Here is a 72,089-nt window from a genome sequence, read left to right as displayed (position 1 = left end):
ATTAACCGAATTGTGTAAATTGGTTTGGTGGTGGAAATTGGTTTGGTGGTGGAAATTGTGGAAATCCGGGCATATTGTAGGGTTGAAAACCGGAAGTACCATCATGCCTAAATTGTTCAAAGCCTTGAGGGATGTTACCGGGGTCATTGGTTGGAATGGTCGGATTCGGAATTTGGGGGCTCGTTGGATTGGGTGATTCCCTAGAAGTACTAGCACGAGTAAGTCGGCCCTTCCCCCTAGATGATTGGTTGTTCGATGCCATAATTAACAATAATAATAATAATTAATAACAACAATTTTAACAATAATAATAATTAATAACAACAATTATAACAATAACAATAACAAGTTAACAACAATAACAACAATTTTAACAATAATAATAACAATAAATCAATAATAATAATTAATAACAACAAATATAACAATAACAATAACAACAATAATAATTACTAACAATAATTGTAATAATAACAATAACAACAATAATAAATTGAAGATTAGTTTAGATCTTACAACCGTGCTTCAACGCTTTCCACTAATTACGATTACGAACTTTTAATTTTTTCCGATATTAAGAAATAATATTTAGAGAATTTAAGAGAATTATTAGAGAATATAAGAGATTAAGGATTATTAGAGAATATAAGAGATTAAGAGAGGAAGATTGTGAATTTGTGACTTGGAAAGTGAATGGAGTTGGGTATTTATAGGGAATTTGGGAAAACTAGTCGTTAATTGCCGTTTGAGACAAAAAACTAGTCGTTAATTGCTTGATTGGCTACGACAAAAGAGCCGTTTTGTTACCGTTGTAGGCGGGCCATGCCTTCGTGTCGTGCCATGGGTCGGCACAACAGGCTTGAAGCGGGCTCGTTCCGGGCTCGTACCAAAAAATCAAAACCGTGTCCGCGGCACGCCCACGGCCCATGGCTGGGCCACCGTGCCGGGCCGGGCCCATGCCGCCCGCGGGCCCACCCGGCCCGTGCCCACCTTTAATCAATAATATATTCACCATTCCCGTATTCCTCATCCACACGAATCTCATCGCTTCTGTCATGCACATCATTCCCATCAACATCTCCACTGTACTCTCCTTCTTCACCATGCCAAATCCACACATGGTATTTAAGCCTAAACCCACGACAAATTACATGATCTCTAATGATTTCAACACTATTGACCACCTTCACATTATTACAATCAACACAAGGACAATAGTGGCAATCGACACCCATTCTGCGCTAATAAGATGAAGCCCTCTCACAAAACTCTTAAACCCCATGAAAGAATTCCAATGTATCACGCCTACCATGCATCCAACCACAATCCTTCTCCATTAAGTAAATCGTTTCTAAACATAGCAACATATTATGAATTATGTATAATTACTACATATATTATGTCAATCAAATTCAAGTACACACCATGCATATACCATTCATATAGTGAAAAAATGCATGCTTCCAAAGGGTCCTTATCACTCCAACTTAACCCATCCTTGAACTTTTAATCTCACTAGTGAATGTATGTCAACTTTCCAATATTAAGGAAATTCCAGCAACATTTCCCTCAATTCTCCAAGTACACGATGTAGGTAATAACTTACCCACATAAGTACCCAAAGAACATGGTGAGGAAATGGTAAGCCAAGATGTTCCTTAAAATTGAAAAAAAAAGACATACATTTACCACCTAAGTGAGACTAAACGTTCAAGAATAGTCCCAACCGGGGACTACTCAAGACTTTCTTCTAATGAGAAAGCCTTGAACGGGGTATCTAGGCATATGATGATGCAAGCATTCTATAGTTGCATTTATTTGTCATTAAACAATACACAAAATGTAATAGCATGAAAAATCTTTTATTAACTAGATAAAGAGAAAGAAATATAACTTAGTAAAGTTTATAATTCATACCAATATATCAAGTAGAATGGATGTACACTTTCTAACTTCCCACTTGAGCTAAATATGTATTTTTCAAGCTAAACTTGTGCTTCACATATGAATCTAAAAAAAAAAAGTTAGTAATTAATTAATACCTAAATACATTGCTAAATTATAACATATCATTAATCAAACTAACAATTTCTAATCACTAATTTATTTAAAATTTAGAGTAATTAATGTAATTTCACTAATTTATAACATAATTGCTAATCACTAATTCATACAAATTTAGAAATTTGGGAAATAATATAAATTTTTTTAACCTAATATGTAGTCTTCAAGAGAAACTTGTGCTTCACATATGAATCTATATAAAAAATAAAAAATAAATAAAAAATAAAAAAAACAAAATTTAGTAATTAATTAATACCTAAATACATTGCTAAAGTATAACACATCATTAATCAAACTAACAATTTCTAATCACTAATTCATACAAAATTAGAAATTTGGGAAATAATATAAATTTTTTTAACCTAAATTCAACCACATTATATTTTACATACCAAAATTCAACTAACTAACAAGGTTAGTAATTTCTAATTAAATCAAAATTTCCCATTAAAACCACCTAAAATTCACAAAAAGAAACATATAATTTACACAATATAAGTAGCAATCAAAATTGGGGTTAAATAATATTAAAACCCTAGCTAACTTTAGTTTGCTCATATGCCTAATAATTGTTCAAAATGCCAAAGAAAATATAGGTAGGGAATTGAAAATAATTGTTCAAAATGCCCAACAAATTTAAAACTAACCCTAGGTGGAAGAGGTGAGAATATCCACCATAATTGGAGGTGGAAGGGGAGGGGAGATGGAGGGCAGAGGACGGCGGCTGCTCCTACGCAGGTGGTCGGTGGAGCAGGCGGCTGTGGTGGATGTCGAGGCTACTCCTTTGGAGGACGCGGACTTCGCGAGAAGAGGGAAGAGGACTTCGTGGCCATTGCAGGACGCGGCTGTGGCGGAAGGGGTTTTGGTGCATGTGGCGGCAGTGGTGGAGGGAGTTCCAGTGTGCGCAGGTGGCGGATGTGGTGGAGGAAAGTGGTGGATTCAAGAGAAGGGAGAAATGAAGAGGAGAAGAGTCGTGCGTGTGTACTGTGGGAAAATGAAAAAAGAAAAGTAGGGGGAAGAAAGAGAAAGAAGAGGAACGAAGCTTTAATTTGGGCGTTTTTTTTTTAAAAAAAAAAAATTGGCACCCGTTTGAAATGGTTCTAATAACATAATTTTGCACTGGTTTGGTTTGAGTCGGTGCGATTACTCTTTCATTCAATCCCGCCCATTTTTTTCGCAACAGTTTTTAAAAACCGGTGCGCATTTTGCGGTGCTCATTTATGTTTTTTACTAGTGATTATTGTATTATACTTATGCTGATAATTAAAAGTGCATAAATGGAATATCATAGTAGTCTCAAAAATTCAGCCCATGCCTTACTTTGACAGGCCTTTTGTCCCTTGGAGGTTAATAGTTGCATTGTATACATATTGTGATATTGAGTTTCTTCTTTGAGTATCTTTTCTTTTTTTAAAAAAAAAAAATTGAACCTTGTGGCTTGCATTTATATACTCCCTCCGTGTTTAAATAAATGAAACGTTTTTCTTTTCTGGCCATGTTTAAATTAATGAAATGTTTCCTTTTTTTAGTAACTTCTTTCTATTTTTTAATAATATTCTCTCTATCTTTTAAAAATATTTTATTAACTAATGGTTCAGTGGTCCCCACAAAACCCCTTACTCTCTTCTCTCTCATCAACTTATACCCCAGTACCTATTATTTTAATAAATTCAACTAACCTTCCTAAAACTCTGTAAAAGTCAAAACGTTTTATTTATTTAAACACGATGGGAGTAATATTTTGTACATATTAATAACATGGTTAATTATTGGCTTAGATGGTTACATAGTCATCCTTGTTATAAGAGGTTGGGTATTCGAATCTCCTTATCCTTATGTTTTTATATGGAGTTTGTGTGGCGTAATGATCAAGATTGTTGAGTGCTAATGTGGCATAATGAGATGTTGGGAAGGTGACGTGGTATAATTAAACAAGATTTACGTGGCACATCGACGTTCTTAGGAATGCATATTAGTATAAATGATAAATTCACTTGTTTATATGAGTAACCTCATTTTTTCTTACATTGGCATAATCCTCTATACATTAACGATTTGAGGTAACCTCATTGGACCATTGTTATAAGGTCGTACTTGATCTATTACTCAATTAATTATCTTATATGTAAAGGGACACAGGTTTCATTGATGATAGTTGGTCACATAAAAAAATTGTAATTACCTTGAGTCTCATATATTAAATAAATGTGGTCACACTCAATGTAGCTACCTACACATACACAAGACTTGTTGCAAAATTATGTGATATCAAACATACAGTTCAACTACTAGTATAACATTAAAATTACCTTATATGTGAAATGGATGCACCATCAACTAATGCTATGGTTGGCCACATATAACATATAAGAAATTGTGATAACTTTCACTATTAATTAATTATCTCTTAACAGAATTTTATTAAAAAAAATATTTTATTTAAGTACGTATACATTATATCTAACCTAATAACATATAATACAATAATATTTGTTTTTAAACATATCAAGTGAAAACCAATACTTGTATATGATGTATACGAATCCTTACTTTATATAAAGTACAAGATTACTCTTATGAATAATGTGTTGCCAATTATATCCTTTAAATTGTGTATTTACATACCTTCATTAATATGTACAAGTTTTGCTTTTAATTTTACAATATATATATATAATATATATATATATATATATATATATATATATATATATATATATATATATATATTGTTTGGACAATCATGTCATATAAAATGGTTATTTACCTTTTGCCCTCATTGATGTAAGTTGCTTTTTTTTAAATTCAATTAAGAATAGTGCGTGGATATTTATACCCCTAAAAATATTTGTTTACTGTGATTTAAGGTCAAACTGAAAGGCCTTCTCAAATATGGCTAGATATGACGCGCGTATCACATACGTTAATTGCCCTAATAATAACAAAAGTCAAATTATAACACTTAAAAAACAAATGGGGTATATTTTACTATTTATCCAAACTTCAAAATAATCAACAATAATGTCTTTAATAGTATAAATTTAACAATTCACATTACAACAAAATAATGACCAAAAAATTACTTTTTTATTCTTGAGTGATTGAGCCACCAAATTCTCACTGATTTAGGAGCATAATGAAAAAAAGAAAGAAAATGGATAATTAAAAAATGAAGTGTCCTAGATTGGGTTATTAGATTCTCCCTTATCCTCAAGATCTTACATAATGTACTTCACTCTTAAGTATTTCCTTGGAAGTTATGAAAAACACAATTGAAGTGATCAATCTTTATGCATAAATTTAAGCTCAACAACGGAAATTAAAGTAGATTTATCTTTATACTTAATAGATTCTAAAGATCTCCTTGCTTTGGGGTTTAGTGTATATAATACTATAAAGAATTCTTAAAATTAATCATTATTAAATCCAAAATTAATAGTTGAGTAGACTAGGTTCTACTCCTAATAGGATGTGGATGATCCACTTATATCATAGTGGAAACAGGTTGGGTGGACAATTTGATGGGATTAAATCTTAATTAAGGTTCTCCCACCTTTTGTCCGACAGAAATTAATTAATATGGTCTCTTTCATTTCAATTAAATTATGTGACCCTTTTCCCTATTAGGGACTAATTAATTGTATATTTAATTTAAGTTTTAAAATTTTCAATGCAAATTATTTCAATGCCAATTATTTTTGTGTGTGATAGGAAAAAGTGTAATAATTGCATTACATTATTAGTATTGGTTTTGAAGTTGAGTAGCCAAACTTCTGCGAGTAGTATAGAGATAATCTCGTTTTCCCTCTCTTCCTACTAGTTGACACATTTTTCTGGTATACTTAGTTTATATATATATATATATATATATATATATATATATATATATATATATATATTGCATCAAATATAAAAATTAAATTTTGAGACCTAATCTAATTTGAGAAATGAGACAACATGTAATAAATAAAATTCATTAAATTATAGATTAAAAACATTAATAAACTAAATATTTTTTTAATAAAAAATTTGCTTACCATTAGAGGTTTTTTCAAATTTTTCTTTTACAAATTTTTTACAAAGTATCTGAGTATTACATAAAAATATAAAATAAAAATAAAATAAAAAATAAAAAGCCTCTATATTAGAAAAAGACTTGAAAGATTAACTTCACTTAGAGAAGTCACAATTGTGTACAACCACTATAGAAAGTCAAAAGTTAAGGCTATGTTTTGTTCATCTTATTTTAACAATTTTACTTATTTCAGACCTAATAAAAAATAAGATTAAATCAGAAATATTAAGTTTGGAGCATACTTAATAGTTAACTTATGATGTGCAATTTTTATCGCTAAATACCGTTAACTTCGTAATAAAAAAAATTATGAAAATTATAATTACACTATTTTGCATAGCATGCGATTATTCTCAACAATTCGAAACATCAAATGTTTATAATTTCTTAAAAATATTTAACTTATGTACTTAAGATATATTTATAGGATAATTTTGCAATAACTACACAAGTTTTGTAACCATTACATTGTTTAAATCACAATTTCTTTTTTTTTATGTTAAAGTTGTTATTTAATGTAAAATGAAACTTATTCAATATTCATTCCAAAATTAAAAAATTAAAAAAAAATAAAAAAAATTGCTCAATATTCTTTCAATAGTTTGGTAAATTAAAATTGTCCAAATCATGATACTCTAAATGCTATGTGAATTTTGTGTAATAATCTTTATATAGTAATTGACATTAATATATAGTAATTGACATTAAAAAGAAATTTAAAAATACAAAGAAAAAAAAAAGAATGAATGAATTTGGAGGGAAAAAAACAACACCAAAAATGACACATGTCTGTTTCAGTATTAAGTTATGGATTAAATAATTTTATTCTGCAAAAATTGATTTAAATTGATTAAATTAATTTGCTTGTTCAGTAAGTTTAGAGAAAACCATATAATTTAGAAATATGCCATAATTATCTAAATTTTTGGAACTGTCATTGTCCTACAAAATCTTGTCCTATCTTTTTGTGACTACGTTAATATGTTATACAATATTTCTTGTGATTTTATGAATATGGTGCAAAATTTATAATTAACTATAGGCATAATGATGAAGCGAAGTAAATCTGTATGTCCAATCATATACGAAGTATTAGGTTTTTTTTTTTTTAGAGGGAAAGCATTAGTATCCTAATTACTGCCTAAATAAACTTGCTTTCCAGACTAAAACTTGAAACTCTTTTTACAGAGTATTACCTTAACATAAATTAGTAAATTATTGTCAAATTGCTTTTATTAGATCTTTTAGTTTAGGAAAAATTGCAAGGAAGGACCTTTTAAAGGGACGACCTTGTGACAAAGGTCCTTATAAAAAAAAGGTGGCATCAAAGGTCCTTATAAGTCAGTTGGGTTGTGAGGAGGGGCCTTTGACTGAATTCTGGCCAACTTCCGGCGTTGACTTCTATATTCAGGCCAAAAAAAAACACGTGCTTGGCACATGACTTCTTTTTATTTATTTTTTTTTTCCTTTTTCCCCTTTCCCTGTTCTTCCTCGATTTTCCCTGTTCTACTACTTCATACTCCCCAGAAATTAGCAGCAGTAGCACCTCTTCTTCATTCATCATCAAATGCTCAATTAAACCCAAAAAAAAAAAAGTCAAACCCCAAATTCAAGCTCCATTAATGGTGTCCACACCTTCTCCTTCCTCCACCCTTTCTCTCTCCTAAATGCAACTCCCAATTCAACCCCAAAACCACCCTCTTCGTCGAGAGTTGCTTTTTCCGACCACAATTGGTGGCCGAAGACGATGTTTGAAGCTTAAATTCTCTGCCGTTAGAGCCGCCGTCGGAAGCGTTGGTTCTTCTTGTAGTCGTAGATTTGTTTACAGGGAATCTCAGGCATAAGTGTTATTATGAAGTAGGTTCGCAAATTAGGGTTCAATAAAGGGGAAATGGCTGAGGAAAGGGGGAAATCGAGGAAGAACAGGGAAAGGGGAAAAAGGAAAAAGGAAAAAAAAAATTAAAAAGAAGTCACGTGCCAAGCACGTGTTTTTTTTTTATTTGCCTGAATATAGAAGTCAACGCCGGAAGTTGGCCGGAATTCGGTCAAAGGCCCCTCCTCACAACCCAACTGACTTATAAGGACCTTTGATGCCACCTTTTTTTTATAAGGACCTTTGTCACAAGGTCGTCCCTTTAAAAGACCCTTCCTTGCAATTTTTCCTTTAGTTTATTAGTAAAATTGATTCAAATAATGGAAATTCCATATTTAGGAAATCTTCTATATATTTTCTGGCATATGAAAATATTTATAAAACTAAAATTGAACTAACAGTTATACTTTTTATATTTTTGGTAAAATACAACACTATATTTATATATGATCATAATCAATCTAAGAATTTTTGTCAATCAATAGCTTTGGTGTTAATATTTCTAGACTTGTCTATTGAAAATTTGAAGGTAATGTAATCAACATATTTTCAATTGTAATGCAAACATTTTACTACTATTGTCAACAAAATTCTAGGGTATTGGATCCAATTTTTATTCAACTAGTTAGTTTTATTACATGTATAACTTTTTTTTACATACAAGTAGTATATTATTGAAATACATTTACACTTTATTATATACAAAGTGAATACTTAAGTTCGATTATTTTTTAGGATCTCAATAAAATTTCTGAACACATGAAGAAAATCAGTATGGTTGTAGCTCTACTCTTTGTTGCCCTTGTGGTTTGTTCATGTTTGTACCTTACTTATCAATTAATTTCGTTAAAATAATAAATTGTACGTGTTGATTATTTTGGTGTAATTAATTTATGTAGTAATCACATTGCATTTAACAACTATAGTATAAATTATTTTGTTTGATGTATATAATAATATGATATTGGCATGCAGATGATGATCTTGGAGCTTCACAAGTGTAAAGACAATCATATAGGGGTATGTATTCCAGGATCTACAAGTGAAAGCAAATGCGATAGTTTATGTCGTAGCAGTTCTTGTGGTAAAGGAGGCTTTTGCAAAGTTTTATCACACCCTCCTCTAACCATTATTGCCATTGTTATTGTTGATCTACATATTCTATAGTTTAATTATAAACATAAGTAACTTTCTTATTTTAACATTCATCTTATTATGTAACGGCTTATCCTTTTTTTTTTTTTTTTTTGACGGAATGTAACGGCTTATCCTAAATGAAAGCCTTGGCATTCAATTTACAGTAAAAAATAAAATAAAAAAAATAAAAAAAAAATTGATTATATTATATCATAATTTGACATCATTTTATTTTTATTGTCGTAGGAGTCTTGGCTTTTACAAAGTTTTATCACACCCTTATCCCCTAATCATATTTGCCATTTTTATCGTTGATCTCTTTTCTCTATTTTCGCAAATAATTATACCTACTTATATTGTAACGTTTACCTTGTTTCTTCTTTGGATACTAAATTTCTCTTATTGTAACGTTTTGCCTAAAACTAAGAAAACTTGTTTTTTCGAAACCCTAAAAATAAGAAAACTTGTTCTCTCAATAATCAATACTGTTATGATGGCTGCCATTTGCTTATATTCAAAAGGTGATGTCATGGTTGCCACTTCCTTCTATGTGGCTGAAGCAATGGGAGCACGACATACTTTGCAGATTGCTAATGAAGCTAAATTAAGCCATGTGCCGCTCGAGGTAGTTTGCCTCAAACTTATAACCATCTCAGCAAGAAGATTTGGGAACCTACAACATTTGGGCTCATCGTCAGAGACTTATTGCTTGCCTCTTCTTGTTCTTTTATTTCGTTTTCTCATGTAAAGAGTAATAGTAATGTAGTTGATTATAATTTAGCAAAGTTTAGTAAGTCTTATTGTGGTAAGAGGTAGGGCCGTCTCAAACTATTTTGATGCTCTGTTCTATATATATATATATATATATATATAGAGAGAGAGAGAGAGAGAGAGAGAGAGAGAGAGAGAGAGAGAGAGAGAGAGAGAGAGAGAGAGAGAGAGAGAGAGAGAGAGAGAGAGAGAGAGAGAGAGAGAGAGAGAGAGAGAGAGAGAGAGAGAGAGAGAGAGAGAGAGAGAGAGAGAGAGAGAGAGAGAGAGAGAGAGAGAGAGAGAGAGAGAGAGAGAGAGAGAGAGAGAGTCTGCTTTTCTTAATCAGAGTTAATGGTACTCTTTTAGGGGTTATTATTATTACTTGTTTAGTGAAATTGACATATAATTAATGATTCGATTAATTTTGTTGATGAATACTCGTCTCCTCCTGTAATTTCAGTACTTACAGTGTTATAATATAGAGAAAGAGAAGGTGAGGAGAGGGAAAGAAAGAAATGTGGGGTTGAAAGAGAGAAATAAGGGGGTTTATTTAAAATACTCTATTAGTTTTGATTTTTTAGGGAATAACAGACTCTTAGATTTAAAAAAATTCAAAGGTCTAGATTTATTCTCACATAAGTTGGGGTTCTCACATAAAGGATGTGTTCTCACATGATCCCATATACTCCCTTTATTTCTGAAAGTTCGACTCACTTTAAATTTGCACAGTGTCCAATGCACATCTTTGACCATTAATAATAACTTCGAATATGCACAAGTAAAATTTTTAAAAGTTGATATTTGAAAAATTTATCATAAGGGGATCTAATAAGATCAAATTTGTTAAATTATTTTGATTGTATAAATCATAAAATGTGGTCAAAGTTATTATTTTGACCACATGAATAGTAAGTGAGTCGAACTTTTAGGAATGGAGTTAGTGTGTATATATATATATATATATATACAAGGAGATTCCGCTAAAAACAGAGTTTATGGTGAAAACTAAAAACAAGCAATCTTAGCCATTGAATGTTCACTAGATAATCTGATGGTGTGAAACAACCCAGAGGTCACTATATAAAAAAAATAAGGTAATTATATCAAGTTATATTAATTTTGATAACATTTACACCGAGGTCACTATTTATAGAAATAAGGTAACTATATCAATTTTTACAATATTTACTTAGAGATCACTATATACAAAAATAGGGTAACTATTTCAATTTTAACCACATTTACATAAAGATCACTATATACAAAAATAAGGTAACTATATCAATTTTTACAACATTTACATAAAGGTCGCTATATACAAAAATAAGGTAACTATATCGACTAAGTTTTTTACACCATTTACATAAAGGTCACTGTATGTAAAAATAAGGTAACTACATCGATTTTGACAACATTTACATAGAGATTGTTATATACAAAAATAAGGTGACTGAAATAAAACTTACAAAATTTCCATGATACTAAGGTCATTATATACGGAAATAAGGTAACTATATATAAACTTAGGGTAATTATATCAATTTGACGCCATTTAATTACCCAGAGGTCACTAAATATAAAAATAAAGGGTATTAAAAAAGTCTATGTAGGATTTGAACCTACATCCCGTGATTATACGGTGCTCGACCAATTGAGCTAATAGGCTTTCAACATGCCAAAAACGTAGATGCTTACAACCAAAACATTTGTCTTATCAGATAACGCATGACGACATGGTACTTTATAGATGCAACACCATAGACAAATACATTGTCCTGCAAAGACGGACCACATTTATGAAAAAATACTAATATTAATCTAATAAACATGAAATTGAAAACAGAAAACCAACATCATAGCTAATCAAAATACAGCAAGATTGGGAATTTTGAGAATTTAACAAACAAGGTAAAAATTGAGCTGCAAAAAACAATTAAAACTAACCTTGACAACATATTCGTGGACTGATTTTGGGCCAGAAGAGTCAATCGCCATAAAACTTGGCATTAATAAATTTTGGAGGCTATTATTATTTTTAACATGCAGCCATAAATCATAAATCGTACAGGAATCACTGATATAGCATCAGAAATCACAATTATAATTCTTGTTTAAAACTAACATTCTACAAAAGATTGCTCCCCAATTCATAGATTATCCTAGCTATTGATTGGCACCACATTCAGATTCGATCTTCTTTGAATTAGCATTAGCTCAATTCTTTTCACTCATTTCCTAAAACATTTAAAAATTATATGCTGGATTAAAAAGACGAATGTCACTTAGTGTAATGTAATTACAAGCAAAATCTCAAGACTTACCCTCTGTTTTGTAGAGTTCCAATACTTAAATACAAGCCACTTCTAATGTTCAATTTCAATTGTTGGCAGGCAAGCACGTTCTGCATCTGTCAAAGATTTTTTTATTAGTAAAATGACCGGCCTTCAATCTTTCTTTTAAATGCCTATAAAGTGCACTGCATTGATCTTTATCACTTTGGAAATGTGTGCGGCCTGTGCGCCTTCACTCGATTCATACTTTGCCTGTAAAAAAAATTCAAGGAAACTGAAATAAAACATATACTTAAAAAAAAAAAAAAAAAAAAAAAAAGACTTGTGTCTGACCACCTTCAACAAAAATATCAATTGCAAACTCCAAAAAACAGTTATTACACTAGATAGCATAAGCATTAAGCTGAACTTCCAGTATCACAATGCAGACATAACATCCAAATAAACAAGATCAAAGCAATTACCTTTGCTAGCAATTTAGCAACCATTTTGAGAATCAAGGACAAAGCTGGTTGGTAACTTGGTATGTATAGGGTGTAGAACCTAACCTACTAACAGCAATCTGATTGATGATAGAGGCCAGAGAGTCTCAAGGAAGCTATATGAATTAGAAGGGGCTAATGCTAATCTATAGAGTTGCTTACTAATTTTTTTGAGAAGGTTTATAATAAAAATGTCAGGCTTTATTTGCACTAATAACTAATCACTCATCATGAGAACATAATGAATGAATTACACTTGCAAACTTAAACTATAGCTTTAATAAACAATGGATTACAAGATTTGCGGTACTAGTAAACTTGTAGGCTTCAAAAAAATGACCGGTTTATTATCAATTACTTACTTTTGCTAAAATCAACATAAGCCATAGACTGTAATTTGCTAAAATCAACTATTTCATGTTTGCACAATTAGTCACTCCAACCAACTATGCAAGTCCAAGTAACATTCACCATAAACTATATGGAAGAAAAACAACAATTCGTCTTTGGCCTCCCTACCAAGTAAATACAGAAAAGATTATTAACATTCACCATGAAAAAGCTATTGAGATCGAATAATAATAATAAAAATAAGTTGATGATTAAAATTAGTAAATTCTGCCACTCAAAGCATACTGACAGTAGCTTTCCACACACTAGTTCAAACACTGGGCTCTACCTAAGAACTCCACCAAACACCAAACTCTAGAAATGAATTAGTGGCTAAAAGATAGAAATTGAAAAGCAGTGGCTCTATTTTGATATATTTTGATATTGTAAGACCATATCATCTAATTTAGCATTAGCTGCAGAAATAATTTTAGATTCAGAAACATTAACAACCAGCTAATATTGACTAATTATATGCAGATCAGAACATACTATTACTATTTAATACATGCAGCTAGACATCGCATTTACAGAAAGCTTTATCGGACGCCCACACAACAGCCACCAATTGCTCCACCAATTCGCCACCAAAGCTCGACTCCAACATCAGCAATTCAACCTCCAACAATCAACAATTCAGCCAATTAGAAAATACAAAATCAAACGAAAATACAATTGCATTCAAAACCGGAATAAAGTCGAGCAAAAATTACAAATAAAATACAATTGAAGCTCAAGAATGCCAAACGAAGAAATTATGTTGAATTATAACATAATTACACTCATATGAAATTCGATTAAGAATGAAATAGCTCAAATAAAGTAAAGAGTAGAATTTCGAGCAAAAAATTACACATAAAAACCTAATTTACTAAGAGCACCATTATTGGTGAACAAAAAAAAATGGTTCATGGGTCACTATCACCATTTCTCTCTCATCCACATCAACCCAACAAACCATCTACAATATTCACTCTTAACAATAAACACTAAACAATGGTTCATCATCAATACTCCCTACCCCACCTTATTTTATTTTTGTAAATATAATCTTTTTGTTTCATAATTATAATTTATTAACCGATGTCAATGTAATTAATTGACGTATTTAATATTTTAATCGTGATTACTAATTAAGAAATTATCGCGTTTTTTTATCAGCTTTTTAAAAAATTAATTCTTGTGATTAATATTTTTTAAACAACAACGCAGCTAATTTTAATTAACATAAAAAAAAGGAGGTACAAATCGTGATTACAATTCTACAACTATAATCTAGTACATTTTATTTAAAAAAAAAACACAACTACACATCGTTTTGTAAGATGTCCTTAGGGATAACCATTTGTTGTAAACCTAGTTGCCTAAGTTTTCGTTGTTACCAAATTTATTCCATATATGTTCGACCAAGTCGTTTTTTAGCTGCAAATGAGTCTGTTGATCCTCAATCTCTGTTCTACGAGATAAGTATAAGTCGATATCCACAATACGATCAGTACGGTACTCGGTAGTGTCCTCATTAGCGTTCCCTCCAGCATTCATAAACTCATTGGTATTAACGTTATTTTGATACGTCTCTCGTTCATCTTCAACGATCATATTATGTATTATGATGCAGGCGAGCATGATATTGTGGAGTATGTCGGTATCCCACGCCAAAGACGGCTTTTTAATAATGGCAAAACGAGCTTGAAGGACCCCAAATGCACGTTCAACGTCTTTTCTTGCAGCTTCCTGGTGTTTTGCGAATCAACGATCCTTATGAGTTTGTGGACTCGTAATGGATTTCACAAAAGAAGCCCATCTAGGGTAGATTCCATCAGTAAGATAATACCCATTCGTATAATGATGACCATTGACTACGAGACAAGTATTTGTGGATGTTTGTGAAAAATTTGGGTGAATTGGAGGAAAATTAGCTTGATTCGGGATCATATTTTGACCCAAATTTTTTTTTTGCTTTCTATTTGTTTTGGGGTTGGTATTAGCATCCATAATTATAATTTATATTTGGAAAAAATAAAAATTTAATAATAATAATAATAATAATAACAATAATAATAATAGAAATAATAATAATAACGATAATAATAACGATAATAATAACGATGATAATAATAATAATAATAATAATAATAATAACAACGATGATAATAATAATAATAACAACGATAATAATAATAATAATAACGATAATAATAATAATAATAATAATAATAACGATAATAATAAAAATAATAATAATAATAATAACGATAATAATAAAAACAATAATAATAATAATAATAATATTAATAATATTAATAATAATATTAATGATAATAATTAAAAATAATAATAACAATAATAATATTAATATTGGTATAAATAATAATAATAATAATATTGGTAATTATAGAGGGGATTTTTGAAGAGAAAAATATAGTAGAAAAAAATGAATTTTGAAAGTTGAAAAAAATATATCAATATGGGTGTCTATTTATAGAGGGGGAAAAAATAGAGTCGTTGGTAATTTTTTTTTTTTTTTTTGATTTGTATTTTGTAAAATATATCCGTTGCAAAATTACAACGGATATATTTAAAACAGTGCACACGTGTCAAGCAGCGGCTGGGCCAAGTGGCGCGCTCCCAGCCGCTGATTTCTATTTTTTTTTCTGAGCTTCAACAGCAAAACGACGTCGTTTTGCACCATGAAACAGCAAAACGACGTCGTTTTGCTATAATACCAGTCCAAAATATTGGTGGGGCCCACAGCGAATTAATTCATGGAAATGTTTGCTCCTGCAATCGAACCCATGACCACTCAACATGAACCATTAAAGGTTTGCCATTAAGCCACCACTTTATTTGTTTATTCATTGTGAACAATTAAATAGTTCACCCTTAAAGATGCCCTAAGATCAAGCAAAATCAAATAGGAAATCGAACAAAATTGAACAAAATCGAACACAAAATCGCAAAATCAAACAAAATTGTTGAAAAAAACTTAGCACAAAAAATCTAACACAACTGAACAAATTAAGCCGTAAAAATCGAACAAAAGTGAAAACTAAAGCCGAAAAATCGAACTATAACTGAAGAAATTAAACCGAAAAATTAAAATAGTTAAATAAATTGAACATATACATTTAAACAATCGAAGAAATTGATGATGAAATTGATAAACTTACCAATTTGATGATAGAATTTCCATCCAAAACATGAAAGAGAGAGAAAGAATTGCTTGAAATTTTAGAGAGAGAAGATGCGTGAAGGAGGAAGAAGTGAGTGTATGTCTAATACACGAAATTAATCTCCTCATGATCCATTCTCTCTCTCTCTCTCTCTCTCTCTCTCTCTCTCTCTTCTCTCTCTCTCTCTCTCTCTCTCTCTCTCTCTCTCTCTCTCTCTCTCTCTCTCTCTCTCTCTCTCTCTCTCTCTCTCTCTCTCTCTCTCTCTCTCTCTCTCTCTCTCTCTCTCTCTATATATATATATATATATATATATATATATATATATCAAACTCCTTTATTAAAAAATTAAAACTGATTTATTATTATTATTATTATTTTTAAAAAAAACGCATACTTGTTGCTTATTTGAGGATTTTGAGCAGTTGAACACTGAACATGAAAGCTTCCATTAATCCTCTCCAACAACAAAAATATATCAATCTTTCATACAAATATAAAACTTTGATGATTTGTAAGGCCAAATCAATCTAACTTTTTTGCTTTAACAACAAAATCGATCAATGATTTGCTATGAAAAGATAGAAAATTAGTAAGATTATATATTGGATGGAAAATTTTAACAGTTGAAATGGAAACTAAATGAGGAAAAAAAAACGATTGAATTGCTCCATTAACAATTACAGAGTATAATTTCAGAAATTAAAATAAAGAATATGGAAGGTTTAAGATTTTTTTGTGGGAATTGAAAGGAAAAAAAGAGTGATTAGAGGGGTTTTTAGAAAAAAAGGAGAAATTAAAGGAAGGTAAAGATTTTTAAAATGGAAAATTAAATCTCTTTGGTAAAAACTAGGAATGTAATTTAGATCACCATTTTTACGGAGACCACGTAGTAAACTTGACTGCCATTAAGGAAAGCTAAGAAGAAGCCAAGGAAGTTTCCAAATATTTGATTTTATTGTTTAAAGTAATAAAAAAAAAAAAAAAAATTGGGCCCCTTTGGTTTTGGGGCCCTGTGCAGCAATTCTGCTTGCACAGGCCCAAAACCGGCCCTGGTAAGAGGGTATGGATTGAAGAGGTACCTCATGAAATACTAAGTAATAATGTAATTGACGTTTGCTCTAGTTTAACTTAATAAAGCTACTTTTTGCTGTCAACAGAAAAAAAAGAACAAATCAAAGAAACACGTAATTTCAGACTGAGATACATAAAACCAAACAAAACTTGAGATAGATTCTTAAAAATAAATACTTTTATAATTTAAAGCCATATATAAGACCTACATCATATCTCTCCTCATTCTAACAAAGAATAGTGCATATTATTATACTTTCTTCGTTCTTTTTGGAGTGGAAAACCGGATTGGCGCTGACATAGGTTGTCCCGACATTGTCACAATATATGACCGGTAACAACTGAACCTTGAGACCAAGCTCCTGGAACAGGTTTTGAACCCATAGGACTTCAGCAGTTGCACTTGCAACCGCTCGATATTCTGCTTCAGTGGATGATCGGGCCCTTGTACGTTGCTTTCTTGAGGTCCGGGAGATGGGGTTTTTACCCAAGTATACAATGTATGTTGTTGTGGATATATAATCGTTTTGTCACGAGCTCAGTTAGCATCGGAGTAGGCATGGAGAGATAAGGGAAAGTCTTTGTGAATTATCAAACCCATATGCGAGGTGCCACTCAAGTATCGGAGAAGACGATGTAGAGCTTGCATGTGAAGGGTTGTTGGGCGTTTCATGTATTGTGCTAATTTGTTGACTGTAAAGGCAATATCAGGCCTAGTGAGGCCAAGATATTGGAGGTTGCCAATGAGTTGTCTGTACACTGTTGGGTCAGGAAGAGGATCCCCATGAAACGTGAGAGAGGGGTTGGTGGCAATGGGTGTGGCTGTGGGTTTCGACTCATCAATGTTGGCCTTTGTGAGAAGCTCAAGAATATACTTTCTCTGACTTAGAAAGAGACCACGTGGGTGAGACATAACTTCAACACCTAAGAAGTACGAGAGATCCCCTAGGTTTTTTAGGGAGAATCTGGCAGCAAGCTAAGGGCAGTTCAAAATTTTCTAGAAATAGGGAATCATTGCTTATGACAATGATGTCATCTACATATACAAGCAAATATATGAGCTTGCCATTTTTGCGGAGAGTGAACAGAGAGGAGTCAGACACGGTATTTGCAAACCCCAAATGAAGAAGATGTTGGTGAAGTTCATTGTACCATGCCCTTGGGGCTTGTTTAAGACCGTATAAGGCTTTGTTTAATTTGCAGACATAATTGGGAAACTTGGGGTCAGAGTAACCCGGAGGTTGAATAGTGTAAACATCATCAGAAAGACTTCCTTGGAGAAAAGCATTGTTTATGTCAAGTTGGCAGAGGGGCCAAGCATGTGTTACTACTAGAGAAAGAACCACGCGAACCGTGGCAGGCTTGACAACCAGGCTGAATGTTTCACCATAGTCCACGCCCGGTTGTTGGTTGAAGCCTCGAGCAACAAATCTGGCTTTGTACTGAGAAATGTTGCCGTCTTTATCTTTCTTGATGCGAAAAAACCCACCTACAGCCAATGACATTTTGGGAAGGAGAGGGAGGAACGAGTTCCCACGTTTGGTTAGCGCGTTGGGCGCTAATTTCAACGTCCATTGCTTTGCGCTAGACTGGGCTTTTGAGGGCTTGTGTGATGTTTTTGGGGACGTCAACAGGTGCTACTTCAGCATTAAGATTGAGTTTGGAGATTGGTTTACGGATACCATGCTGAATTCGAGTTGTCATTGTATGTATGGGAGGATTTTGGGAGGTGGAGGTTGCGGAATGCGTTGCAGAAGTGGAGGGGAAGGTAGGTTCTGACATAGGGGAAGAAGTTGGAGTGGAGTGTGTCGCGGAAATGGAGTTTAGCTTTGGCAGATGGTGAACATCTGGAGTGGATTGCGTTGCGTAAGGAAAAGTTGTGGGAGATGGTGGAGTGTGGACCGTGGGACGAGGAGAGTGAGGAGTGTTGTTTAAGATAGTTAGAGTGAGAGGAGCCTAGTCCTCAATTAAGGACGGTAGAAGGGTCTGGGAGACAGAAGTTTGGGAGAAGGGAAAAATATGTTCGTCAAAATGAACGTGCCTAGAGGTGTAAATTTTGTTGGATTTCGGTTCTAGGCAGTAGTAGGCACTTTGAGTAGGGGAGTAGCCGACAAAGACACACGGTTTTGATTTCATGTCAAGTTTGTGAGAAGTGTAAGGTTTAAGCCATGGGTAGCATAGGCACCCAAAGCTTCTAAGCTAGGTGTAATTTGGTTTGACGCCAAATAATTTGAAGAAAGGGGAGTCATTGTTTAATGTAGGTGTTGGAAGACGGTTTATGAGGTAAGCGGCTATGGAACAGGCATTTGTCCAATATTTTAAAGGCATGTGAGCATGAGTAAGTAGGGTGAGAAATGCTTCCACAATGTGTCTATGCCGACGTTTGGAATAACCATTGTGTTGAGGGGTGTGAGGAGGAGTAGTAAGATGAGATATGCCATCAATGGATAGGTAGTTGTGTAAAAATTCGTATTCACCACCATTGTCAGAATATAGAGTTTTGAGTGGGAGTTGGAAATATTTTTCGACTAAAGCTTTATATCGAATGAAGATGGTGGTGGTGTTAGATTTGCGTTTTAGAGGGTAAAGCTCTATGTATTTAGTATAATGGTCAACAAATATTATGTAGTATTTGAAGCCATCGTGAGAATAAATTGGAGACGTCCATAGATCAGTATAAACAAATTCTAGAGGAGCATTGGAAGAAATAGTGGAAGTAGCAAAGGGAAGACGGTGACTTTTATTACAAGCACAGGAATTACAATCTAAAGTAGAAATACTAGAAACATTAAGATTATTTTTAGATATAAGTAAACGAAAGAAATTGTGAGATGGATGACCAAGACGATGGTGCCAATGAAGAGAATTTAATTTTTTGCTTGTGAAAACTGTTGGAGAGTGAGACAGGATTTTGTAGATGCCAGCTTTAGATTGGCCTTGGAATAGTAGCGCCCCCATTTTGAGATCCTTGACACAGAAAGAATTTTGTGAGAAAATAACAGAAATTTTATTGTCACAACAAAGTTGAGAAACAAAAATGATATTTTTGGAGATAGTAAGGACAACAAGTACATTATTTAAAGTAAGAGAATTAGAAAGAGAAATAGAACCAAAGTGCGTAATCTTTAGTCCCGTACCATCACCGATTATAAGTTCCCCGGTGCCATCATAAGGGGAGTGAAGAGAGAGATAGATTATTGAGGTCGTTGGTGACGTGGTGGGATGCACCACTGTCAAGTAACCAAGGATATTAGAGTGAGGAGGAGAGTGGTGTGAGAGTGACAGTGTTGGACTGAGGTGCAGAGTATGTACGTTGCTGGAAACAGAAGAGGAATTGGGAGGAGTGGCATTCGGGAATTGTTGTTTGAACAAGGAACATTGAGCAACATGTCCCTGCACGCTACACCATTGACATTTACATAAGAACGGACGAGGTTGTCTATTTTGAGTGTTAGGAGTGGGAAGAATACCGGCTGTAGAAGGACTTGTGGTGTTACGATTTTGGTTTCTAGTAGAAACAGCAAAAGCCGTGGCAAGAAGAGAGGAGGAAGAACAGATTTGGATTAAGGGAAGCACTTTGTTTATAAGTTTTTCATGTAACTCCTCAAAAGAAATAGGGTTGTCCCTGGCATTCACAGACTCAATCAAGACCAACGAGGATACGATCAATCAAGTCCTCGTGTTCTTGAGGCTTTCCTAGGGCTGCTAGTTGATCAGCGCAGGCTTTGATGTCCTGCATAAATTCGGTTACGGTGCAATTACCTTTAGTTATTCTTCGGAGTTAATCCTTGAGTTGGTTGATATGGCCACGGCTAGGGATGGCGTAGGTTTTAGCAAGAATATCCCATAACTGCTTAGAGGATTTGGCTTGAGAGACAAGCGGAACAAGAGTTGAGGAAAGCGTGCCGACAAGAGCACCACAAATTAATTTGTCTTGCCGAGTCCAGAAGGAAAAGTCAGGATTTGGAGCTGGTGTGTCATTGAGCGTGATGGTCATAAGAGGAGGAGGAGGAAGAGAACCATCAACGAATTGGAAAAGATCATGACCAACAAGGATGGCCTCAATCTGCATTTTCCAGGAGAGGTAGTTTGTGGCAATGAGCTTGATAGCATTTGGGATATTGAGAAAGATGAAGGGCTTGGTGGGATCGCTATTATTTGGAATTTTATGTGAGGAGTTAGGAGTTGCCATGGAAATAGAGGGGCGAGAGAGATGCAGAAAACAGAAATCAGAGATGAAGGGGGGGATCTTTAGGCTGATACCATATAGAGAAAAGGTAATTTGGAGAATATGATTCTTAATTAATTACAGAAGAATACAAGCCTAAGAGTGTTGATTTATAATGGTTGGTTAAATCTAGATTAATGTATTTTAGCTTAGCAAATTGTGTATTTATAAAACATGTTGCAATTATGTTAGTGTCACATGAATTTTTTTATTATCAATTTGATTAATATAATGTTGGTATAATTGTATGAAATTTGGTATCATTAAGAGTTATATTTATATGAGCAGCATAAGCTATCAAGTGTTTTGTGATAATTGTAGAGAATTTTTATCTTAATGGAAAATTTTAAGGGCAATTTGTATTGAAAAGGACCATGCGTTATTATTATATTGATCTTAATGAAGTTTCTAATGGAGAGTGGGGAGGAAGAGGAAGATCTTCAAATAGCACACGCCCCACAAGTTGTAATGGAGTGTGAGGAGGAAAGGAAGGGGGTCGGCCGGTGGTGGAGATAGGTCGCTAGGGGAGGGGGATTTGAGCGGCGACTCAAGCCAGGTGAGTAAGGAGGGATGCTGGCAAGGAGGAGATGACTGGCTAGTGGATGTGATGGTGGTTTTTTTTTAATTAATAAATTAATTTAATTATTAAATAATTAATTAAGTTAAAGGTAATTAGAAGAAATGGGGAAAATTAGAGGGTAATTAAGTGAATTAGCTGTTTTTGGTTGTCTTCAACAAAAATATTTACAATTAGGTTTTAACTTGTCAAATATATTTTTAAGGTTTTTTTGACAAAATAATTGCTATAAAAGGTTTTTTTTTTAATCAAAATTTTCTAATAAAATAAAAAAAAACAATATTGTAATTATAAAATAAACTACTAATGATATAAATATCATATTTATATAATAATATTAGCCTTGAATGAAGCTTTTTAGACATGACTGAAAATTTAATGGAACTTTATTAAACCTTATTTGACTCGACTAAAATTTATTAAAAGTTATTAAACTCATTAAATCTAATAAAATCCTATCGGAATTTATTTGAACTAAATAGACCTAAAACTTATTTAATAAAGGTGAACATAATGCACCACAAATAGGTAAATTACCTTAATAATTCATAGTTGTCCAATGAATTCTATTTTACATTGTAATTACTGCCTCAGTTTTTTTGCTCGAAATCTTCTCTATTTGTGTATGAAGAAAATTGCTCAGATTATAACACAAAGTTTCATATGTGGTTGTCTACACCGTATAGTCGGAGTTACTTGGTTAAGGGTTACAAGATCGGTTAGGGGTTACTCAATCATGGGTTACTCAATCAAAGGTTACCCGATCAGTATTTTGGTGTGTGTCAGCCAACGACACAAAAAACGCGTTGTTTTCTACATGTAGTTGTAAAATTTTATATTGATTTTGGGAGGAAAAGATATCTTTACATTAATATTATTTTTTTAACATAAAAGATATGAAATATTTGGAATGATATATAACTTAAATTATTATGGATCTGGCTCACAATCAATCAATCAAAGCGTTAATCCCATAAGTGGGGTCAGCTACATGAACAAAATTTGATTATTAGGACCTGGTTCACAATAATGTTATTAAAACTTATTGTAATAATATTATTGTGGACCAAGGTCCATACGTGCACAACTGACGTATTGTTGAACATACGGACCCTTATTTTAACATAGTAACCTTTATTAAAACTTATGTGACCTTTAATAGTATTGTCATGTTTAGTTCACCTTATTTCGTAATAAAGTCGTAGTAAGGTCATGTTTAGTTCACCTTATTTTTACTTATTTTAAAGCCGATTGGAAAAGTCAGATTAGATAAGATGAAAATTAAGGTCATGTTTAGTTAAAATTGAGGTCACCAACAAATTGGAAAAAAAAATTATTTCAAAAACACTTCAATTTGCTTGTACTGAGACATGTTTTGTCACACAAAATGAGCTTAAATGGGGCATTTAAGATAAAACCTTACAAATTTCACCTCAATAGCAATGAGTTTAAATGGGGCTGAGGTCAAGACCGTGGAAGGAGAGACATATAATACTAAAATATAGTTATTTACTAATATAGAAATGTAATGATTAAAATAATATGAGCAGAAGTATGAAAAGCTAAAAAAGATTAATGAAATATATTTATATATTCATTATTTACATTGATCTGTGCGTGATTTTATCATGCATTCCTAAACTAATATCACATAAGAAAATATATCAAATGCTCATTTAATTAGAGTTGCATAGATCATTACCAATATTATTATACAATCTATACTATGTATTGTTTTGCAGAGATTGCACAATTCCTTAGTTGTTATTAAACTTTGGTTAGGAATTAATAACTCCAAATCCTAGTTACAATTTGATATTGCTTAGATTCAATTGTTCCATATCCTATTGATTTAGTTCCTCTAATTTAAAATTGTGCAAAATCTAAACTACAATCCATCTAAGGTCGGAATTTAAGTGGAAACCATTAAAAGTTTGCATCAAACAATGACACATATCATCTTCTAATGCGTCCTTAACCTTTTTTTTTTTTTTCTTAACAATCTTTAATTCCCTTGAAAATGACAATAGTGTTTACATTTCATTGAGAATAAGGACTTGTTTAGTTCACATTATTTTTGCTTATTTAATATGTTCTGAACTTATCTGGTTTAATATGATTGTTTAATTTGACCAAACTTTGACCTTATGTGTACAATAATCTATAAAGGAAAAATATATCAAGTTGGCTCTTGTTAGATTCGTAATAATTGAAAAGTGGTACGGTTAATAGGGTGGTTGTGAGAGTAAAGGTGTGGACCTGTATGTCCAAAAATAGAATGGGGCAAAATTAAAGGGATGAACGTAAACTAAAAGGAAATTGGGGCAAAAACTAAGGGACGAAGGGAGTATTTCTAAATATAAAATGTTCATAATTACATTAAAGATATTTGGCGATGAAAACTACACATAAAACGATAAAGTATGTCAAAACTTATTTTTTCTGGTTTGATCTGATATGAAAAAAGTAAAATAAGGTGAACAAAACATGCTCTAAATTAAGGGAGTCAAATTGACGCAAAAAGAAATGAAGTTAAAATTATGGAATTGAGTATATCATTAAATTATTAGTTATTAGTTCATTACCTTAGCCCATTTGTACTTTGGGCTGAACAAATCTACTAATTGTTTAATTCAATTTACTAAAAATTTGCCAATTGCAGTCATTTAAAGTTTATATTTTGCAAATTGCAGCCATTTTAAAAATAAAAAATAAAAAAAAATTTGCAAATTGCAGCCGAAAAGTAACTTGTTAATTGCAACCCATTCCAATTTTTCCTTGATTTGCGTGCCAAAAAATGTTTCGTCAAGGTTTTAGGGGTCATTTTAGTCCATAAGATTCTAAGTTAAGCTCGAAATTGGCAAAAAGTTAACGTAAGTGCCTTGTTATGCGTATCAAAAAATTTGTGTGCAACTATTTTTTTGCCTAAATAATGAGGCACTTACGTTATTTTTTGCCAATTCTAAGCTCAATTTGGTTCTTTAAAGCCTAAAATGATCCCTAAAACCTTGACAGAACATTTTTCGGCACGCAGATCGAGGAAAAACTGAATTGGGTGACAATTAACAAGTTATTAGTACCTTTGGACTGCAATTTGTAATTTTTTTTTTAATGACTGCATTTTTCAAAATATAACTTTAAATGACTGCAATTGGCAAAATTTTCCTCAAGTAAATAACAGATTAACAAGAATCTTCAACTAAAATTCGAATGTTAAGAGTTACCGTTATCAGCTTCATAAGTTTTATACCAAACCTAATAATTTTATACCAAATTTATTTTAACAAGTATCATGAAAAAAACATTTTTGATACTAAAAAAAATAAAAATTAACAGATAAAAAACTTTTAACCCATAGAAGATAAAGCTCGCCATTTTTATGAAAAAATCTACTAAGCTTATAATAACCCCCACCCCACCCCCAAAGCAACGATTAATAAAATTTCATGTCTTAAAGGTTTGAGTTTTCCCTTTTGCGTGTTCAAGCACTGCTTCTCATTTGAAGAATGGTGTAGCAACAACGAACGAAATTACTAAGCAGTGGTTGAAACTAAATATCACACCGAAAGATAATGATATCGTGGAATTGGGCGAATTCAATGAAGCGTATAAGAAACTTGTAAATTTGAAGCTTTAAATAAAAACCTATAAATTTCCTTCGTATAAGAAACAGGAAAAATCCAATGCAATGAAGCCCATGAGAACTGTGCGAATCTCTTTTATAATTTTGAAGCTATAAGAAAAAACAATGAAAAAAATCAAATTTCAACCCAAATTCAAATTTAAACTTCCGAAAAATTTTCAAACTGAAATTTTGTGAAAATTTTAGATTTTAATAAGTGGGTCAGCTATTTCAACCAATAGAAATGGTTGTCTATGTGAGGTATACATAGACTTTGTCTATGTGTACCCTTTCCGCACTAACCCCACTTTCACAAATATTTTATTATTTATCTTTCCTACCAACCCCACTGACACTACTTTTCTTATTATTTCTATTTTCTTACTAACAATACTTTATATTATAAGCCTATAAGCTTAGTCTATAATTTTCTTAAACTATGAGCCAATCCTACTGTTGCAACTAATGCGAAACGAAAGGAGTAATCAAAAGCTAAAAAAGTGTAAGAGCGTGAAATTGGGAAAAGAGCAAAAAGTTAGCAGAGAGTTTCATGTGCGTTTCACTTGCATTTGGGTTTCATTTCTTAGGAATAGTGGATATGCTTTTTAGACTCAAAGCACTATTCATAAGCTAAAATGGAAGGAACTTCCACTTTTTAATAGGTAAGGATAAGGATAAAGCTATCTTTATTAGTTGACATATTTCTCTTCGTTTCATAAATGACATGAATTCACTTAATTTTTAATATTTCCTTTGTTTATTCTTTAATTTGCAACACACTTTTATGACTCACACTTTAAGGAAGAGATTTGGTAATTTAAAAAAATAAATTAATCAAAATAATGTAATACACGTAATACCTAACCCTTCTCTATTTTTGGTGTTAAAATTATTATGATCAAGTCGCTTGATTACTCTAATCAGATCAACTCCTAAAAAAGTATCCAAAGGTGTGTCGTGAATAAAAGAAAACAGAGGATGTATCTTTCTTGATTCACTTTTTTTCTACTCAAATACTCTTTTTTTTTGGGATTTGTTAAACATCGCCCGCAAATCTCCACATAAAGCCCACAAATTAGACATGATTTGACAATTTTGCCCATTTCTAAAATCGTACCCAAAGTGAACAAATCTCGATCTAACAAATATGGAGTCGTACTGGGTTGCCCGGGAGACTGGAGGAGAGGCCGGAGAGGCGAGGGACGCCGGAAATACGTCGTCTTCGACGGAAAACGAGGTGACGCCTAGTTTGGACGCCGGAACCATGGCAAGGACGTCCAGGCAAGGCGCCACAACCAGTGCACTGGCGTCCAAGCCAAACGCCACAACCAGTGCACTGGCGTCCAGCCCAGGCGCCACAACCAGTGCACAGGCGTCCAGGCCAGGCGCCACCACCAGTGCACTAGCGTTTCTGCCAGACGCCGACGTTACCGTTTAATTTTTTTTTTTTTTTTTGCCTTTTTTTATTTTGTTTTTGTTTTTTTAAAAAAAAATTGAAAATTCGGAATTCTATTAAAAACTGTTTTTTTTTTTTTAAATTATGTTTAATAAATTTATGTTTTGATTTAGGATGTGGAAATTTATGTTTTTTATTTGATTTTATAAAAAATATATATACTAGACTTATAAAAAATAACACATAAAATTAATAAATATTAAAAAAAATCAAACACATTAAAAAAAAATTAGACATAAAACAAAATTATTTATAAGTAACACAAATTTTCTGATTTTCCAAAAAAAAAAAATTAAAAAAAAAAATAAGCGGCGAAGGTGGGGCGCCTGGCCAGGACGCCCACCCACTGGCGGTGGCGCCAGATCCGGCAGCCATAGCCAGTGGGCAGGCGCCTGGTTTGGACGCCTCTACCGTTGGCTGGGCTTCCAAGCCACACACCACGCCATCGGCACTGGCTGCCGGAGCTGGCGCCACCGCCAGTGGGTGAGCGTCCTGGCCAGGCGCCCCACCTTCGCCGCTTATTTTTTTTAAAAAAAAAAAATAATTTAAATAATTACCTTGCCACCAAGTCGCCGCCTTTCCTCCGCCGCCGCCGCCACTACCTCTTTCCCTTGCCGCTTTTAGAGAGATGTAGTGATTGGTTTTTTTTAAAAGCGAAAAGGGCAATAAGGTCACTTCAATACAAATTTGTGGGCTTTATGTGGAGATTTGCGGGCGATGTTCAGCGATTCACTTTTTTTTTCCTTTTAAAATGCCCTTGTTGTCCGACACACTTGTCATTATACTCAGAACTTTGAGTAATAGTATATTTAATTATTGATAAGTATAAATTATATAATTTAAATATTTATAAACTATCTATTGAGACGATTTTAACCACATGACTATGTTTAATTTTATGTATAAAGTGCAAACATAAGTCAAAGTGATACATGTAAATAGTGTCAAAGTCCAGCATAGGCACTTAAGTATAATTGGAGGAGGGAGTATAATGTTCAACTATCCACTAACCAAAGTAAAAGATATCCTACTACTTTCTCCGTTGTTATTTGTTTGTCCCATTTGATTATTCGCTATTTTTGAGATTAGCGCGTTTTTTGTGTGGCTAGCCACACCATGTGGTTGGACGACACACATTAATACACTAATAGGATAACCTCTAACCGAGTAACCCCTTACCGAGCGAGTAACTCCTGACTGATTGAGTAACTCCTGATCGATCGAGTAACCCCGGCCACACGATGTGTGGCCAGCCACATATGAAACTTTGTGTTTTGCAATATGTTTCAAAACATAAATACGTGCAAAATTATTAAAAATTTGATTTTTTTGAGTAGACATTATAATTATAATAAATGTAATAAAATCTCATGTGACTATATTTTTCCTACACATTAGTAAGAATTTATGGTCAAATTTTATAAAGTTTGACTCTTAATTACCCCCTAAAAAAATTACAATGGGGCAAACAAATAAAGACGAAGGAAGTATACATTATTACATATTAAATAAGAAATCAATTTAATTTACCTAAATTTGATCAAAATGTGTCATTTTTATTTTTACTCTCCATCTATTAACTTGTCAAGAATTTGAATCTCAATTACCCCCTCTATCTCTTTTTTATAATACTATACAACTATTTTTAATGAGAATTTTTTGAGTCAAATGGTGAACAAGAGACGGAACAGAGGAACTACATGATTCATACCAATGCTCTATGCCTCTATGTAGTACTCCCTCTGTCCCTAATTTATTGCCCCATTTGACTTTTCACGGTTTTCAAGACGTGTTTTAAAACGTACTTCATATATAACTTCATTTCTATATGCGTAAAAATTATAAGAACTTTATATTAATAAAATATACAATAAGACGAATTTTACAACACCTCAAATGACTATATTATCTCTTATTGGTTAATGTAGCAAAACTGTGCCGTGCTGGACCAACTGTAGGCCCACATTCCATGTAATGCTTGAGTGTTGGCCAAATACAGCCCACTCGCCTTGTGGTATGTCATGAACTCATGATTGTCATCCCAAGTAAAACCTTAGCCTTGCTATATTTGGCTATGGAGTTCTGGCCGGCTTATGACTTACTCCCTCCATCTCTTTATTTTTTCCTTATTATCATTTTTTGGGTCAAATTTTGAAAATTTTGACCCTAAATTACCGTTTATCTATAAAAGATAATAGTTATGAGTGGTCTTGTTAGATTCGTTTTATTGTATATTTTATTACTATCACATTTTTATAATTTTTACGTGTATGGAAAAAAAGATATAGACGTTTTAAAACGCGTCTTGGAGACCGTTCATAGTCAAATGGAACAAAAAAAATAGGGACTGAGGGAGTAAGAGTAGCATTTAGGTTCTTCACTTTAGTTGTCTACAATAGAAATAAAATCCACGATTATGTACGGCAGGTTGGTATGATTTTTTCGTATGCTACATCACACCCATCTCGTTTCAACTAATTATTTCGTTACCTTCTAATAACAACTTCAAATAGTGTGTCAAAGAGGTGTGTTGTAAATATTTAAAAAAAATGGAGTGTTAGATAATAGAAATTCAAAACAAATAAAATACCTCGGAGGATAAAATAAGTGAAATTTAGATAAAGATAACACTATCTAAGCTGCTAAGCCTAATCTCATACGAGTACCCTTGTATCATGCAATGAACTCCATACGTTAAACGGCTGAGGTTGGAAACTTGGAGATATCATTTTATCATTGTTAATTATACAATGATTGCACTCAACGTGGCACAATATTGATCAGAAACTAAAACTTGGAGTACTGTTTAGCTATCAAATATAAATAAATAAACACACATGAATCATGAAGTAAATTTATAAGCAACAATGATACCAACAAAGTGTTGATTAACTCAAATTAAAATTTTAGTTGTTGCTGTCGTCTATTACAAACAAGTTAATCACCCACTCAATAGGTGTAGCATCATATAAGGCTATAACACAATACTCCGTATAGACTATGAAAACGAAAAAGTAAAAAGTAAAAATTAATACGGAATACGTGATACTCGTAGTTGTTTGGTTGGCATCTAAATGCATGGCATGTACATTTTCTTTGATATTATCATAGATATTTAACCTTTAACACTTGAATAGTTGTATGGTCACCAAATCCTTTTTTTCCCCCAAATGCAACGCTACGTGGTTGAGCACAATCTATAATGGAGCACATAGAACGAGCTTGACCAGAACCCATAAAAACCTCAGTTACAACTAAAACAATTTTAGGCACCTTGTAGAAATATAACCTCCATAAAAATGACGAATTCAAAAAAAATATATACTCCGTAACTTGTGTATAGCCAAACGATCATCTATATGTAAACAACCACTTTACAAATGCAGCACTGGAAGTTTGACCACGACCTACGACAAAGCAATAGAAATGTGCAACATAAAGATTATGAGCAGAACTCATAAGAGCCCCAATCAAACTAAAGCATCATCTCGATTCCAGGCATTTATTTCAAATAAGAATTTATCCGTTCAACAAATATGTGACCAGCAATTTTACACAGTAATGAGGCAAACCAGTACTCGAGAAAAAAAAATACAATCAATTACAAAATGGAACCAACCATCTCAGTGTCTCAAGCAGAGGAGGCGTTCCACCGAAGATGGAAACCAAGAAAAGAAATTTCGCTGGGCACTAAAACCCACCTAAAAGTTCTTAGAAAAACAGAAAAAAAATCAGTTCTTCACAGTTGTGACATACTTGAGCAGCATCTGAACAACTTCGGGAGATATACTGGAAGACTGTGCTTTCAGCTGTTCAATTTTAGCATCAGTTTCTTTTTCAAGGCGCTTCACATTAGCACCCGAGTCACCGGTACTCTGTACCATTGATATAGGGATGGTCACGGTTACATAAGCACAGAGTTAACAATAGAAGATAAAAAAACTCAGCAGAAATTGGCAAAAATGCAGAGTAAAAGAGAACAAGGGCTCTTAAGAACATACAAAAAAGGCAATGTGAATGTAAAAATCTCTTATCTTGATAGCTTTCACTTCCCATTATTTCAAAGCAGAGGAAACACAATTTTAGGAAACAAGGCAGCTTTATCTAGAGTCTAAACAACTCAAAATAGTGCTTAAAAAACATAAAATTGCTAAAGGAGATGTTGAACCTACTGGCTTGTATACAAGTACAATAACCATAGCATTGATATATTATCTCATACAAAAAGGCCATCACGCCCATCAGTTATGGAGGTATAAAGGGAAAGGGGCACTGGATGAGAAGAATAAATATAAAGCTTCCTACAGATCTTTTCCCTTAACCTCAAAGGAACCCCGAAGAAGAATAAGAGACAGAACTACGGAAGAAAACAGTAATTTAATAACTTAAGCAGACTATTGTCCAGAAAACAAAATTCTAAAATCCTTCATGGATGTAATCCAGGTGATGGATGCATGCATTTGATTATTCAAGAAAATTCAGCAAATAGTAGAATTTTATCAATCTAACCTCCGCCAATTTTCTCTGGTATTCGGCTTCCATTTGTGCACGAAACTCAGCAATTTCTTTCTCAGCCTCTTCCTTTGCTTGTCTTAGTCTAGCCATCTTGGCTGTTAAACAAAAAAAAATGAAGTCAAACCAAATGCATTAAGTAAAAATTGACAGGAAGGCTGAATTTATTGGCCAGCTTATAGGTGTTACCATACATATTTTAAGCCTTTCAGGTAAAAAGTAATACACATTTCCATCCTCCAAATTTCTACGGAGAATGGGAACTTACAATCCATCTTTTGGCTTAGAAATTTTAATGATTCCCATAATCATAATTCATTATGTCACATAAAGTAGTTGTTACAAATAATCAAGATGTAAAATGCACCCTAATATAAAAAATAAAAATAAAAAATAAAAAAATGGGATGCTTTTTTTAAGAAAGTTAACTTTAAACAACCGCTTTATACACAATAATTACATGGAATTGTGATTGCCACAAACATAAGCTTCTAATGCTCTATATGGAGGAAAGAAATGCTTCAGATAATTGATACAAATAGATGTGACCATGGCGACAGTAATTCCTGTTAATGTACATGACACACATTTTAAAACCAAAATGTAGTACATACAAACAACGTCCATAGATGAAAATTGCAAGCATACCATTTTTGGCTGTGTTAACAATGTGTTGGGCTTCTTGCTCTGCAGACAGCAAAAGTTGAATTCCATTTTGGGGTCTGCTTGCTTCCATACTTACTGTGAAGGCTGACACGTCCTGAAAGACTACCAAAAAAATAATTATGAGAAGAAATAGCATTGGGTAGGTATCATAGAAACCAGATACTTCAAGTAATAATTATGCAAGTGTCTAAATGCATCAGGATTCATGTCTGGTGGTGACTTTACAAAGACGAAGAACAAGAGTGGACCAATAACATTATTAACATGGAAAAAGATCAAATTTTTTTTCATAATTAAACTCCCCCTCCAGAAAGGTCAGTATTTACTTTCATAATCAGTTATCACTACTGGCCATCAAGTTTACTTGCATAGGACCAAGTACATAAAAAAACCAAACAAAAGTCCACAACTTAAGATCTTATGTCAGCATAGAGTTTTCTGGAACTACTAAGGAAATTGAAAGAAATTCATTATACAAGAATGTCCCGAAAAAAATCGCAGAAAACATCCTCAAGACCACTTGTCGATCGATCTCAAAAGTATTTACACATTTTTCCAAATAAAATATATGTGTACAAAATATATGAATATAACAGGAAACTCTAATTGCCTACTGGATCTTCTCCCTCTTTAATAATGCAAAAGGATATAGATGCCATCTACTAATTCAATAACTTAATATTTTGCATCACAAAAACCTTTTAATGTCACAAGAACACCCACAAAAACAGATGAAACATTCTTCTATAAGCTCTCAGCAATATTTATTATTTGTTGGGAGAAAAAGCTCTCAGCAAATACTGGCGAACATTAAATCCTCTAGCAGGGTAATTTTGATACAAAGCGGCAGAGAGATCATCAAAACTGTGCTAAAAGTAATATCCACGACCACATTACTCCCATCAAAACGAGACAGCTTTCCTCTTGTCTTATTGACACTTTATAGCCTCTTAAGAGATAAGCTAAAAGATCCGTACTGTTAAAATGTACACTAACAGACCTTGTAACTTGACCAACAAAAATTTAGAACCAACGTAAATGTCTAATGTTACCATCTCAGTGAAAAAGTTGCAGATCAGAGCAAGCCATTTTCTTTTAAAAAACCCCAATCCACGACTGATCAATATTCAAACTGATGTATACTTCATCCAAAATCAACACAAAAAGAAAATAATCAAACTAATTACGACCTCAACTAGCAAATAATCAATCTTTCAAGCAGCATAATGAAGCTAAACGATAACACCAAATCCATTTAATAGATTAATAAAGAAAAACGTAAGATAGCAGCACAATCAAATTGAGTGATTCAGGATCAATATAAAGGAAGTCAATTCAAAACCCCATAATATCGAGATAAGAATTCGCTAGATTATCATAGCTAAAACTCTAAAAGCATGAAATTCAATGAACAAAATTGGGAACCAGAAGTACATTCAACTAAAATTAATATATATCACTGGGATCTTAAACCCAATACGAATCACAGAAATAATACTACGAGTATAATTTAACACCAGAGATTTCATTAAATCCCCAATTTCTTCCACACAATCAAACAAAAACCTAGGGTTAAGAAATTAAAATCCCAAAATTCAATCAAAAATTAAAATCAATTAAGATCCATAAATCAAGTCAAAGCCACAAATTCAAACAAAATTAACAATTAAAATTAAAGGGGCGAACATATAAATCACAAAGATCCGGGTATAATCATAACTATATAGTTTAATCGTAGATGAATTCTGGGAAAATTGAAAGATGGGTGATCTAATAATACTGTCAAAAAGTGTTAACAGAAAAAATGTGGGGAAAAAGCGACGAACTTTGATTATCAGGGTAAAAGAAAGTAAAGATCTTGCGATGAAGAGAGAGAGGAGACTTACAGAAGGTTGAGATGAGGGGAGAGTCGGAGAGAGAGGTGATGTGCTTCAATCAATCGTATACAGATTTTGCTGACAAAAGACAAACTACTTTTTATGAGGAGTATTATTGTGATTTGTGAATTGTGATGGATAAATTTACTCCTAGTTTGTTTCAAAGGAAATACAAGTTTATCTCCCATTTGCTTATTTATGGAGATGAAAGTGTAACTTTTGCAATGAAAATGGTAAAACCACTACTTGACGTAGCGGTTTATACCAAAACCGCTACCTTAAATAGCGATTTTGCTACTTGAGGTAGTGGTTTTACTCTGTGATAAACAAAATTTGTTTATCACAGGAATTAACTAGGGCTGCACGAAAAAATTTACTCCTAGTTAAATTACAATTATATCAATTTTCATTTTGCTTACGTAAATAATTTTTTAAACCAAATACAAAAGGAGTATTTTATTAGAAAGAAGTGAGGGGTTATAGTTGTAAAACACATGACCCGACCTGTGAAAATCGAGTACTCGGGTTTCCCTAGTCTGGTCACGAATACTTGAGTTAATCTTTTAAAGGTGTATTTTATTCACCCTATTAGACCAGAACTTATTTGAATTTAAATAAACTTATTTATTAGATCTTATTGAACATATTAAACCTTATTGAACTTCTTAAAACTTATTATTATTATTATTATTATTATTATTATTATTACACAAATTTTCATATGTGGCTGCCCACATGCTGTGGCCATATTTACTCGATCGATAAAGGGGGTCGATCAAGGATTAGGGGTTATTCGGTCAATCAAGGGGAGAGTCAAGAAGTACCCGAGTTAATGTTTTGATGTGTGTCAGTTTGCCGCACACCAGAAGAACACTATTATAACTATACAGTGTTTTGGTGTATGGTTGTGACGAGGGTAAAAGAGAAAGGGGAGGGGGTCGACTCGGCGGTGGAGGTGGGTTCCCGAGGCTAGGGATTCTAGGCGACGACTCAGTTGGGGGAGGGGGTTGCTGCCAGGGGATGGGGAAAGGGAGGTGGTGGCTAGCTAGCTGGTTGGTGTGGTGGTGGTTTTTTTTTTTAATTTGTAAATAATTTAATTATGAAATAGATATGTGAGAGTTAGAGGGTAATTAGAAGAAATTAGTGGTTAGTAAAGTGAATTAAGAGTACTAGGTTGCTTTCAACAAAAAAATAAATAAATTAACATCAGGTTTTCTTTTGTCAAAAAGTTTTTAAAAGGTTTTTTTCGCAAAATACTTGCTCTATTTTTTTTTACTCGATCTGTTTCTTTTATCATGCTTGCCACTGTAAAATTTTAACAATTAATAACTATATTTCTCTGTAAGTAGAAATTTCAAAAGTTATGACTTATGTTAGAAATTTTTGAGACAAATTCAAAAAGATCTCTCATGAATACTTTTTCCCTACTTATTATTTACAAAATACAGTTAAAAGAAAGATGATGAATTTGCGTAAAATTCAAAGTGAGTAGAGTAAAAACAAAAATCCCCATTCTAAATTTACGCTCTCTCTCCTCAACTAGTTTTCATTCCTCAAAGAGAAAACTATATCTGAATTTCATCGGCGTTTTTCCCTCTGCTCCTCTGCTCTGACTCCGGCAGACCTGCACGGAGGCTGGCGGCATCGGCATTGACATCATCCCACGCAGCCACGCTCTCACACTCCCACCGACCGGCGACGAATACAAAGTGTCTCGAACTCATAACTCTCAGTAAGTCGCTTCTTTACTTCTTTCAATTTTTCACTTTTCATTTTTAATTTCTTCAATGTTCCAGCTTTTAATTTATAAATTATAATATTGTTTAGTTGTTACTTGTTAAAATGTTAGATTAGTTGAATATATAGTTGGTTGATTCTTGATTTGTTGAATTAGTTTTAATTTTTTCAATTTTAATAGTTGAATTAGTTGTTGGATAACTTAGATTATTTGTAGATTTACTCCGTACTTTTTTAGCTAATTGTTGAACAGATTGGCTGATTATAATGTATTGATGAATTGTTAAAATAAGTTAAATACTTTATCTAATTGACTAATTTTATATGCAATTCATGCCAAAATTTTATATGAATTGTTTTGTGTAATTGATATTGGCTATTAGATTTAGACTGATTATGAGTTTCGATTTTATATACTAAAATTGGGAGATGAAAAGCAAAAGTTTAGAATTCTTATAGAATACAGGGTTTTAATTCATGCCAAAATTCTTCTGGTTGGAACCGCAACTATGGAAAGAGTTTTTTCCTCGATGACTATTGTGAAAAAAAATTGCAGAATAGCATGGGTGACCAACTTATGAATAATTGTTTAGTTACATTTATTGAGACGGACTTGTTTTTGCAAGTTAGTGATGATGATGTAATTAATTGCGTCCAAATTATGAAAACTTTTCGTATGCATTTGTATAATTTAATGTGAAATTTTTTCTCTCTTCATTATTTGTAATATGAATAATGTATGTTTTTTTTGGTGCTGAACTTTGTTTTCTATTGAATTACTTTATTACTTTTTATTGAGTTTGTACCCTCATTCTCCGAATCCTGGATCTGCCACTGGAATGCAGTGAAGGTGCATGGCTGTTGGGATGTATTTTTGATGCATTGGATAGCAAGGGAGCGCAATGTGACTGTTGTGTAGAGGTCAGAGAGGGCAGCTATTGTTGTGTTATGATTAGGCAAGGGAGATGGAGGTAAGGGTGCAGCTCTTGGTGTGTGGGCTGTGGGTTGACTGGCAAGGAGGGAGGAGTGCAAGGGTTGTGAGGCGAGGGAGATGGAAGGAGGGGCTATAGTGTTTGCTGCTGCAGTTGTTGACTAGTCAGGGGCAGCAAGGAGGGAAGTGAGTGTTGCTGGCAATACTTTTTTAGGTGTCATTTAGGAGGCTTGGTTCATTAGTAGTATTGATAAAATGACCTTGGCCATGGAGGTGGATAGTACTATATGGGTTTAACCAGTAAGATTCACAAGGTTACTGTGTGAGTGTACTAAGGAGATGGAAATTTTGTAATGCACTCGCTATGTGATGATTTATGGTGTACCAATGTACCGTGCACATTTTATTTGTGGTAATATGTTGTACTTTACTTGAAATGACATTGATCTTTATCCTTAATGAAAATGAACTGTTTGTTATCGACTGAGGATCAAGATTTCTCTCCAATTATCTTTTTTATTGAATTTAGGACTTGTATTATTATCTAAGTTCTGGTTTAAGTTTGACTAGTTAATTTCACTTTTCTGTCTTTGCTTTTTTTGCCCATGATTGTATTCTTCAGACATACTGCAACAACTTCTTTTCTCTTTGCTTGGGTTTTCTAAGCTTGTACTTTAATTCTTTTTGGTTTAATTTTTGATATTCTGTTCGAATCTCTCTCTTTTTTTTTTTTTTAATTTTATTAATTTAATTTCCATTGTGATTAGAAACATTGATTTGTGATTCTTATTTACAATAATATTGCGGAGTAGTGGCTCTAGCAGAGCATAGAATTTGTTACATCTCTTGTTGTGACCTCAATTATAATAGTGAGTGAACTGGAATAATTTTTTATCATAACAGTTAGTTTATTCTTCTCTTGTTGTAAGTGGGTTTGAGACCATTGAGTATAAAATGTCTTTGGCACATGATTATAAGTATATAATTATTGAGCATTCTAGACTTACTTAAAATAGAATAAATGGCATTGTATTAGCTTGCTATATACTCCGTATTATTTTTTTGGTACATTATTATATTTTAATTTTTTGGTTGAGGTCATTTTGGGAGTAATTTATTACTATCAAGTATCAACTAAATGTGTTTCATTCTTGGGTATTATTTTCATCTTGAAAACTTGTTCTAAATTGTAATCAATTTGCTGCTATGCATGTGTTTTGTGGGGGAAATGTTTTGTTAACACATGTGCTTTGCGGGTAGGCAGCTGGATGCTTTGTGTTGTGCTTGTGTGTATCCGTGCACATGTGTGGTTGTGGGTTTTTGTAAAACTATTTGTGTTTGAGCATGAACCAATTAAGCATGTCTTTGAAAAACCTGGTTTGTCTAATGGTGCATGGTGTGTGGTGCTGTTTGGGGAAGAAAAATCTAGCATTTTGCTGTAAAACCTGTGAGCATGATTCAAAATTTGCAATTTGTGTTAACTGTAAATATTTGTAATTTGAGATATTAATAGTTTTAACAGAGAATTAAGTTTATAACCTTTTCACAGTTTGAGAATTGATTTTTTTTTTTTTTTTTAAACCACAGGGTTTGGGTACTCATCACTGATTTTCGGCAAGAATAAATAAATTAGGCCCAAAATCTTGTATCTTGACTTAAATAAATTTGTACCTCGGGTTAAACATTAAAAAAGGAAGCTTTACATCAGATTTTTTGCTTGGAACACAAGGCAACTCAATTTTGGCCATCCAAAGCTGAAGGATGTCGTTTGCTATATTGGTGGAGTTCGCCCGATCGGATGTGTGTTTTTTCCAGTTGTCCTTAGTCGGGTTTGGTTGTAATATTCGGGGTTTAATGTATAAACCCCAAACTTAGCTTTTCTTAGACACACTTTTCATTAATTAATTTTCAAGATTTTAGTTTTAAAGAGAATTCTTAGTTTTAAGAGCACTTTTGATTATTATTGTTGAATTCAAGCTTTTCATTATTACAAGTTTGAATGCCCAAATTTTTAATGATTCAAAATGACAATTTATAAGCTATGAATATACTACGTAATTCGATACTTCCTCCGTTTTTTTATAGTTGCAACACACACTTTATCGCGGTATTTAAGAAAAGTGGACCTCACTTAATATAATACACTTAAAATGGGGTTAAAAGTTCAAGTGGACCATGAACTATAAATGAAATTGATAGGATAATTTTCACCATAAAAACTTTCCTTTTATAGTGTGTTGCAACTATTATAACATTTCCATTTTAAGAAAGTGTTGCAACTGTAAAGAACAGAGGAATTATTTTCCAAGCTTGTTTTGTTATTATTTATGTGTCGTTTTTGAATCACAAATGTACGATGTTACATTGACACAATTGCTCTTTCTTTTCAACTTTTATATCAAATCCAGTTTCTCTCTTTCTCTCTCCTATCTCAAATCCAATCCCTTTCTTTTGGAGTTTCAACATCACAATCAAAGGCTTCACCATTCTTTTCTTGTGTAGAAATTAGCCAAGAAATTAACGTTGTTCCTCTACTTATCAAAGGTAGCTGCGTATGTAAATGCATTCAAAATGTAATTCAAAACCATATGTTAAGGTTTAAGTGGTTGCTGCAGTTGCCAAGTTTTTTTTTTTTTTTTTTTTTTTTTTTTTTTTTTTTTTTTTTGTTGTTGTTGAAGCTAGAGTTAGGGTTTGATTTCCCCAAATTTTAATTGAAGGATAATGAATTTGCTCATATGATATTTGCCAAAATTTTGCTTTGGGATTGTAATGGACTAGACTGACTTAACAAATCATCACACTCAATATTAGAAGAAGAAGGATTGATTGTTCATAAATAAAGTAACCCAAGGATTACAAAGGTAGTAACATGAGGCTGCCAATCTCCTAAGCAACTTTAGGTTGCAAATCTCTCAAGAGTTTCCTCACAAATTTTTGGATACCAACTTGCTACACATACCATACTACTTATACTAAGATTACTAATGGTCAAAGATGACCTTAATTCTAAACATGTGACTGCTTAACATACATAGGAAGACCATGAGAACATAGTAGAAGTTCCTTCTTCTCTTCTTAATTAATCTTGTCCTCTTCTTCGTTAGAGTCTTGATGCATTGAAATTCTCCCTGCTGCTGCTTGACCTTCCTTTTAGCTTCTATTGCTTGACTTTCCTTCTAGCGTAGACCTGCATGGGCTGTGGCTGACTCGGATCCGTCATAGGGATTTTCCTTAAAAGTGAGAATTTTGATTATTGTTGTTGCTATTTAATTAGTACTCACTCTAGATTTGGCTGAACTATTTGCTTGTGATTAATGCTTCATGATTTAACATTTTGGGTTGGAACTGACTGTAGAACTATTTTGTGCTTTACTCGTATACCTAAATCTGTATTATTTTGATACCGGCGACTTTATATGAACTTTGCTGTAAAACAGATAGGCAATTGTGTATATTTACGTTAAGAACAAGTTTTGGAGACTTCATTCAAATATGAACTTGTGTAAGTTGTGAACTATGACTATGTCACAGGCATAGCATGATCTAATTTGACAAAAAACTACTTTGAGTTTCTTATATTAAACAATTATATGTATTACAAAACATAATCAGCTGAAGTCTCACTCAATAATAGTAAAATGATCAGAAGTGAAATCGGTTGAAGAACAGTGCTGGGAACAGTGTCGGACCCACCCTTGGTCACGGTGGGTCACGTGACCTAGGAAAAAAAATTAAATTAAATTTTAAAAAAAAAAACAAAACAGTGACATTACTTTCTCTCTCATTGACAAATTCAAAGTCACTGTCTCACACTCTCACGGAAATCGTCACACGCCCACACCGGCACACCGCTGCCGCCGCACCTTCCAGCCACCGCCCACAGCCCAGTGGACCACCGCACGTCCGCACAGCCGCACTCCACTCCTACAGCCTTCTAGATCTAGGTAATTTAATTGATTTTCAAGTTTTTAATTTCATATTATACACTAATTGTTGACTTGTTAGGTTGATTTTGTGCTTAATTGAGTTGTTTATGTTATTTAATCTAGTCAATTAGTGTGTATGTTCTTTGAAATTGTTGATTTGTTATTAAATTTATCAAATTAGGGAGTTAGGGTTTCTGATTTTTTAAGAATTGATAATATTGAATTTCTGATTTTTTTCTCTTTGAAATTGATATTCTAAATTGACAATGGGCTAGTAAAATTGATGATTTCATATTTAATCTATGAAATTAGGGGGGTTAAGAACTAGGGTTTCTGATTTTTTTTGGAATTGATTAGTTTGGATAATTGCATTTCTGATTTTTTGAAATTGATACTAGAATTGGTCAATTGGATATGGTGATTTGTAATTTTGAATAATTGCCTTGAATTTGTATATGTTCAGTGGTAAGCTCCCTATTAGTGTTTTAGGCTTTTAGCTATACTTTATTATCAAGTTAGTGTGTATAATTAACTTGGATTTTTGAAGCAATTGTGGTTTTCTTAATCTAATTGATAATGTAACTTAATTTTCAGAATGAAAAGGAAAAAAATGTGTGATATCACAAGTTTCTTTGGTCCGAAAAATCCTCCTCCTTCACAAAATCCTTCTCCTCCACCTCTTCCTCTACAAGATCCACCTCTTTCACCACAAAATCCTTCTTATCCACCTCCTCCACCACAAATTATTAGCTTTTTTAATATTCTTGCATTATTGATTAGTATACGGTAGTGACCCAGCACCCGAAAAATCCCGGATCCGCCACTGGCTGGGAAAGTGGCATGTCCAAACAATGACTATCTTACTGGCTGTCAATTTTTCTTGATGCAGTTGGTACACTTCCATAATTAGTCCCCTACAGAGGAGATGAGAATTGTTGGACTAACAGGTGGGATTGCATCTGGAAAGAGCACTGTTTCCAACCTCTTCAAAGCTCAAGGCATTCCCGTTGTCGATGCTGATGTTGTTGCTCGGGTATTTTTTCTTCTTCTCCCTCTCTTTCTTGTTCATGGGGTTTTTATTGATTTTGATTTTGGATTACGACTGTTAATATGCATCGCCTATTTAGTCCTAATTGTGATCATCAATATCAACTGTTGGATGTCTAATTTGATTTTTTTGATGTTACTCTGGCTACGTTGATTCAATGCTTTTATGTTTTCCTTGGTGGGGAGGATGGTATAGAAAAGGGTTTGGAAATAATGTTGAGAATTGATTTAATCACATTTTTCTTTGGATTTTGGTAATTTTCCATTGAGCAAGGGTTGGGATGTGACTCTTAAGAGTTGGTTAAAGTTAGACACAAATGATTTTACATGACTGCATCTTGATGGAGTTCTGTTTGCTTCTATCTTATGTTTGGTGATGCTTTATTTTTTGTATCAACAGGAATGTTATGACACTGATTGTCATCAGTGTCACACTTGAAAGTCTTGAACTTCTTCTAATGGTTATAATTAAAATTTAGTTGAGAGTTATCCTTGTATGAGACATTAGGTAGCATGAATTCCCCTTATGTGACATTAAACTGCATGAAGTGGAATGTGTTAGATTTTTTTGGTCCTTTCTGTAATTTCTGTCATGAGGTACGCTTTAAATTTAACATAATCCAAGATGAGCCCTCGGTTTGGTAAGCTACCTTTTAGAGCGGGAAATCGAATAATGAGTGAATTAAAGAAGGGTAGCTTACAAGCAGAAGCTCCTACATATTTTAAGCTGGCGGAAGAAGTTTATTTTACTCTTACATCTTCGACCATAAACAATGGCTTTTTGTCTCAACATCTAGAATTCTAGACAGCTAACATAGCAGAACAGTGTTATATTTAGCGCTTAAGCCTTACTTGAGGGACAGTTGGTTGGTTGCTTGCTTGCCTCCTTTGAGACTCCTATTGTTCTAGTCTTACCCGATAAGGACGCTAACAATAATTCTTTTTTATGTACCGCATGGTTCGTTTATGTAAGAAGTATCCTCTGGTATTAGCACAATTTCTACTGTTTTGGCCTTTTCACTAGCCATTTTTTTTTCCCCCAAATTTTCTCTCCTCAGGCGGGTATTGCCATTACATCTTTGGATGATTGCTTTACAGCTGTTTTGAATCTAATTTGAGGATTTAAGCATTTTCTGTGTACTTTTCCGAAGCAAAGGCTGAAATTAGTGAACTTGAATTTTAGATTTCTTTCCCTTTTTTTTTTTTTTTTGAATAGTTGAATTTTAGATTTCTAGGTAATGTAAAAGCCTTCCAATTATTGTATAAATTGGTTGGATGGACACCCACCTGAGAGTGAAGAAGACTTTCCTTTGCTTCGGCGCAGGCTATTTGACATTACATTTCTTGTGAACTGAACTGGAGTACTTTCTCAGTTTTTATTTTTTTTTATTTTTTAAATTTTTTAAAATATTATTTCATACACTATACACAATTTTATGAATTGTCCCTTACTGAAAAACCTTACATAGTTTTTCGAATTGTCCCTTGATGAAAAACCATTTTTCAGCAACTCTTTTTGTACTTCCTCTGTTCTAGTAATACTGCAACAACTAGACTTTTGCTCTGTTTATCATGCTTGTTTGACCACAAATTATAATTTATACGTAAAGTAAAATATAGTCATGTGGGGGGTCTTGTTAGATTCGTCTCGTAAAATTCTTTCACAATATCAACTTTTTATAATTTTTACAACTATATAATTATAGATATTTAACATATAAAATGTGTTTTGGATGCGTAATTTCATCCGAGTTGCAATATTTGTGGAACAGAGAAAGTATTAGCCTGTAGAAGAATTTCTTCCCAATTTTTCTTTTGCAAGTTTTTGGTTGTGATCTCAAAATATGCTTGTGGTCAGAGATTGAGGGCTCTGATGTGTTAGCACACACACTCAAGAAAAAATTGTCTTTTTTATACGGAAAATGTAGCAACAACCACTCTGTATTTGCAGGGGTAAGATAATACATCTGCCATCCACCCTGTCAGGTGAGAACCCTGATTGTGGTACTGGAGTAATGATAACAAGCATGATATTAAATGTCTGGAATCCAAATTTGTTGCTCTTACATTTCGAACAATTTGCATATCACTACAATTTATGCCACTATGCCAGTATTTATGATCCTGGTTTTGATTTCAGGATGCATTGAAGAAAGGCACAGGTGGATGGAAGAAGGTTGTGGAAGCATTTGGGGATGACATTCTACAACCTGATGGGGAGGTGGATAGGCTTGCGCTGGGACGTATTGTATTCTCCAATTCTGATAAGCGTCAACTACTTAACCGGTAGAGTAAATCTTCCTGCAGAGTCTGATAAAGTAGTTTTCCTTTGCAATTCTTCCATCATTGCATGTTAGCATGAGCAATATGAAAGTTGAGATTATGACATTTTCTGCCATACCTCTACGTATTTAAATCAATAAACATTTATTGGATGTCCATTTTCTATCCAACTGCTAGGTCTGACTTTTTATGGTTGGTGTGCAATCCCATGCTTTGAGGACTTATTTTCTAGTTAGGGGGCAAATCTAGGGGAGTTCAAAGTTGAACTCATCAGTTTCGTTCAGAAAGAGTATTTTCTTTCGGTAACATGCTAACAGTCACGTGTATGATATGCTAATGTTGTGTGCATTATGCCACAGGCTTTTGGCACCTTATATATCCTCTGGCATCCTCCAAGAAACGCTGAAGCTGTGGTTAAAGGGACACAAGGTGATTGTTCTTGACGTCCCACTGTTGTTTGAGGCCAAAATGGACAAATGGACTAAGCCTATCATCACTGTATGGGTTGATCGCGAAACACAGCTAAAGAGATTGGTTTCGAGAGATGGAATAAACGATGAGGAAGCTAATAACAAAATAAATGCTCAGATGTCCCTGGATTCCAAGAGGAGCAAAGCGGACATTGTGATTGATAATACCGGATCACTAGACGAGTTGAAAAAACAATTTCAGAACGTATTGAATGTAGTCACCCGGCCATTAACATGGAGTGAATTCATGCTTTCTAGGCAAGGAGCTTTTTCTGCGTTTGCTTTTGTTGTTTTAGGTGTTCTTGTGGCTAAAAACATATTCAAATGCGATGCATCGTAGCCTTGCAGGTTACTGTAGTTATTGATCTGGGAAGAGTTTCTGGTTGGTGTTGCAGACTTGCAGGGAATTTTTTTCTAGATAATACAAAGTAGTATAAATGTAAAGGCTTTTCTTTCTGCTGTTTTCCTCTTGGTGATGATTACTATAGTCTCGCTGAATAAACGTAAATTTTAATTTCAACAGATTGTATCAACCAACGGCCATTCTACCAACACCACTCCCCTCATCACTGCCACAGCCCACAGGTCCACCGTCCACAAACCATTCTATATTGCCTCAGGGGAATCACCAATCTGTTGCCACCATGATCACTCTGCCTCAGCTTCAGACACAAGTCACCCCTGAAACCAACCATAGCAAATCAACTTCGAAGCCACTGGTGCACCTCTACCACAACCAACCTGTACAATCACTACCAAATCCTCAACCTATAGTCACCAACAAGCCCCAACAGCCAGTAACCGCAAACAGTCCCTAATGGCTACTGACCCCAACAATTGAGAGACCTAGCCCATCTCCAGCCACATGATGCGCATACTTCCTACATAGGCATTAATTTGCCTATGCACCACCACCATATTGCATTTTCTATAAGTTTGTTAAGGTGGATTGGGTCTCTCAATTGTTTTAGTCGAATTTTTGTAAGCTATTATTTGGTTGACATTCTAATTCAAGGGTAATCTACTTTCCTAAGATATAAAAATTATAGAAATTGTTTGGTTGACAAGAACATATTCCTCTGTAAAAAATTAAAAAAAAAAAAAAAATGACGAATATATTCCTAAAGATTTTTTGAAAAGATAAACGATGTAATATAACTTCTATATCAATTAATGTAAACCAAGTATTAAAAATAAAGTTCACAAGAAACAACACAATCCGTCATGTGTACGTACATAGTACACTCACTGACTCACCCTTAATTACCCTCAATTTAAAATTACGGCCCTTCTAATTCTACACGTACACGAACCACCCTTAATCTAAAATTTATGGCCCTCCTAGTTCATACGGAATTTGACATACTTGATCATATCCTTTAATCCATTTACAAAAGTATCAAACTTTTATAATAATTATGTGGATTCAAATGCAAATAAAACCAAATATATTTGAGGAACAAACATCAGCCGCACCTCATACCAACAAGTCTTCTAAAAAAAGCACCAACAAAATTAGAAGAAGAAAATGATTGAAGGATCAAGGACCAAATGACCAAAGCATCAAAGTTCACTTAGAATTAACTAGTAGTTTTTTTGACTAACTTTTTTTGATAACTGATTTACCAAACTATTTCTGTGACAAAGAAAATGACTTTGCATAAATTTCGCCCGTGAATATGCAATAGCTTTGGTGTGCAAGTGTGCATGCATGCAATAGCCTAGCTTTTATGGTTATAAGATGAACACACGTGAATTCTTTCAACTACTAAATCATATACTTGACTTAGCTAACTTATGTATTAATTAACATACTTCCTAATTTCAGTATTAGATATACTATTCATTATAAAGTGTGTAAACTAAATTATATCCATGCATTTGATATTCATTCTCATCCATACCAAAAACTCTATATATATTTTTCATAATTTCCCTTTCTTTTGCCTATTTTTGTAAGGATAATTTATGTGGAGTATGACCTAGAATATACTTATATACCTAAGGCAAATTTATAATCATTTTAATTTGCCATATTCAATGCATGTACGGTGCACCTATAGCTTGTTTATAGCTCGTTCAAGCTAACAATTTAAAATTTAAAAATTTGTATTAATCTCTTAGACCCTGTTCTTTTGAGCTGCTCTGCTTTGCCGAAATCCTCTCTGCTCTGTTTAAAATATTAACAATAATAATAATTAATATTTAATTGTCATAATAATAATTAATAATTCACAATAAAAATAATTAATATATAATAATATTAATTAATAATTAATAATAATTATTATAATAATAATAATTAATAATTAATAACAATTTCTAATATTTAACAATCATAATAATATAATGGTGCAAAGATAGTATGTTAGCATTCAACATGATGCGAATCAAGGAGTAGCAGATTCAACTATGACTGCACAATGGCGCAAAGATAGTATGGACGTAGTGCGATATCGTATAGTACGCCAAATTTGGAGGGCTAATCGATCGGAAAGCGACAATGAAGGTGATGACAATGAAGATCAAAGCGACAATGAAGATGATGACAATGTAATTTATATGGAAATAGATGGTTAATTCACCATGATATTAAACTCTTAATTAATTATGTTCCTATTTAGATATGTGCTTGTAATAATTTAAAGATGTTAAACTATTGTCTTTTATCTTTTTATTATTAAGATATGTTAAAGATAGTACACATCTATTTATGTTTTCATTCACCTAAACCAATGGTATGCTTTTGTTAATAATAATAATAATAATAATAATAATAATAATAATAATAATTAATAGTAACGATAATAATTAAATAATTTGATAATAATATTAATAATACTTAAAATAAAATAATAATGCTGAAATCTGCTCTACTCTGCTGAAATCTGCTCTACTCTGCTAAAATATGTTCTTCTCTGCTGAAATATGTTTTGCTCTGCTCTGCCCAAAAGCTCAAAAGAACAGGGCCTTAGTCTTGCTTTACTTGTCTCATTTGACCATATACATTTTTACAAAAGGAGAAGTTGGTAAAGAGAGTTTTGACAAAAAATGAGCTAATTTGATCAAATCAGTAGGCTGACTAAATAAACCAACCCAACTACATAACTAGCTATTTGCTCGTTTAATAGAAGAGCTTTTTCAAGCAACAAGCTGAGTGAGTTAGATCTGCTAATAAGAAGTTTAAAAATGGTGCTTTTTCGATTAGCAAATTGAAAAATTAAATTTTACGTACCACATGACAATTTTGTTCTTAAGTTACTATAATTTACATTCCTACCTACCCAATGTCAATGTCCTTATTTTTCATTTCACATGTTTAAGTACCACAACAAATACAAATTATCAGTTAATTTTACTAATCTAATCAACTAGCCAGAATATTTGATAAATCCAGCTAATCAAATCAATTTTTAGGACAACCAACTATCAACAATTAGTTATTAGCTATACTGTATAATCTAAATAAAGCAAGTAAAGTGAGAGGAGGAAGTATAGGAGTACATTTTTAATTTATGAAATACTCCGTAACTTCTAAAGACTTTTAAACCCTAGCCCTTAATTGGCAACAAATGTGCAAAATGGAAATCAATCAATAGTCATGTAGTAAAATATCATAGGAGTACAAATAAAATATTTCATTCTATGAAAGCAAATATTGAAATTTTGTGCTCACTTTATTTGAAAGTTTAACTACTTCAGTTGGAACTCTAGCCTCTAGCTTAAATTACATTAGTTAATCTATATATATATTACGTATCACGAGTAGCTACTTAGAAGTGTTGCTTCGCTAGATGCTGCCTACTTTCATCTATAAAAATTAAAATGATTGGAATTACAAATTGCAAGGCTTATTATTAATTTAATAAAGCTCGATTACTTGAGCTTGTTTAATAAGCTCAAGCTCAAAGGAACCAAATTCTTAGCAAACAAACCTCCAATATCACATGCAAAATTACAAAGCTCTTTTAAACTCAAGCCGTGCTTGAACACTAAGGCCTTGTTTAGTTCAACTTATTTTTACTTATTTCAGAAAAAATAAGTTTAGATAAGATCATATCAGAAAAAATAAGTTCAGATCAGATCATCGTTTTATGTGCAATTTTTTATCGCTAAATATCTTTAATTTCGTAATGAAAGTTACATATTAATAAAATACACATTATTATTACGAATCTAACAAGATCCCACTTGATATATTTTTTCCTTACAGATTATCGTACACTTAAGGTCAAAGTTTGGTCAAATCAGACAATAATATCATATCAGATCAAACCAAATCAAATAAGATCATATCAGATCAGACCAGATCAGATAAATTCATATAAACAAAAGTAAAGTGAACTAAATAGGGCCTAAATCCTTATCGAGCTTAACTCGAAAAAAGTAAACTCAAGTTAGGCATGCTCCACTCTATATTATATTTTTGTTTTTTGAAGGAAAGTACTACTTTATCGATTTTATCCTTGTTATGGATGAAAATTTTATAATGTTCGTTTGAAATATAACTGTCATAATGTTTTATATTAATTGGATAACAATTACGCTCATAAGATTAATCCTTTCTTAACCTTGGAGTAACTTTCCAAGTTTAATTATAAGTCGGTAAGCATCTTTGAAATCACTCAGTCAGTCAACTCGATCACCTCGTGTAGTTGTGTTCCATGAATGTACACTCATACATTTAAGGGGTTGTAAGTGCTTTAAACTATATATAGATATTATGACAACTTGAAATTGCTTCAAACCATAACTTAAGTAAAACTCAAATCAAATATTTGGTGGAAATTAAACGATAAAGAAGTAATCAAATTCAACCATAAATATTTTTTTATTTTGTTTTCCAATTAATCCTTGGCATCATAATTATACATGATTGTGGCTAGAAATGAAGCTTTTCAAATTAACCATAGACGAAGTGCAAGTAGCTTACGCAATAATGCCAACAGCTTCTTTTTCGATTAATTGCCGATGACATACATGCATGGCAAATTTCTAACCATGAAGAATATAAGGGGTTTCAAATTTCTTTTTCTTTTTATTTTATTTTGTAACCAATTGCTTAAGAAGCATGCATGTTAAATTAATAATCTATCTATCTGTTTTCCTACAGTGGAGTTCTTAATTTTTTTTTTTTTTTTTTTTTTTTTTTTTTTTTTTTTGTCAGAGTTTATAAAAAAGGTAATCACCTTTTCCCTATTCTCAGTTCATTGGTAAAGATTTGTTCGAGATCGCAACAGTAGTCATATTTTCAAATAAATACGTTCAAGTGAATCAGATGAAAATTATCCTTACGGCTACAACAAATTGTTAGATTGTCTCTTCGAATAGACTGTATATTCCGGCGATATATGTGTGCAAGAGATGTACCACAGTGCAAAACCTATTCAACACTTGTAGCTTTGATGAAGGAAGCCCTTATTTGATTCAATTTTATATATTTGTTAATTTAGATTTCATTTATAGATGTCATATAACTTTTTATAAATGAATTGGTTTGTTTAAAAAAAATAAAATTATTTATCTATAATAATATTGAAATATTATATAATTTATAATTTATACCCCCAAACAAATTACAACTCTTTACATTTTCATCATGATATAATTTAGGATTTTAGCAAATGGTTAGAGTTCCGAGATAGCAATAATCGTTTTATACACTATCATATATTCATATCTAGCTTAAGTAGCTTTCATATTTAAGGTATCATACTAATTAAATAACATACTTAAGACCTTTCATAGGTGAAAATTCTAATATAGTCTTATGACTTTTGACTATCACAATTTTTTTAAAATAGACGGCTGGGATTGTTTGTTTTTTTATTTAGCTTTAATTAGTAATTTTAATTAAAAAATATTTTTTTTAATTATTTTATATATATTTTTTATTTCTAGAATTCTGAAAATATTAAAAAAAAGTAAAATAATTTCTAGAAGATAAAAATATATTTAAAACAATTAAATAATTATTTTTAATTAAAATTACTGATTAAAAATAAATATTAAAAATAAATAATATCAACCGTCCATATTTAAAAATTGTGGTAGTCAAAAGTCATAAGGCTACATTAGAATCATCTTTTCATAGGAGGTGGATCATTCTCACATTTTTCATTCTCTTCATTTGTCACCCTAATTACCCAATCACAAACCATAACTTACTGTAATTTTAGAAATTAAAATGCAACAATTTTTGCATGTTTTATTATTATTCTTTTATTTTTTTTAATGTAACAATTTGATCGGCATGTTTGTCAATACACAACCTTGACCGTCTTCCATCAATATCTATGATTTTCTATTCGTATAGCACTATAGCTACAAATGGATATCATGATTCATGAAAATATATATTGTAACTAATCTAGAAAATATTTTAGATAAATATATAATGATTTATACTTCAGTAAAAAAAATTAAGTCAATGCCACTTAATAAATAGTGCAAAATGTCAAAGGGTACAATTAAAAAAAACGAAGAGAATACATGTGTATAAGTATACTTCTGTACATGGAGCGTAAAGTTTAGTGCAAAAAAAATAAGTAAAAATCTTCTATGTACAATTAGTTATAAAAACTTTCTTCTCATGCAGCCATCCATGCATGCTTATAGACTTTTGTACGAGTAGTGTAACCTAATTTAACTAAACAAAATTGTCCAAATTCAACAAAGCAACCTTATCTTCTAATGAAGAGGCAACTTTTCATTCTCGCTCTATTCTAAGGTAGTTCAACACTTTGGGTGATATTTATCCTCTCAAACACCCTAATTTTATTATCTTATTATACGTGAATCTCGCATTCACCAAAAAAAATAGTTATAGTTCAGTTCTATTGCTTCTATATACTACAATGTAAGTTTTTTTTTTTTTTTTAACAATAAATAAATTAATATATATATAAAAAAAATTATAAATGAATAAATAAACTTTTTTTCCCTGCATAAATTTGAATTCATGGCACATAACAATGCAATAAATCCTACTAAAAAAAGATGCATGCAATCCTTTTTGCATCTCCACAGAAATAAAATGCACACTCAACTTTACATATGTTGCATGAAAAAGACCTTCAACTGCATGCTTTTGTAGTCACGTAAGTTTTCAAGAAAAATCTAGACTTTGACACTTACTACTATTTGGTCCACAAGATCTTACGTTCAAATCTCAAGTCCCCTAGAGCTTGTACCCATAAATAAGCATTCGATTTACACTTATCTTATTCATCAACTAACACTGGAAAAACCATCAAGCAAAACAAGTAGTTTGTCTATCTTCCAAACTATTACAACCTTAAACACAATTACATATTTCTCTCGATATAAACGAGTTAAACTTTAAACTTTCTCATATTAGTCATGGCACCACCACATGGAGAGGCAGTTCTTACATCCTTCCCCATGCCTACAAGAAACTTCTCGAGACCACCAAAGCTTGCTAATGACAACCTTAAGAGGACGGTCTCTGACATTGCTTTCGAGTTAAGCAAGGAGATGGATAGGGAGATAGAAGAATCACAAGCTCTTCCGCCTATCTCAGAAGCAGAAGATGCAAAGTGTGAGTGTTGTGGGATGAGTGAGGAGTACACGCCGGAGTACATAAAGTGTGTACGTGACAAGTTTCAAGGTAAGTGGATATGTGGGTTGTGCTCTGAGGCTGTAAAGGAAGAAATGGAGAAAAATGGAGGGATGTGTAAGGAAGCCCTAGAAACTCACATGAGCCATTGTCATAGGTTCAATAAGCTTGGTAGGGCTTATCCGGTGCTATGCCAAGCCGAAGCCATGAGAGAGATTTTAAAGAAGAGCTCTAAGATTAGAGCCAAGTCTCTGAGCCCTCGAGACCTCAAAGGTGCTCCAAAGAAAGGTGGCATCACTAGGAGCTCTAGTTGCATGCCTTCCATGATGAATGACCTTACTATTGACAACTAACTCATCTATTGGCATGTATTTATTTTGCTTTGATTTACTTATAATTAAGCTTTTTAACTTCTAGGGTTGTTTTTGATGGTCGACAACATCGGATTCATTGTTTTTAACACCTCCTTTTTTTGGTTTTAAGGGGGGTTTTATCTTCTTGGATTAACATAAGTTGTGCTAATGATGATCCCACTTTGTTCTACACCTACACCCTTTTAGGGTTTCTTGAGTGGGTTCATAATTAGCATATACTAAATGAGTTGATGAGTACCATTATTAGTTTTATTTGTCTACTAATAATAGTAATTTGTTTATGTAATGAGGCTGCCATATTGTTTGTTAAGCCATTGGAGCTGCCATCTTTGGCCTTTCCTTTCGGCTTAACCGGAAGTCTTCTTGTAATATTTTGTATTATGAAATAACTAATAAAAACTTTGTATCTTTTAAATTTTTTTGTTTACTAAATTGACTACTATATGTATTACTTTTTCTTCTAAATTTACACAATCAGCTTTATGATTTGAAATATTATCTATCTTCTGCTTTCGTTTTACTAGGTACTCCCTTTCTTCCTAATATTTTGCCCCATTTGACTTTGCACGATCTCCAAGACGTGACTAAAATGATTTTATCTCCATTTTCATACTTGTAAAATTAAAAAAATTTATATTAATTAAATATTCAATAAGACGAATCTAACAAGATTCCATATAACTATATTATCTCTTATAGATTAACGGTATTTTATAGTAAAAGATTTAAAGTTTGACCCAAATTTTTGAAATGAGGCAAAAATTAAAGGACGAAGGGAGTATATAATAATGTTTATGGTCATGGACTGTATTCAACTTGAGGTTTATAATATTAGAGGCAAGAAGAGATAAAACAAAGGTTTGATTTATGAACAACCGTAACCATCTCCAACCCTATCTAATAAATAATAGACAACAATCCTATTTTGTCCCAAAATAATATACTGTAGTACTTTCCAAACTTATTCGTAGATTGAACAATTGTCCTTGATCGACAATTCCCTTATACTTAGTACTTCGTATAATTTATATCATGAAAACAGTTTGATATGACAGGGATGTTAAAACTTAAATAATACGGAGTAACAGATGATTACTATATATAACACAAAAACTTTAAAAATTAAATGGCATCAAAACTAATCTGCCTTATTATGTTGGGTTAGTGTGGCACAAATTTCATAAGCCTAATTAATTATGTCTCAAGGTATCTAAAAATTTCTAGAAAATTCACGTTAAGTGAGAAATTGATGGAGAATTGTGGAAGAATCTAGAATTGGTAAATTATCCTGAAGATTTGTTCTAAATTTATGTGGCAATCTAAAGAGCATGTGTGTAGAATTTTTCACACACTTCTTCCACCTCCATACATCACCTATAAATAGTGGTGTTGGGCGTCATTTGAATGTATGTATCCACCTACTACATCATCCTCCAAATACTCCGATGTTATACACTCTATGAGTGTCCCTCCATAATCCATACATATCATTATCGAAATTTCTACCTACACATACACAATCTCCCTAATTCACTGTCCTAATTTTGCACTACTACATTGTGAGTTATACTAAGAGTTTTCTTGTACTACTCACCCTTTCAAGGGTTCTTATACTCTCCTATTTTCATATAATAGATTATTTTGAATGCTCATCATTCGTGACTTTTTTTATAATTTTTCACACGAGTCCATTTTTTTTTATTACTTATTTTGCCTTCATCTTTCTCCTAATTATTTTATCAATGTCTATATCTTTAATTTGCTTCTGTTGTGTCCACTCACCAACCCAAACATATTATTTAGGACAAAAATGAAAATATATTTTCATGCAAAATCACCTCATACCCCCGTATAGTTCACCTTAGCTTTTATTATTGTCCAAGGACACCAAAAAATTTATTTTCGTGAAGCTTCACATGAAATTCTTTCCTATGCAACTACTTTTTATGCGAATCAAATGTGTCATGAGACAACATAGATATTAGGAAACACTTTAGATACTAAGTGTTTGACTCAGCGTGCATGTTTACCTGAAAAATTTTACCAGTGAATTGGTTGATGCCTTTGTTTCATGTCCATTGTGCTCAAAATTTGCTCAAAGTACGAATTGCCTATTATCATTTTTATAACATTCATGGTACTGTTTTGAGATGTTCGAAGAATTATCATATTTCCTAAATATATATCGGTCTATGTCACAATTGAATTTTCAACTGGACTCCAACTTTAAATTTAGTAATGCAGATAGGATGTGGAGGATTTCAATACATATTGTTATATAAAGATGATTAAGTGAAACTACAATTATCAATAATTATGAAAAGTTAAATAATGATCATAATGTCACAGAGAGTATTCATCAATGTTCTTTCTCAACTTTCACATTAAACAGGACGTATTGCTCAAGTGATCTGAGTACGAAGAAATGGGAACTACTCTCTTATGTGTTAACATTGGGAAATTCTTCAATCAAAATTCCAACAATTCATTGCAAGAACATTATTGTAGGCGTCGTTCAAAGCGCGCCTACGTAAGCATGTGGAGAATATGCTTGGCACTCATAGAAAGTGGGAATTGACATATACGATTAGGGACAAATAAAATAGGGAGCCGCCAACAAGTCTTTAAGGAACTTGTAAACCGTTCACGGATCATTATAAGGCAACCACGATTAAGGGACAATGATAGGCAACAACGATTAACTCGTGAAGGTTACACCCCATTCATAATCCATGAGATTATTAACTCCATATGGTTCGGAACCACGAAAGGAGGATCGGGGATGATGGTACGAAGTGAGTCATGGAGTCACATTCGCCCATATTGGCCTCTACTCAATTCTTATTGTGAAAAGTGATTCCTGCGATCTCAAAGGCATGCAAACAAAGATTCAATTTGTTCCAAACTAATATTAAGCTAAATTGGTTGAATATTAATGCAACACATAATTCTAATTATTAGTTATCACTTCGATTAAACAACAAGATTAAAAAGGAACCTAAACCAGTCGTCCAAATTATCTTATTAGGCATTTTTATCAATTACATATTCCCTTTAAACATGCAATATAGTGATCAACAATAAACAATAGAATAAACATCAACATTGGAAGCAATTTAACCATAATATCGTGAGTCAAATCAAATCATAATAATAACCCTAATCATGATACTAGCAATAAAGAATAAAAATAAGAGTAATTAAGTGATTAATTACTCACTTTCCGTGTTTCCTTGAATTGCTACATCATGAATAAATTGTTAGTAATTTCAATAAAAATATGAATCAAATAGAAACAATTAAATTAAATAAAAAGTAGAGTTGATTTGGTCCAAACCCTCAGTTAATTCTACCTTTCACGACTTAGTTTAAGTATAGAAATTCGGGTCAAGTATGGACTCCTTGGAGTGCTTAGGGGAAGTATTATGAGAGAATGGGGAGGCTAGTATTTAGGCTAAAGAGGAAGAAGAGAATGATTTTTGGTGTAAGGAGAAAGAGAATGATTTTTTGGTGTATAAGAGAAGAAGAGAAAATGATTTGATGCCCCAAAACTGGAGAAATAAGGTTCGTATTTATAGAGAAAATGTGAGGGGTGAAGCACGGAACCCTAGAAGTGAAAAGGTGCCGCAGAGAAACCCTAGAAAAATGTCGCGTCACGGCATGTGTGCCGCGACACGGCGCAGAATACCGTGACACGGTGCAATATACCACGACACGGCGCAGAATACCGTGACGCGGTGTGTCTGCCGTGACACGATGCACATGTTTTCCTGAAAACAGTCCAGATTCATTTATTCCTAGCTTAATAATTAAGTACATGATATATTATTCGTCGTTTCAATTATTTTGGATTAATTTCAGGCTTAGGGTTTTTATTATTTATTAATCGGACTTAATTAATAAATAACACGAAATGAATTAAAAGGGTTTTGGCTAGGATATGAGCTTGATTGAGTTTGAATAAATGGTTTGACTGAATATGTTTGACTGAATATGGATTTTAACCACTTTCGAGATTAAATACTCGATCCGACCAATAATGGCGGTAAAAGGTTGTTCAATCATCGGGTTTGATTTGGGGAAGCCATTTTTAGGTGTCTACAATTACTATTTGTTGGGTTAATTGATAATTAGATCATGCGAACCTTAAGCAAGTAAGCTAATCCAATAATAAAGCACAGAAATAATAGAAATTGAGACACCAAATTAAACAGAAAAGCAGTTTCAGGTCTCTGCCTGCCTAGCCGTAACGTAACTTCCATAGATAAATTCAGTTTAACAAGGTCTCCTTAGAAAGAACCAGGAGAGCAAAAGAAACATATTACTACTTCACAGTCACATAAATAACCCTGTTTTGTTTTAAGTATTTAGCTTGGGAGTGCTAGAGCTACTAGAACTAAGGCTGCGGCTATTAGACGAATGACCAGTTCATAAACATGAAGCATATGCAGTGAGCATTCTCTTCCTCGTTCAGAACCTTCCATGCCACTGCTCTTTCATATGACACCGGACGACCCATGCTCGACAGACATATACCACCTTGAAGGCAAGCAAAACCCTGCAGAGAAATTTAATGGACATGATAGCATCAGCAGTTAGTACCAACACATGTATGTCACATGTAAAGAGACTTTTATTCTCCTTCGATATATACTTTGTATCTTTTTTCAAAGGAAAAAGTTTTGTAGGTAAAGCAATCGTTAGAACCTGTTGAAGAATCTGAGGAAATTCTGAGCATAGTGTCTTTCGTCCTTGGTCATCCAAAATCTTCTCCAGTGTGATGTCTTGCAGAGCAACCAAGGTTGTTTCAAGCATGTCAAGACCTGCCTGATTGGCAAAGGTAAAAACTGGCAAAGCCTGCAAAACAATAGTCCCTCAGTCAAATAATGAAAAATTCAGGTAATTAGTCTTAACATAAGAATATTATGGAATACAATCTGTAACTATACGAAATACAAAACAAAATTGTTTATGATTTGCAAATTTAGATCCATTGGTAATACTAGCATATAGTATGAGTCTTCAAAGATTTTGAAAAATGAATTCCTAATAAAAGAAAAAAAATATATATCACTGATTAAATATCGAGCGAAAAAGATCTTGAAACATTATGAATCAAACAGGGAAAATACAATGAAAATCCTCTGAATTTTCGATCTTGAAAACTCAATAACAAGGAGCAGCACAAATGGCTCACCTTCAAGGAGCAGCACATAATGGCATCAGAATGATGCCACAGAGTCTTGAGTACAACATCGTTACCATCACCAGTGGATTTGAGTAGCTCTACTCCCAAGTAGCATCTGACAAGAAAGAGACAAATCCAAAAGCTTAACAGAAATTTTTTATTTGACCTTGACCAACATTCAGTTTTCCATGAAATTCTACATACAAATCTAGATGCATTTATGCATATACTATATTCTCACATGTGTATAGTCCCATACATGATAAACTAACATATCCAATTTCAATCAAATACAGGACATAAAATTACATGTGTTTTAAAGATTGCTAGATTTGGGAAAAAGATATGAACATAAATAAAAATTTCACCTAGCTAAAGCTTTAGAAAAACACTCAACACTGTAAATATAAAATAGCTTACTAAATTTTCAACACCTTAAAAAAATATTATTTAAAATAATCAGCAATTTAAAAATCTAACTTACTATGAAGTACAAGTATTACTTAGCTAACAGAAGTTGCTTACTAAATAGTGCCAAAATCTTAAAATTGGGATATGAAGGTGTTTTTTTCTCATTCAAGTCTCTTAACTTTTTTATGACTACTCATGATAGTCCCTAAAATCCGCGATTACTTTTTGGGAAAATCATCTTTTCCCATATAATAAAGACACCACATACATTTTACTCCTTATTTTCAAAATCCACATCATCTTCCTTGAAATGATTTTTATCAACCATCATTTTTCCCATTCCCTAGATTTAAATGAGATTACTCATTAGTCATTACCAGGCCAATTCAAACAGCAAGCAATTGATATTTTCAAACCTGCATAACTTTTGAGTCTTTGTAAAATAAAAATGCAATGCAATGATGTCAACTTTTTTAGATTTGTCAAACTTAACTAAGTTGCTCAAATTTTCTGAACTTCTGAACTTTTCCTTAAACAAGAAAAGTCAAGTCAAACCATCTCAGAAACAAAAAATATTAAACATTCAGACTGATCAGCAACATTTTGGCAAAGAACGGAATTCGCAAACATGACATCAAGCCCTTAACAGATATCTTTCAGGTTTGTAGGAGAGGTTCTGATGGAGTTTATCATTGAAGCTATAGGAAACTTAACCATAAAGTGATGTTAAATGAGCACTTTTGCTGATACATCACAGAATTTTATAATTATGGGAAGCTATGACCAAGTTTTCGCTAGACCTTTTCACTAGCAAAGAATATTTCTGTTTCAGATTTCATTTAACAGCTATTCTGGAATCTGGAACAACTTAACTGCCTGGAAATTATAAGATTATAACTGTTTCTGAAGGCCTCACACATCAGGCTAGGGACAGGCATTATTGTCATAGGTCTAAGAAGTGCATACTTTTTAGACCACATTAATTTAGACGCAAGCATTTTTTTTAGAAGTTACCCTAACCTACACAAAAGAATATATGGGCAAACCACAAGAGCAGAGAGTTGATTCCAAGTATAACAATAGTCTGGGGACAAACCTATAACTCTGGCAAATCCATCGAGCTAGAGTGTGAGCTTCTGGATTTCCAAGTGGTGACCTAAGTCCAGCTTGAGAACCCAAATGAGGAGATAGAGCCAATGCCACCCTCTGAACTGATGAAATAATGCTGCGAACATACTGTCGAGCCATAGATGCCACATTGTCTTGCAGATGGCTCTCAAAAGCGAATTGAAATGCAATAGTCATCACTGATCTCATGCTATTACCAGAAGCAGAATGATCAGAAGATCTGTTTGCGGATGAACCAACCTCCAGAGCAGACGCAAGATCCAAAGTACGGTTTGGACTCGAGGTTTCCTGATTTAACAACAGTGCAAAAAAAAGTTGCAAAAACATGAGCTACCTTCCACCAAGAAAGCTGTGAACTTTACAAGGTAAAAAATTGCAGTTTCCAAAGTGCAACAACCTTCACAGAATCAAGAGGAATGATGCGAAAACCAGATGGCAGGAGAGGAGCATCATCAGCAAAAGAAGCATCAATAGGAGCAAATATGAGTTCAGCACATGTGCCAACAGCATTCTCATCCATTCCACTGCATAGCTGCCAAGATTAAAAGCACGTCAGGGAAGAAAATGACGAGAAATTTTAAGAGAATAAATTAAAAACGATATATCAGAGTTATAAAAGAACATCTTAAGAAAGGGGTATTCAGGTAATGTTAACACAGCGTGATCCTGTCAGTGATTAAGCATTGAAATAGGAGGTAGGCTGCATGTAATTAAAAAATCTAGATGATTTGAGAGATAAAACAGCATTGTATGTATCAACCAAACAGGAAAGAATTCTCTTCATACATGCCCCAAATAACTTAATTTCCACTAAGTTGCTCAAGAAGTTTTATTTGCAGTGTTGTTGTCAGGTAATCTGGTGCTCTGGTTCTTTCCTCTGACCAATCTTCAATTGAAGCAGACATTGAGACACTAGCTGATTATAGGCTTTAAATTAACAAGGATTGATTCACTCTATATATTGAAACAACTTAATTATCAAATCTTAATTTATAAGCTGAAGTTCCACGCTAAAGTCTGACGGAAATTAAGCGTCCACAAGTGCAATTACAAGACTGGGGCAACAAATATCTTACGGCTTCTGTTTCTTTCAACAACTTTAATTTTATTGTTGTTCCAACTAGTAAATCACATCGAGATATTTGATTTGTTTGTTGTTTAAACTAAACCGGTTAGCTAACAAAATTTGTCATGGTGATCTTGTGCACACATGCAACTTATACTTTATTTTTACAAACAGTAAGCAGAAACGGAGATAAGACAATTCACACACTGATTCATCATGCGGGCAAATAAACTTTGAATCAAACATGTTATAATGAAAAATGGACATAAATAGCAAACTTGAACAATAATTTGCAGGTCTCATCATACTGTATACACCAACTCTCAATTGCAGTTTTATAGGACCCTAATAAGCATATGGTCTTTTACTATCAGATTTCATTTTACATGTTTCGCGATTAACAGGAAATAAAGTGGTAGCCCAGCACTTACTTGCAATAGGAACATGTCTCTTGGCATCATAGCATCTTCAGGACAACTGACAACACCTTCAAGCTTAATGACCTCCAATAACTAATCACATGGAATATGACAAAAATAGTATTAATCATGTTATACAAAGTGACAAGGATCAATTCCTTCGCAAATACAATCGTTGACATACAATTAAAAGCTTACCTCTTCATGTTCAATGGTGTGTGCCAATGGAAGTATAACTTGATTACCAAAGCCCCCAATTCGTGCTCCAGGCAAGCTGCAGGGACTAATTTTGGCAGCTGCTGCCAAGTAAGCATCAATGTTGTTGTCAGCCCATTCTGATCTATGCTCCCGAAGGAACCTAAGAAGTACTGCTGGCGGAACATTCTGCAAAATATAAAAATTAAGCATGGAATTAGATATCAAATAGAGAATGAATAGAATAATCATATTTTGATCTGCCTTACAAGTACACAAAAACAAAGGGCATCAAAGACCATTATAAAGGCATTGATCAATCTACTCCCTATGACCCAAACAAATTGTTCTTTTTGGCTAGAGAAAGTATAAAATTTGGTTCATGGGATAATAACTGTCTCACTCTAATCATACCCTTCAAAGTCTCTTTCTCTTGGCCTCTCTCATGAGCCAACATTTAGGTCATAAAAAAGATGGTTCTTGGGTAACATGAAGAAGGAATGAAGAAATAATTAGTCATGGTTAATGATGCTCTAAGAAACCTACTAAAAAGAATCAATACAACAAAAGGTTTTAATGCATAGGCACCACAAGCAAACTCAAAAGAGTCTATATAAATTTGAAGAAAGCAAATCTTTAATTGCAAGCTTTATCATATCAAGCACTGCTCCCTCCTTTAGTCAGCCTAATTAGAACCAGTGAAACTCATCAACGAGTGAATCTGGAATTGGAATCCATCAACTTGTATTATCGATCACCATTAAACTAATTGTGAATAAAAACTGCCAAATGATTTTAAATCACATATTAATTTTACAATGATTTGAGAAGGATACTTCTCTACTAAGTCAAAACTTTCTCTGTAACCTAACAATCTAACATGTCTTACTTTTTATGCATATGAGCAGATTGGAAGGAAGTATTAGTAGGTTATACTCCACGGCTTAACATACAAAAGTGGTTATTGATAACTTTTTAAACTTAATGTTCTGTATTCTGCAATTCATGAGGATAAGCATTCCCTGCTTCTGTACTGGCTCCATACACTGATACACAGGAACAACCCAGGTTCTAGGCAACACTGGGACACACATAAAGGGAGAACCTTCCCTTGAAATGGGTGCAACCATGCATCCATCCGCGAAAGTGTCAACCAGATTTCATCTCAGGTGACATGGTAAGGAGACATCCTTAAATGCCCAGCACTATGATGATATTACCCAGCATGATGACACCAAAAAATCCTAGACAGATCGATAGCCAGTGGGTTTCACATTGACCCACCCCACTTTAAACTAGAAAGTAAATAAAAATGCTTACTCTATCGTACACAAGGAAACCAAAAATCCAGAAAGATACAAAATTCAACAGTCAACCCGGAGTCTATTATCCAGTATTATAATTTTATTGTGCTCTTTATCACAGTGATTTCAAATCAGATAAACAAATTAAAAAACATAACAGAATCAAGCCCTCTAAGAATTGCAAGAGCCTCGGCCACAATGCACTACTAGTCAGTTTATTCAAAAGTTAAGGAACCACCAATCCTGTAAACCTTCACTACTTGAAGTTCAAGAGGCAAGGATAAACCAACAATGCTATCCTGACAGAATAATAATTCCACGATGGAGACAGAGCCTTTAAGAAAATGTCCCCTCTAAACGCTTTGGAATTGTGCAGGCGTTTTGAATTTGAATAAAAACCATAAGAAAGGCAAAGTAGACAAAATGATTTCCTACCATAAGGACTTCTTATACAGCGAAGCACAGGTATTAAGAGAATGCAAAATCTTGAAGTCCATTGATGCAAAACTTATTATTTGACATCGCCTTCAGGAATGGAATTTTTTGCGCAAAAGAAATTAATGCAAACCTGTAGAAGCATTGAAGCTTTGGCACATAAAACCGTATTGCTCACAGCTGGAAATCCATTAGCAAATGTAAGGTTCAACGCCATCAATTTATCAGGTGACGAGTTAACAAGAACAGTGACATCATCTATGCCATCATTTCCAATCATTGACCATCCTTCATCAGTAAACCCATTCAGTGCCTCATTAAAACCCCTGATACATTGGAAACCATCATATTCTGATAGCAAAGGAATTAAAGGAGAACCAACATCTTTAATAAATCTTAAGTGTATACCCACCTGCTCAGCCTCTGGCTAAGAGCTCGCAAAGCTGCAGGTCGCCTGCCCCAATTAGAGATATTAGGCTGGGAAACTTCCTGAGCAATCTGCCTCAGTTGACGCAGTGCCTGCATCCCAACAGCAATATATTAGGAGAATTAACCAGAACATGCACCAAATGTCCAGGATTAGTTTCAATCATACAACCACCCTTTTTACTACTAACCTATGACTGGCTCGAGCTTAATAGCTCCTAATGGAAGTAATTCATAATCCATAATTTGAGGCTTAAGAGAAAATCCTTACCGCCATAGTGGTTTTCTGGGCTATAACTGTTGATGACTCATACAAGGGGCGCAACACTTCAGGCACACTCCATGGCTGTTACACAGTATGACAATTCAGAATTATTAGTTATCAATGTCGTCAACTTGCATCATAATTAAGCATCAAAAGATGGAAGTAATGTTAACAGAATATTTTGCACCTCAAGGTCCATATGGTCAACAATGTGTATTATGGAGCCACCCCCTTCACAAGGCCTGATAAGATACCCACTAGGGAGCATTTCTGCTCTAACAAAATTCTGCACAGTAGGCATGCTCGAACCATTCTGAGTATTGTTAAGTGATCTTTCACAAACCTGTATGTGGAAATACATTATAGAAACAAGTACAGGGATTAGCCGTGAAACAAAGAATCCCTAGAGCACTTTTAAGTCCCAAGATAATTACTAATAGTATTAAAGAACAAACATAACTCAAAAGCATACATACCACCAAACTGCCATCCTCCATGACAGAGGTATAGCGAAGCAACCAGAAATCTCGAGCAGGTGCCAAAGTTGTCGGAGCATAGAGCTGAAAGCACCAAATATCGTGAGAAAGGCCAAACTAAGCAAGTAAAACAAAAAAGGCTAACCATAAAGCTCAAATACACTAAGAGAGATTGCTAACCTGCATGTATAGCAGCTCAACGGTTCCACCATTGGCAGTAGGCAGCACGTTAAGCACATCCACAGCTCGGCAATCGCGAAACCACGAAGGCCTATCCTTGAGGATTTCTGCAACCTGAAAGATGTGCAGCATAAATGCTCAATTCAACTTCAAATAAACAAACAAAATACCTATTAATTCACTCTTAAAAAGTAAATTGAACTTACTCTTGTAGGTTCAAGACCCACAAGGCCGCAGGCTCGTGCAGCTACACCAGTGCAACCATGAGAAATAGCAACGATTCCAATGGAATCCGGACCAGGCTACAATATTTAACCACAAATTAGCAACCCAAACACTATATATAAAATTAATAAAATCTTCTTAAAACCCAAGTTTCCACAACAATTTTCAGTACTAAAATGTAATTCCTAACAGCTTTTTATTAAATAAAACACGTTCCTTAACTAAATTACTAATCTTATTATCTAGATAGATTAATGAACAAGTAATGATATTTAATTAAGAAACTAATTTTAAAAAGGTACCTTCATTCCAGGCATTTGGACCCACTCTACAGCAGTTCCAGTGGCCTTTGAAAGAAACTCTGCTAAAGTTTCTTCTGCAATGGACAAAAGTCTGAAAAACAAAAGCAGAAACTCCAATAACCACACACCCAACAAAGAAAGTTTCACAGTAAACGATGTTTTTTTTGTTTTACCAGAAAATGACACAACAACCAAATTATTCCCCCACTTACCCTGCAGGACTAGCATCTCTTGGAGGATTCTGTGGCGTCAAATGGTGTTGACCACTCGTCACCACTGATTCACAGCTTGTGTCTTTACTAGCAATCCCAGACTGATTACCACATTATCAACGAATTAAAACATGTTAATTTATTGCATTAATCATACGCGGACTAATTGAATTAAGTTACGGGCCAAAACATTAATTACACCCGTCAACATGTGACTTTGTCGTGAAATAATGAAATTTCATTAAAACATGTTATAGTTTTTTTTAATCATACGCGCGCTAATTAGATTAGGCTACGGGCCAAAACATTAATTACACCAATCGACACGTGAATTTGTCGTAAAATAATGAAATTTCCGGGAATATTAATACCCACTTAAATGTAGCTTTGGATTATGCTCTTAAGAACAAGATTAGTAAACAAAGTGTATCAAAAGATAAAGTCTTTTTGCTTACTTTCTGAGTTTGCTGGCGAAAATAGCCATTTTCATACACAAGCTGTGAAACTTGTTTTTGTAACCTATCATTTTCCTCCATAAGAAGCTTATTCATAGCAGTCAACTTCCTATTCACAGCTTGTAACCGTGATGCCTCTTTTCTCTGCTTCTCCCTACATCTGTTCCACATTTAAAACACACAATACTTAAAACCCCAAAAAAAAAATCGGGTAAAAAGTAGAAAAATAATCACAATTTGACTCAGACTGTCAAACACTATAATGTCTATAAAACATAACATGAGCATACTATAATATTATACGAAGTATTTAATACCAACTAATGTAATCGCGTGTCAGACCGTCTGATACAAGAATTTGCAACAATATATTTATAATTAGTATGAATTACTATATTCATGCCACAAGCTAAAATGACAACATTAAATTAGTTAAAATTGACATGAAAATCTCGCAAAAGAGAGGGAGTATAATATACCTTCTGTTCTGAAACCAGACTTTGATCTGCTTAGGCTCAATATTAGAGAGAATAGGGCACTCACGAATGAGCTGCTGACGGCGAAGAGAACTGGGTTTTGGACATTCATGATAAAGCCTTTCAAGGGCTTCAACCTGCTCAGGTGTGTACCTCACATATTTCCCATTATCCATCACTCCCTTACCATCCTTGCAGGACATTGCCATCTTCTAACAAACTCGACACAATAACCTCCACCAATGCAATAGCTTTCGACACGAAACAATATCTCTCAGACACACTCGATGTCTGAATGGATTGCAATCTAGAAGGATAGATAAATAAATACTACTAGTAAGATGAACTGTATTTTTTTTTAATGGGGATAATAACAACGTAAGAAATTATCTGCTAACATAAGATGAAGCAGCGAAAAACACAAGGAATGTTTTCTTTGTTCCCAAACTTTCGAGATCAGAGCTCTTGAAATTTTCCTAATAATACTCCAAGCAACCAAAAACAGTACCTTACTAATTATAATTTTGTAATAATAAAAAACAACGATCTAAAAAGCGACGAAAATCCGCAACTCCAGAACCATGAAACCCATTTTTCTTCTTCCTTAACTCTCTTCAAAAAGCGACGAAAATAATACTGATATTTGTATAAATAAAAACCATAGGTTATACGATAAAAATGAAAAAAGTGGGAAATATCTGAATAATTCAACGATAACCGAATAATTGAAGATGGTTAATCAAGATCTCTGAACTTATAACTAAAAGCAGAAATTTCTTCTTCTTCTTCTGAGAAGCCAGCATCTTCTTTATTAGTAACCCAGAATCAGATTGACTTGATAGAACAAACTAAAGATTACCCAGAAACTCTGCATTGATTAATTTGAAGAAAAAGTACTAAATTTAAGCTGAAAAGGGTATTTAAAGCTTTGAATTAAAACCCTAATTTTATAATTTGGGGATTTTTTTTTTGTTGGATTGATTGTTGCTGTTCTGTAGCAGAGAAAAGAGAGGAGTGTAGCTTTTTATTTTCTCTCTCTTCAATGGTGAGTGTTTGTATTGCTTTATCAGCTGTTTTAGGGTGTATAGTTACTAGTATAGGGAAGAGGGGATATTTTTAATTAATACTTTTTTAATGGGTTTAATAAAATAAAATAAAAAGAAGTGGGAATTTTTGAAATTGGGAAAAATAAATATTATGACAAAACTACCCTTTGGTTAAGGGTTGGTTTTACAATGTACCCTTAAAATTTGGGATTTTTCTAAAATGGCTTGTAGGTGAAGGGTGGGGTGAAGATTGGCCTAAAAAGAGAATTAAAACCATTTTAAATTTGGTTTAAATTCATTTAATTTAATTTATTTCTTTTTTTAGTGTGTTTTTTGGTGGGACAAAAGGAAAGGCCACAACAACAGACAAGAGTTTGTAGGATCAAAGTTTTGTGAGATGATTGGTGCAAAGTTGTTTTTTTCTTTTTTTTTAAAATTTCTTTTTATCTTTTTTCTAGTATTGTGTAAATTGGAAATTAGTGGGTTTGAAAAGGTGAATGGATTTTTCATGGCAATTGATTGCCTTGGCACTATGCTTTAAGTTTTTTTAGGGAAAAAGGTCATGTTTATCATGCATGCTCCTAAGTTGGCAATGTGTATATATGCATGCTAGTAAGTGTGATTTGCAAGATCTCTTCCTCTTTTTGTTGTCTATGGACTTATTTTTAAGAATTGTCTAACCAAATAAAGAGGTTTCACTTTTTTCAACCGTAGTGCAACCGGCTGTAACAAAAATAGAGGTGTTTCGAGTTGATTCTTATTTGCACTGTAATATCTAGTTGTTATACATACAATTCTGGCACTTTTAGCGTGAATTAGAAGTTTTGTATGTCAGAATAAAAGTCGGTTATATTATCATGCATAAACATTGTATCTGCTAAGAACTAATTACTCTTGTGGAAAGAAAGATAGTATATCATGAATTTTAAAAGGCCAATAATATACTTCATAATGCTTGAAAAAATTCCAAAATTCCAAAGTGAGAAGAATATCAATATTCTTAACCTCTATAATTAGAATTTTCTTTATTCATAGATAATTTATCATCATTGAGAGAAAAGACACCTAATAATTAATTTAATGTATACACCTTAATAAACATCACGTTTCAATAAATTCATAATTGGATAATTAAGTTTCAATAAGTTTAAATCAATCAAATTCACTCAAATAAAAACATACCCGATAAATAATGTAACAAGGAAATTTATCGGATAAGTTTAAACGATTCTCAAAGATGATAGCTTTACTTGCATGATACTCATATAAAGGAAAGCTATGAAAGTTCCATAACCACAAATGCATGGTGCACAAAATTTTCCACTTTATACTTCAAGTCCCCATGTTCAACCTAAGCTAGGTTACATTTACATGCACGGTAAAAAAAACTAAGATTTACTGTAGTAACTATGAAATTTTTACTGCTCAACATCCACATCCACATCCACATCCACATCCACATCCACATCCACACGCTTATCTACTGTCTCTAACAACAAAATATAAAGAGGTGGGCCCGCTCAAACTTTGATGCCAAATTTAGTTACCAAAGTTGATGGCAGTTAATATTAGGGTACTTTAATAATGATCATAGCTATAACTTAGGTTAAAAATAGACAGTTAATATTGATGGCAGATATGGTAAATAAGTATATAAAGAGGGACAAAAATGGAAGAAGTTGTTATGGTTCAGAAAAAAAGATTTTTGAAAAAAATAAATTAAATAAAAAGAACAAAAAAGGAGAAAATGGGGGGAAGAAAGAAGAGAGAGATTGCGTGGGAGACAGAGGACAGAATGATGAGTCTCTTGCATGCGTCTCGACTCTCGATTTCTAGCTTAGCTTCACTTACAATATTTTAAGGAGTAATAACCTTCTCCATAATATTTATTGTCCCTTGCTATTTTTGAGAATCTATTTTTATACATTATACCTACTTTTTTACTATATATAATATGAAGAGGAAAATTAATTGAACACGGTGAATTTATGCATTTGAAATTTTAGGCCCTGTTTGGTTGACATGATAATTAAATTTTCATAGAAAATTGTATTTCATGGAAAGTTATATTTCCCTAATGAAATTACTAGGAATTTCCTAAAATTGTTTGGTATGTAATGTGGGAATTTAGAAATCCCATGAATTTTGATTGACATGGGGGGCTAGGTAATTTACTTCCCTTGTTTTGTGGGAAGTTGAAATTTCCATGAATTTTCACTTCCCTCATTTTTGCTTTTCTGTGTCAACCAAACAACTCCTCAATTTATCAAATCCCATGAATTTCGACTTCCCTCATTTTATGTTGTCAACCAAATAAGGCCTTAGAGATTGATCTTGTTTGACGATCAATTTAATAAACAATAACATAATTTTGTTATTTTTAATATTTATTGTATTGGTTATTTACTTGCATTTTTATATTTTACGAGTATGTAATATAATTACGGAGCGTCTTAGAAAAAAAAAATTATTTAGGAATGAAGCAGTATTTCGTTTGAATTAGCATGTACTTCGTATTTTTTTTGTGTAGGGTGAAACGGTTTGAGAGCATCACATATATGTTTTGATTAATCACTTTTTAAGTAGTTACGTTTTTCCAGCCAAAATAAATGCAATGTAAAGCGGCTTTTTGAAGTTTTTCAAGCCAAATTTGTTATTCCATTGTTGTTGTTTATGCAAAGAATAGTACTCCGTATATACAATATCTAGAAATGCATATATAGGCATGCATTTAATATGCTGTAGATGGAAATATTAAGCTAAACTAAACATTAATTATATCAAACAACACTTGATTTTATCACGCTTTATAAAATTTTGTTTATGCTTGTCAATGTAAACCTTCAAACATTAGTATGTATATCTAATTGTGTATTTGTAATAATTATTAAAAAAAAATTGATATTTCAAAAATATGTATTGATAATGAGATATGTCGATCTAAAGAAACTCTACATAAATATATACTTTCTCCGTTCTTTTTTACTAGACCCGCTTTGACTTTTACACTATTTACTGTTTCGGGGTTTTCTGATGTCCTGCGGGAGAGCTACAATTCCGAGACTGGAACCGGACGCCTGTACCTGCAAAATAACGGAGACTCCTGAGAGCTCCGCCTCCAACGGTCAAGTTAGTACCTGATTAAGGAGTAATCAATACAGAAATTAAAGTAATAAGGTCTCTCTAGGTGAGAGTATTTAATGTAGGTAATCTGCTTTGCTAGCGAGATCAGCCGGTTATTAGTGTGTTCCGTAATGTTTCTCCTCCGTTCCGTTAATTATTCCGTCCCTTGATTAATGAGGATTAATCGAGTATTTATAGCCTTGGGAAGCGTGCAACTCTCTAGGTTTAAGGTAAACCTAGGGCCGATCGGGCTTCTAGACTGAAATGGGCCTTGATGGCCGGTTGTCCCATTTGGCATGGGTGGACACGTGGCGTGTCTTAAGTGGTCCGTGGAGGACGCGTGGCGGAACCTGGTTGGTCCACTTGTCAAACGGCGCTTGGTGGATAAAAATCCCCTAATCATTTGCCCCTCACAGGTGGCACGCGACTGGTCACGTGTCGCCTGTGACAGGTGTCGCACGGTGACAGGCGACGGCCCGTTACAGGTGTCACCTTGCAGACGGCCGGGAGATCCTCCCGCCCAAATTTGAATTCGGAAGCGACCCTTCGCCTTCTCATTTTGCCTATAAAAGGAAGTGCTGACTTCGGTCATTTTCACATTTGAGAATTTTTGCGAGAACATTCGGACCCCTGAACTTGATCTGACATTTTCGGACTTTTTCTGCCTACCGCCTGTTCTGACAAGCCGACTGACCCGAACTTTCAGGACTTCATCAACTGTCATCCGTTCAGGTAACTCAGTTCTCTTACTCTTAATTTTCTTTTTATTTTTTGAAATGGCACCATGGAAGCACACGACACGCCCTAAGTTAGTGATCAGCCGGTCACCGGGGACGGCTGAATCTAGGACTAGGAGTGCCGCCTGCCCTTTTCTGGACCCATCTTTGCCCTTTATACAAAGTCCGACTGAATCTGTGTCTATGCAGAACGTGATGGCCAGAACAAAAAAGACTGCTAGAATATCAAACTCAGACGGCTCCTCCCAAAGGGTACTCCTTAGCGAAACATCTGACCAGGCGCCAGATGTGGAACGAAGCGACTGTCAAGCTGACAGTTCTGAGAGAGGGACCAAGGTGTTCCCTTCTCATCTAACCGTGGACATGTCTAATTTACCTTCTGCTCCTTCTAAGGGAGAGGAGGCGGGCCCCTCTAGGAGAGGGGAGGAGTCGTCCTCTTCGGACTCGTCAGGGGACGAGTCCGATTCCAGCTCTTCTGACCATAGTTCTTCTGACCATAGTTCTTCTGACTCAGAAGAAAAACATAACCGCCTACAAGAGGCGAGAAGTTCCCATGCAGTGGAGAAGGGGGATAATTGGGCAGAGCCGTCCGCCTCTTACAGAGAGGAAAATACCCCCTACTACTGCAGGGTGCCCCGGGGCCGGATCGCAACCATGCGAGACAACGTGGCGAGCTTTATTGCTAACCACAAAATGGGCCCGGAGTATTTACTGTTTGTGCCGGATCCAGAAGATACTGTCGTCTGGCCGGCTGGTACCAGCTATGGTGACGGCTGTTTTGGCTGCTATGTGGCGGCCATCAAAGCTGGTCTGCGCTTCCCATTACATCCGGCTGTTCAGCGGATTTTAGATGGGTATGATCTGGGGTTATGGCAGTTAGCCCCCAACTCTTGGGTAAACGTACTCGGCTATGTGGCCGGGTGCGAACTGAACGAGGTGGAGCCAAGTTTTGAGGCTTTCGCCCAGATGAACTATCTCAGCCGGACCCCTAAGTCGGGAGGTACCGGCTGGTATCAACTAACAAGCCACAGGGGTTACCTCATGACGAGAGGTAAGGCAAACAAATGGAAGGATTGGCGGAACACCTTCCTTATTATCGAGAGTTCAGACACGGAGCTGAACAAACGTTTTAACAAGTGGAACAGAGATCCGCCTCTTCTTGCAGGCGGCCGCAGCATGCCGCCTGTTCCCCCAAAGGCTAAAAGAGAGATCCTAGACAAAGGACTCTTCAAAGTAGAGACTAGGGTGAACTCTACTTCAGGGGTACGAGAGCAAGTACCCCTACACTGCGTCCCGAGCTTCAAGTGGCTCTATGATGAGTACTTCTTGGCCGCCTGTGGCCTCGGCAGTCGGTGCTCTAGAGGTAGCCGGCCTGACGAATACTCTGTTTTCTCACGCCTTGTTTACTTGGGATTTTTACTAACTTTGC

The 72,089-nt window shown here is 33.6% G+C and overlaps 4 protein-coding genes across 5 annotated transcripts; 2 read left to right on the top strand and 2 right to left on the bottom strand.

Annotated features, from left to right (window-relative positions):
- Positions 1-30,659: 30,659 nt before the first annotated feature.
- On the bottom strand, positions 30,660-34,410 carry LOC110729855 (V-type proton ATPase subunit G 1-like). Of its 2 annotated transcripts, none has more exons than XM_021909641.1 (4): positions 34,254-34,410; positions 32,350-32,469; positions 31,699-31,799; positions 30,660-31,064 (listed from the first exon to the last, which is right to left on the bottom strand). In XM_021909641.1, exons 2-4 carry the CDS (start codon positions 32,435-32,437, stop codon positions 30,921-30,923), a joined length of 333 nt encoding a protein of 110 aa, XP_021765333.1. In that variant the 5' UTR covers positions 32,438-32,469; positions 34,254-34,410; the 3' UTR covers positions 30,660-30,920. The 2 variants fall into 2 exon arrangements, with proteins under 2 accessions (XP_021765333.1, XP_021765334.1); XM_021909642.1 differs by having other exon boundaries at positions 32,350-32,461; positions 34,254-34,390.
- A 6,112-nt stretch (positions 34,411-40,522) lies between these two features.
- On the top strand, positions 40,523-45,102 carry LOC110729854 (dephospho-CoA kinase-like). The gene is made up of 4 exons (XM_021909640.1): positions 40,523-40,856; positions 41,728-41,871; positions 44,026-44,171; positions 44,528-45,102. Exons 2-4 carry the CDS (start codon positions 41,764-41,766, stop codon positions 44,976-44,978), a joined length of 705 nt encoding a protein of 234 aa, XP_021765332.1. The 5' UTR covers positions 40,523-40,856; positions 41,728-41,763; the 3' UTR covers positions 44,979-45,102.
- Positions 45,103-51,869: 6,767 nt separating this feature from the next.
- On the top strand, positions 51,870-52,997 carry LOC110729812. The gene has a single exon (XM_021909589.1). The coding sequence runs from the start codon at positions 52,001-52,003 to the stop codon at positions 52,568-52,570; it is 570 nt and encodes a 189-aa protein (XP_021765281.1). The 5' UTR covers positions 51,870-52,000; the 3' UTR covers positions 52,571-52,997.
- Positions 52,998-56,775: 3,778 nt separating this feature from the next.
- Positions 56,776-66,841, bottom strand: LOC110729853 (homeobox-leucine zipper protein ATHB-15). Its single transcript, XM_021909638.1, has 18 exons — positions 65,758-66,841; positions 65,279-65,438; positions 64,824-64,924; positions 64,612-64,702; positions 64,291-64,386; positions 64,085-64,198; positions 63,905-63,988; positions 63,616-63,771; positions 63,435-63,509; positions 63,150-63,256; positions 62,871-63,063; positions 61,002-61,187; positions 60,816-60,896; positions 59,716-59,850; positions 59,287-59,606; positions 57,789-57,894; positions 57,299-57,448; positions 56,776-57,149 (listed from the first exon to the last, which is right to left on the bottom strand). The coding sequence occupies exons 1-18, from the start codon at positions 65,961-65,963 to the stop codon at positions 57,003-57,005; spliced, it is 2,508 nt and encodes an 835-aa protein (XP_021765330.1). The 5' UTR covers positions 65,964-66,841; the 3' UTR covers positions 56,776-57,002.
- Between the last annotated feature and the right edge of the window lie 5,248 nt (positions 66,842-72,089).

Source organism: Chenopodium quinoa, unplaced genomic scaffold (genome assembly GCF_001683475.1).
Source record: "Chenopodium quinoa cultivar QQ74 unplaced genomic scaffold, ASM168347v1, whole genome shotgun sequence".
Lineage (NCBI taxonomy): Eukaryota > Viridiplantae > Streptophyta > Magnoliopsida > Caryophyllales > Amaranthaceae > Chenopodium > Chenopodium quinoa.
Note: the sequence above shows the minus strand (reverse complement) of the source record. Positions and strands in the feature narration are given on the sequence as shown.

Bases quoted from the DNA above. Each gene is read 5' to 3' on its own strand.
- LOC110729855 (XM_021909641.1), bottom strand. From the start codon at position 32,437: ATGGAAGCAAGCAGACCCCAAAATGGAATTCAACTTTTGCTGTCTGCA. The intron at 31,800-32,349 runs GTATGCTTGCAA...TTTGTTTAACAG, and splicing joins TGTTAACACAGCCAAAAATG to CCAAGATGGCTAGACTAAGA. The intron at 31,065-31,698 runs GTTAGATTGATA...TCAATGGTACAG, and splicing joins ACCAGAGAAAATTGGCGGAG to AGTACCGGTGACTCGGGTGC.
- LOC110729853 (XM_021909638.1), bottom strand. From the start codon at position 65,963: ATGGCAATGTCCTGCAAGGATGGTAAGGGAGTGATGGATAATGGGAAA. The intron at 65,439-65,757 runs GTATATTATACT...AATGTGGAACAG, and splicing joins GTCTGGTTTCAGAACAGAAG to ATGTAGGGAGAAGCAGAGAA. The intron at 64,925-65,278 runs GTAAGCAAAAAG...TGTGGTAATCAG, and splicing joins TTCGCCAGCAAACTCAGAAA to TCTGGGATTGCTAGTAAAGA.
- LOC110729854 (XM_021909640.1), top strand. From the start codon at position 41,764: ATGAGAATTGTTGGACTAACAGGTGGGATTGCATCTGGAAAGAGCACT. The intron at 41,872-44,025 runs GTATTTTTTCTT...TTTTGATTTCAG, and splicing joins ATGCTGATGTTGTTGCTCGG to GATGCATTGAAGAAAGGCAC. The intron at 44,172-44,527 runs GTAGAGTAAATC...ATTATGCCACAG, and splicing joins AAGCGTCAACTACTTAACCG to GCTTTTGGCACCTTATATAT.
- LOC110729812 (XM_021909589.1), top strand. From the start codon at position 52,001: ATGGCACCACCACATGGAGAGGCAGTTCTTACATCCTTCCCCATGCCT.